A 72,089-nucleotide genomic window follows, 5' to 3' on the forward strand; every position below is an offset into this window, starting at 1 on the left:
CACGGTGTAGACCGTAAACCAGGGCCTGGTAAAGCCCTTGGGACGGCATGGTCGCTATATGTTTAGCCTCTTGGCAGCTTTGTTATATGTTGATTGATAGATATGCATATGTTGATTATTTGTGTTGAGTTTTCTTGATGGGCTTCGGCTCACGGGTGCTCTATGGTGCAGGTAAGGCCAAAGGAAAGGTCGACCAACCATGAGTTGGAGAGCGTGAAGCGATGTGTACATGTTCGGCCTACCTAGCTACCACGGCCAGGGTTATTTTGGAAAAATGCAATGTATAGACTTGGATTTGTCATTTAGTCGACCTTAAAATGTATTTTCAGTTGTAAATATTTTCTAAACAGTAATTTGGGATCCCAAATGTTTGACTTTTAGTATTTTTCAGTGAATGACTACATTTTTATAATTAAATGTCTTTTTATTACAGTTTAGCTACACTTTTAACCTAAAACCTCGATTAGCGAATGATTGACATATTTTAAACTCACTTAGTAATGGCTCTAAGGAAGTAGGGCGTTACAGGCGCTATGGTGCCATAGTTAGAAACGCCAACCAACCACCGGACCCGCGCTATAGCACCCCCTACTTGGCGCTATAGCATCAAAGCCAGAGAACCCAAATTTTTGGGTATTTCTCTTCATGTTCTCCGAGTCTCAAACCTCAAATCCAACCTTAAACCTGTTCCAATCCCAGAAGCAGACCACAAAGCAGCTATAATACCTCCAACATAGCTCAAAAACATAATAATCCAACAAAAATCACCACTAACACTCAAAATCAACTCTTGAGTTTTTGAAACTCAAGAGCACTAAGAACTTCAGCAAAAGTGATTAGAAACTCAGAGAGATCAAGGTCAGAATCCTTACCTTAATAACTGAAATAGCCTCCTAGCTTTACCTTAACAATTTCCTAGCTCAAAACCTTCAAAAACCCAAGTCTTTCAATCAAACTTTCAAGAGCTAGAGTGAGAGAGTATAAACCGTGAGAGAGAGGAAGGCATGATTTGTTTTGCTGCTGTTTTGTGGTTTCCTTCAGCCAAGGGTAAGTGACTAAGTCACTAAATTAACACCAAAATGACCACTTTGCCCTTAAGCCCCTAATTTGCCACTTAATGCCCTTAAGGCCATTTTGGTCTTTTACCACCACAATTCACCATTTCTTTAAATAAGTCTCAACTATCTCCAAATAATATTCTTATTACCCAAAAATTCTCGGTCATGCACTAAATTACCAAATTACCCCTAGGCTCGCCTCGAGCCAGGTATTTGACCTCGTTATGACCAAACCGCTACTTTGCTTGCTAGGATCGTTTCGTGCCGAATAATACAAATATATCCACATAATAATATGGTCTCATCGTATATCACAAATATATAATCATATATTCAAATATACCCCTAACGGGTCAAAATTACGAAAATGTCCTAATAAGAAATAGCCCACATGCATGAAATACAACCATATAATAATATAACTCACATAATTATTCATATATCACATAATACTACATTAAACAAATTATTTCCCTCCTGGCCTCCTAATCAAGGCACTAAGCTATATTAGGGAATTTGGGACGTTACAATATTCATGCGTTGAAATATAATTTGATTACCATTTTGAAATTTTGAGTTAAAGTTTTGCAAAATTCATGACAACAAAATTTTTGTGAGATAATTTTTGCTATTTTTCCTATTAAGAAGTACTTTTGAGAGTAATTTCATGCACAACCAAACATTGAAAGAAAAAAAAATTGCTAACACATTCAGTTGAGAAAAATCCTAAAGTTTAAAGATTTTAATTTTTGTGAGTTGTGAGAATGAGAAAACAACTTTGAAAACTTCTATTGATCATTTTTTTGATAAAATTAATTTTTGGGAATTTAAAACATGACATTTACTATAGGAATAATTTTTTGTTTTAAAGAGCCTTTGTTGTATTTTATTGTAATTTTCCTTTTAATTTCTTGTATTTTTTTTCTTTATTCTTTATGTTGTCTCTTGTCAAAAAAATTATATATAAAAAAGAAAGAAAATATATATAAAAAAAATTAATGAAAAAAAGGAAGAAAAATAAAGAACAAGAGCAACATTTTTCATCTTCATCTTTTGTAGTATTGTTGAAGGAAAAAAAAATTGTCAAATAAAAAAAATCAACGTTACTACATTTGTTTTCAATTTATGTCATAAAAAAAAAAGAAAAAAAGTTTGTGTATTTTATTTATCTAATTTTGTTTTGTTCTTTATTTTGGCTCCTAATATCATTTTGTAAAATCCTGAAGGTTCTTATGTCATTTAGATTCAAATTAATTGATTAGCCTATCTTTTGATCAATATTCATTAACATTGTTTGTCCTAAAATGATAACATCCATTTTTTAGCGTTAATTGATAAATTTCCAACTCCAAGAGTGTCAACCATCTCCATAAAAAATACTTTCAATATATTTGTGAGGATTTGGAGTTGAGACTTTATTCTTTGGTTATTTTTCAATATTGTTTGTGTTGTAAATTTTGGAAAGAACAATATGGTTTAGTGCACACATACAAAGCTCTTGAATTACAACTTTGATAGTTTTAAATAGCTTTTTCTAAATTCTCACTAAATATTTTGTTAAATGATTTTGCATTATTTGAGTTACTATTTCATCTTGGTAACATTTTTATCCACTTGAATTGCTAGGGACTAGCAATGAGCTAGTTGGGGGTTGTGATTAGTGGTGAAAAATGCATATTTATTTATTTTAATTGTCAAAATAAGTCCAGTTTTAATTATTATTTTCATTGAATTATTATGATATATTTGATGATTGAAAATAATTGGCTATAATTTAATTTATTGTTATTTTTTAGGAATAAATTACATTTTTGGCATTTGGATTAACAAGAAAAAAAGAAATAAATAAATCTGAAAAAGAAAGGAGAAAAGTGGCATTTTTGAAGATTAATGTAACGACCCAAATTTACTAATAAGGCTTAAGGGCCTTGATTAGTGTGCCGGGAGGGCATAATTGGATTATATGTGATTTAATTGTTAAAAGCATGTTATATGATTATTTGAATATCTGTGATGCATGACTATGTGTACTAGTATGCATGTAGACCCTGATTAGGCTAGAAGGGCATAATCGTAATTTTGGCCGGTTGAGGGCATAACTGTATATATATGTGATAAATTGTCGAGACCACATTATTATGTGGATATAACTGTAATCTGTGACTCGAGACGATCCTAGTGAGCGGTTTAGCGAAAAAGACACGATGGGGATTTATACCCGGCTCGGGGTGAGCTTGGGGGTATTTATGGGAATTTAGAGAATATATTGGACTTTATTTTGATATTGAGGAATATAATTGGTGATCAGTTAGGTGTCGGGAAGTAAGCAGTAAATATTAGAGACATTCGAGGAATTAGCGGGAATTGAGAGTAAATGACCAAAATGCCCCTAGGTTGATTTAAAGGCTTAGGGATAATGTGAGGGTATTGTGGTCATTTGGCTTATAAAGGATAGGTGTTAAGTTCTGTTTTGGCTTTATGCCTTGGTGGATTGTGTAGAAAGGGCTGGAAGTCTGAAGGAAATAAAGGAAAGAAAAGAAAGAAGATAAGGAAAAGGGAAGGAAAAACAGGGCAATTTCTAAGATCGGTTTGGGACTTCTTCATCATTTTCTTCTGGATATTTGAGGCTAGAATCCAAGGAGCTTAAGGCTGAGATTGTATACTTGGGGTCTTGATCAGGTTGGGGAAACTAGCTGAGGTTGTTCATCAGTTGAGGTAAGACTTTGAGGTTAATATTTCAGTTCTTGGTATTAGTGTTAAGCTGGTTTTTCAAAGCAAAGCTCTGTGGGAATTCTAGGGAGTTGAGGCTGAAGATTTGAGGAGGAGAAGGCTAAGCAAGAGTGGGAGACAACCTAGGCTAAGCTCATCCATCAAAGGTAAGAAACTCTAGCTTTAAGCTTTGTGATTTCTGTGGTTTTGCTGAGATTTTGAGCTTTAGGTTCTGGTGAATTTTGTGATTTGGAGTGCATGTGATTGAGTTATGTGTGGTTGGGATGTTTGGGATGAGTGGAGGATGTTGATAGGCTTGTTTTTATGTTTGGTTGAAGTTTGGAAGAGTTTTGGTAAGGTTTGGCTTGGGGAAAATCGAAGGAGGAAAATGCAGGGTTTGTTGTGCTGCGACTAGCGCTACAGCGCTAGTCACTGGGCGATGTAGCGCTAGGCTATGTGGTCTGGGGCATTTTAGGCTCTGTTTGTAGCGCTCTCCTTAGAGCGCTGTAGCGCTACCCTGTTTCCAGAAAAGGGGTTTTTGGGTTATTTTCAAGGGTTTTTGCCCGGGGATTCGGGGTTTGATTCCACCACCCCGTTTGGTGGAATTAGGGCGTCCCGAGGGCTCGGGATTGGTCCCGAGGCTAGGTTTTGGACTTGAGTTTTGGTGATGATTCTGATCTATGGCTGTGACTAGGTGTACGCTAGGGCTCAGACGGGATCGTGCTTGAGGATCAAATTGAACAAAGCTAGCAAATTTAAAGGTAAGAAAACTGCACCCGGTTATGTGTTTGTGATGGGACTAAGAGCTCCCTATATCTGTATGATGTCATAGATGGTATCATGCCATGGGACATGTGATAAACAGCCTAAGGGTGCCGTAAATTATACTTGCGCACAGGGCGCGGCTCAGCCACTGGTAGCTGAGGACAACTTAATATTCACTGAGCTTGGTTTAAGCGGGTCGGAGTCAGTGGGATAAATAGAGGGTGCGACCTAAGGGAGTTAACCCTAGTTATCATATGTGGAGTGATTATTGATATGAAATGATATACTTGGTATGCTGAATACTTGATTAACATGAATGCTTAAACTATTGAGTACATGCTTATGCAGTATGAGTTACTTGATTGTCTATTGAATGATTGTGCTTTGTTATTATGTTTTCTTGCTAGGCCTTGGCTCACGGGTGCTACGTGGTGCAGGTAAAGGCAAAGGCAAGTTGGACCAATCCTGAGATGGAGAGCTGCGGGGCTAAATGTACATAGTCAGCTGTTCGGCCGCCACAGTCGAGGAGTGGAATAGGACGGAAATGATTAACCGTCTATTTTGCCTTAGAGTGGCTAATCACTGTATTTAAATCTTGAATCTTTTGTAAACAATCTTTAACGTATTACTTTTGGGATCCCATGTAAAAAGAAAATATTTATTTATAAGAAATGCAGCTTTTGAGACCAAAATCTTTTAACCCTAGTTCAACTATAGTTTCAGTAACACGTTTTGAATTAAATGACTTGATTAGCAAGTCTTGCACCTTTATAAACACACAGTGTAATGGTCTTGGCTATCCAAGGCGTTACAACTTGGTATCAGAGCGTCCTAGGTTTAAGGGTTCCTGAAGACTAGCTGGACATGTACATTCGCCGTGAAAGACAAGCTCGACTCAGGGTTTGGTAATTGTGTATACATGACTATATGTTTAAATGATTTGAATGAGATATGGTTGTTGATATCTGCTTGATTAATAGGGAGCATGAGTTGCTGATAGGGCCTGGCCCTTGACTATTGCATGATGATGATAATGAGGCATCCTTATCAGCACTGCTATGCATGTGAATGAATATATGGATGAATAATTGGATAAATTGTTGTATCTTGATTGCTTATTAATGATTGGAGTTCCAGTGATGGATCATGAAAGGATTATTACCATGTCATCATAGTCTGATTTCCGAGTCGTTGATTGCAGATTGACTTGGATAATTATGTGTCCAAGAAAATCTACGCGATTAGCCGACAATAGGTCTGGGACTAGAGATGATGATCAGGGCTAGACCCCTCTTCCAGTCCCTGAGAACTAGCAGCAGCTTATGGCAGACATGCAAGCTCGGCTACAGAGCCAGGATGAACAGATCCGGATTTTGCTGCAGCAGGCTCCATCAGGAAGTGTTGCCCCCATTGTGCCACCTGTAGTGGTACTTGTTGTACAACCAGTAGAGGTTGGGAATAGACGGGAGCCGTTGTATGAGTAGTTCAGGAAGAAGTAACCCCCGATATTTGAGGGAGGACCTGATCCACTTAAGGCTGAACAGTGGATGACCATGATTACTACCATTCTGGACTTTATGAGGGTAGAGGGACAGGACAGAGTGGCTTGTGCCACATATATGCTAAGAGAGGATGCCCGAATCTGGTGGGAGGTGGCATCACAGACCAGGGATGTTACTGCTTTGACTTGGGAAGGATTCAAGGACCTATTCAGTCAGAAGTACTATAATGTTGCCATCAGGGCAGTGAAAGTAAATGAGTTCGTGGGGTTGTTTCAGGGCAACATGACAGTTACAAAGTATGCCCTAAAGTTTGACAGACTTGTGAAATTCACACCCGATATTGTGGCTACTGATGCAGCTAGGCAGGACAGATCTATTAGAGGGCTTAATGCTATGATAACCCGAGATGAAAGGATTACAACAGTACCTGGAGGGACGACTTATGCCCAGGCTGTAGATAAGGCTCTTACCGCTGAGGAAGCGAAAAACAAGATATGGAGAGACAGCAAGGCGAGAGGGCCGCAGGGTGGTGCCTCCATATTCTAGTTCTGGTAGGGGCGGAGGCCCCAGTGATTTAAAGAGGAAGACCCCTGATGCTTCGACCGTTCTTGGTCCTGATATGAGAGGTTGGGGTACTTAGGGTGGCCGTCAGGGAGGCGGTGATACATGGAGGACTTATCGTGAGTGCACGAGGTGCAGAAGATGCCATCTGGGCGAATGTCGGGCTAAGGCCTGTTACGTGTGTGGGGTGGTGGGACACTTCAAGAAATATTTCCCGACAGTGAAAAGGGAGATGCGGGGAAGGTGGACAGCTTGGCTCCAGCTTGAGTGTTCACCTTGACGCAGGTAGAGGCCGAGGCTAGCCCCTCGGTAGTGACAGGTCAGCTTTCTAGCGTTGGCTCTCCTTTTACTGTGTTGATTGACTCTGGTGCTACACATTTGTTTGTTTCTAGTAAGGTGATTAATAGATTGTGTAGACCTAGTGAGTATTGTACTTCAGGGTTTGGGACTATTCTGCCTACAGGGGAATTGGTAGTATATAGGAGGTGGATTAGAGCACTGCTAATGATAGTTGATGGTAAAGAGTTGTCAGTATATTTGATTGAGTTGAGTATGGAGGACTTTGATATGATTTTAGGTATGGATTGGCTGGTTAGATATGGGGCTACCATTGACTGCAAGAAGAAGATGGTGACTTTTGAGCTGGAGGGCGAGGATCCCTTTGTTTTTGTGGGAGTGGTGCATAGACTATAGGGAATTGAACAAGTTGACTATAAGTACCCCTACCAAGGATTGATGACTTGTTCGATCAGCTGCAAGGTAAGACAGTGTTCTCAAAGATTGATCTTCGATCTGGTTACCACCAGCTAAGGATCAAGGACGAGGACATACCAAAGACGGCCTTCCGAACGAGGTACGGGCACTATGAGTTTCTGGTCATGTCGTTTGGTTTGACTAATGCCCCAACAGCCTTTATGGACCTAATGAATAGGGTGTTCAAGGACTTTCTACATCAGTTCATTATTATCTTCATCGATGACATTTTAGTGTACTCCAGTTCAAAGGCAAAGCACGAGCTTCATCTTCGACAAGTTCTTCAGAGGTTGAGGGAGCATCAGTTGTACGCCAAGTTTAAGAAATGTGAATTTTGGTTACCAGAAGTGACATTCCTTGGACATATGGTAGGCGCAGATGGGATTAAGGTGGATCCATCTAAGGTAGAGGCAGTTAGGGATTGGCCGAGGCCAAGGAACGCCTCGGAGGTGCGGAGTTTTCTTGGTTTAGCAGGTTATTATAGACGATTTGTGGAAGGCTTCTCGAAGATAGTGGCACCGATGACAGAATTGACACGGAAGAATTTGAAGTTTATCTAGTCAGACAAGTGTGAGGACAGTTTTCAAGAGCTGAAGCGACGACTTACTACGACGCCTGTGTTGAGTCTTCCTTCGGGGGAAGGGAAGTTTGTTGTTTACTGCGATGCATCAAGGTTGGGTTTAGGCTGTGTGTTGATGCAGAATGAGAAGGTCATAGCTTATGTATCACGACAGCTGAAGGAGTATGAGCAACAGTATCCTACCCATGATTTGGAGCTAGCAGCGGTGGTATTCGCAATGAAGATTTGGCGACATTATTTGTATGGGGAGAAGTGCGAGGTATACACTAACCATAAGAGTCTAAAGTATTTCTTTACACAGAAAGACCTGAACATGAGACAGAGATGTTGGCTAAAGTTGGTGAAATACTATGATTGTGATATTATTTACCATCTGGGGAAAGCCAACGTAGTGGCGGATGCATTGAGACGAAGAGTGTTAGGAACGAATTTCCTAATACGCAGCGGAATGGTGGTGTGGTTGGCCCAGTGTACAACAAAAATTTTGTAACATATTTAAACTACCTTTAAATATGCAGATCCATTAATATACATACATTAATCATAAGCAAGATACTAATATAAATCATACCTCTTGAAGTCTATCAAGTGTCCTTGCTATCTTTTCGTATTTAGAACGATCTTCCTATCCAAGCCGCTCCCACGTACTCACACCAAGATCTTCCAAAGTGTTCTCTACATCTCAAGAAATGTGTGGGCTCTTAGAGAATGAATGATAGTTTATTTGTGATTCTACTTGATGTACTCAACTCATGAGATCAAGAGAGTAGGCCTGAGAATTGGTTCTTTATTTTCAGGGAGAGAAAACTATCGTTCTATTTTTCACAGAGCGAATGTTCAGAGTAGTCTCACTCTCTTTTCTTCTCTTATCTGAATAATTTTATGATCAGTCATATTTAACAGAAAATATTCAAAATTTAAAAAATAAATCTGTAACCATTTTACAATTTACTTTTTAATTAATTAATTATTCTATTAATGAAAAAATCCAAAAACCAATTTTTGAATTATCCATTAATTAATTAATTAAATAAATAAAATTGAAAATCCCATCCCTGAAAAATACTGGTCCTACACGCCACACACAGTCCTGGACTGTGTGTGAACGTGTAGCTTCCTAATTTCTAGGGATATTTTTTTTTCAAATTTTATTTAATTATTTATTCAAATTACTTTGTCAGATAAAATTTAACAACCTGATAACTAATTCAAATTTGAATTCAAATTAATTATCTCTTTAATTAATTATCAAATATAATTAATTATTTGAATAAATATTAATCTTTTAAATTCAAATCCAATTTGAACTTATCAGATTATTTTCTCCCACTCAAATAAAGATATTTAATTAATTCTACCAATTAATTAAATCCAAAATTTTCGAAAATAAATATTTAATTTATCATAATTTCGAAAATTACAATTAATTAATTATTTAATTAAATTTCGAAAATTAATTTAATTATTTAGTATAATTTTGAAAATTATACAATAATTAAATATTAATTAATTTTGTTAACTACAACTAATTTGTAATTAATTAATTAATCACTATTATCATATAATTGTATATTTGGCCTGAAGAACAAATTTCTTCTTAAATATGTCTTTAAACTATTTTCCCTTCATATCAACTCTTACCTTGAACAGTGTTGATAGAGCCGCTATGGGAACCTATGGACCTATAATTCCAAGCTCCAATAAATTTGTGATTATTAATTAAATAATCTTAATTTATTAATCTCATGATTATTCTACTATAAATATGAGACTGCACTCTTGTAATTATAGACATTTCATTTACTGAGTACTTTATATTCATAAAGCGTCCATTGATATAATCATTGCATACAACTTGACCCTCTAATAATGGTTCATAATTAATCGGGAATAGAATTACCGTTTTACCCTTTTAATTATTTCTTGTTTCCTTAAGTACCATTGACTCTACTAGTGAAGGTTAATTCATAACTAAATTATGAATTTGAGCTCAATAACCTTTCAGTCCCAAAAGTCAACCCTTAAGAGAACCATCATTCAATCTCTTGCGAGAAGGCATAGATTCCATATCTGTATACTATGTCCCCAGCCATCTATATTAATGAGTTCCCAAAACAAAAGTTTCTAGCCTGATCATTTTGACAGACCCTAACAAGTGAATCAAAGAACTCATATAATATAAACAGGAGTTCATAGTAACTTCAGGATTAAGATCAATTTGTATATGATCATCAGTTGATATATTTAATTAATACTTCGAAACGGTATTTAACTAAGTATTAATAAACATATCTGGTCCAGTTCTATATATTCTCTAATATATAAAGCACCTCCACTAAAGTGTCCTACCACACTAGTGATCCGGATCTAGATCACATGTATTCATAATACTAGTGGACCGTACTTGCAGTAATTAATCTAAATATTCCATAACTTTATTTTACTACGAACTATTCAAGTTCATTTATCTCAAACACAATCCTCCCGTACCAATACGTGTTTGAGATCACATATATGAACTTAGGAATTTTCCTGATATTTACATAATATTATCATAGAATAATATAGTCCATAAAATATATGCATAACAAATTCAATTCATTTATTTATTTCATAAAAACAATTTCTACTACATATGCTTTCAGGGCACATTTCCAACAAAGAGGCCCAGGTCAGTTATACAATTCCACCCAGATCTCGAGAGAGTTAGCTGATGAGATGGTCAGAGCGGGGATAGAATTGGTGGTAGGTCGGTTGGCCAATATTACTCTGCAGTCGACCCTGCTAGAGCGAATTAAAGAAGGTCAATTGGTAGACGCTCAGTTACAGGAGGTTAGGGAGAATGTCTTAGCGGGAGTAGCAAAGGACTATTCTATTTCTGAGGTTGGTTTGCTTCGGTATCAGGGGCGGATTTGTGTTCCAGCTGATGAGGGGATCGAACGAGATATATTGGATGAATCACATACGACGTCGTACTCACTTCATCTGAGTACCACGAAGATGTACCAGAATCTACGGACGTTATATTGGTGGCCCGAGATGAAGAGTGATGTGGTGGGGTACGTAGCCAGATGTTTAACCTGTCAGTAGGTGAAGGTTGAGCATCAGCGACCAGCAGGGTTGCTTCAGCCTTTGCTTATTCCCGAGTCGAAATGGGAGGATATTACGATGGATTTTGTGGGAGGTTTACCCAGAACAGTAGGGCTTCATGACTCGGTGTGGGTGATAGTGGACAGGGACACCAAGTCAGCCCATTTTCTTCCAGTGAAGTCGACATATACTGTGGATCAGTATGTTGAATTGTATGTGAGGGAGATCGTACGTCTCCATGGGGTTCCTAAGTCTATATTGTCAGACCGGGATCCTATCTTTACTTCCAATTTTTGGGGTGGTTTGCAGAAGGCTATGGGAACTCAGTTGAAGTTCAGCACAACCTTTCATCCTCAGAATGATGGACAGTCTAAGAGGACAATTCAGGTGTTGGAAGATATGCTCAGAGCGTGTGTGATCAACTTCGAAGGGTCATGGAGTAAGTATCTCCTATTGATTGAATTTTCGTATAACAATAGTTACCAATCAACGGTTAGAGTGGCTCCCTATGAGATGTTAAATGGGAGGAAATGTAGATCGCCCATTCATTGGGATGAGATGGGTGAGAGGAAGTATTTGGGGCCAGATGTGGTTCAGAGGACAAGTGAAGCTATAGAGAAGATCCGAGCTAGGATGCTCGCCTCATAGAGCAGACAGAAAAACTACGCTGATCCTACGCGTAGAGACGTGGAGTTCCAGGTTGGGGACCATGTGTTTCTCCGAGTTTCACCGTTGCGAGGGGTGAGGAGGTTTGGAAATAAGGGCAAGCTAAGCCGTAGGTTCATTGGACCTTTTGAGATCCTGGAAAGGATCGGTCTTGTGGCTTACAGGTTAGCCTTGCCACCATCGTTGTCAGGAGTTCATGACATATTCCATGTTTCTATGCTCCGGAAGTACGTCTCAGACGCGACTCATGTGTTGAAGTATGAAGACCTGGAGTTGCAGACAGATTTGGCTTATGAGGAGCAACCGGTTCAGATTTTGTTTGCAGAAGGCTATGGGAACTCAGTTGAAGTTCAACACAGCCTTTCATCCTCAGATTGATGGACGGTCTGAGAGGAAGATTCAGGTATTGGAGGATATGCTCAGAGCGTGTGTGATCGACTTTGAGGGGTCATGGAGTAAGTATCTCCCGTTGATTGAATTTTCGTATAACAATAGTTACCAATCAACGATTGGAATGGCTCCCTACGAGATGTTATATGAGAGGTAGTGTGGATCACCCATTCATTGGGATGAGATGGGCGAGAGGAAGTATTTGGGGCCGGATATGGTTCAGAGGACAAATGAAGCTATTGAGAAGATCTGAGCTAGGATGCTCGCCTCACAGAGCAGACAGAAGAGCCACGCTGATCCCAAGCGTAGGGACGTGGAGTTCCAGGTTGGGGACCACGTGTTTCTCCGAGTTTCACCACTGCGAGGGGTGAGGAGATTTAGAAAGAAGGGCAAGTTAAGCCGTAGGTTCATTGGACCTTTTGAGATCCTGGAAAGGATCGGTCAGGTGGTTTACAAGTTAGCTTTACCACCATCGTTGTCGGGAGTTCATGACGTATTCCATGTTTCTATGCTCCAAAAGTATGTCTCAGATATGACACATGTGTTGAGGTATGAAGACTTGGAATTGCAGACAGATTTAGCTTATGAGGAGCAATCGGTTCAGATTTTGGATCGGAAGGATAAAGTACTACGGAATAAGACCATTCCTCTTGTTAAAGTGTTGTGGAGGAATAGTAGGGTCGAGGAGGCAACCTGGGAGCTTGAGTCAGCGATGCGGGATCAGTATCCTAAATTATTCAGGTAAATTTCGAGAACGAAATTCTCATTAGGAGGGGATAGTTGTAACGACCCAAAATTACTAATAGGGCTTAATGGCCTTGATTAGTGTGCCAGGAGGGCATAACTGGATTATATGCGATTTAAATGATTAAAAGCATGTTATATGATTATTTGGATATCTGTGATGCATGACTATGTGTATTAGTATGCATGTAGGCCCTGATTAGGTTAGAAGGGCATATTCGTAATTTTGGCCCGTTGAGGGAATAAATGTAAATATTTGTGATAAATTATTGAGACCACATTATTATGTGGATATATTTGTATCTTGTGACTCGAGGCGATCCTAGTGAGCGGTTTAGCGAAAAAGTCACGGCGGGGATTTATACCCGGCTTGGGGCGAGCCTGGGGGTATTTCTGGGAATTTAGGAAATATATTGGAGATTATTTGATATTGAGGAATATAGTTTGTGATTAACTAGGTGTTGGGAAATAAGCGGTAAATATTAGAGACATTCGAGGAATTAGCGGGAATTGAGCGTAATGACCAAAATGCCCTTAGAATGATTTAATGGCTTAGGATTTATGGGAGGACAAATTGGTCATTTGAGTTAAAAGCAAGGATAAGTATTATTTTGCTTTAGTGCCTTAGTGGAATGTGTAGAAAGCAGTGGAAGTCTGAAAGAAGGATTGAGACAAAAAGGAAAAGAAAAGAAGGGAAAACAGGGAACTATTCTCTTATACGGTTTAGGCTTTTCTTCACCAATTTTTCTGGAATTTGGAGCTAAAATTCATAGAAAGCTTAGGCTAAGACTCAACACTAGGCTCCTTGATTTGGCTTGAGGAATTGGCAGAGGTTATTCATCCATTTGAGGTAAGGTTTTGAGGTTGTTATTCAGTTTCTGGTTTTTGGTGTTGAAATGGATTCTTGAGCTGAGTTTTGATGGGAATTCTAGAGAATTAAGGCCGAGGTTTTGAGGAGTGAGAGCTAAGGTGGTGTGGAGGATAGCCTAAGGTCGAATTTCTCTATTGAAGGTAAGGAATTCTGAACTTGGTCACTTTGAAGAGGAGAAATCTGGGTATTGTCTAGCTATGACTAGCGCTGTAGCGCAAGCCTTAGGGCGCTACAGTGCTAGGCTTGGGTGTCTGGGTGCCTGATGGCTCTGTTTGTAGCGCTATAGCAACCTCTTTATGGCGCTGTAGCGCTACCCTGTTTCCAGAAGAGGGTTTTTGGGATATTTCTTAGGGATTTTGCCCGGGGGCTCGAGGTTTGATTCCACCACCCCGTTTGGTGGAATTAGAGCTTCCTGAGGGCTCGGGATTGGTCCCGAGGCTAGGTTTTGGAATTGAATTTTGGTATGGTTCTAACTTGTGACCATGACTAGGTGTATGCTAGGGCTCGGACAGGATCGTGCTTGAGGGTTGAATTGAACAAGGCAATCGAAATCTAAAGGTAAGAAACTGCACCCCGTTTATGTGTTAATGATGGGACTAAGAGCTCCCTATACATGAATTATGTCATAGATGGTATTATGCCATGGGACATGTGTTAAACGGCCTAAGAGTACCGGAATCAATATTTGTACACAGGGCGCGGCTCGGCCACTGGTAGCTGAGGACAGCTTAATATTCACTGAGCTCGGTTTAAGCGGGCCGGAGTCAGTGGGGTAAATAGGGGACGCGACCTAAGGGCGTCGGGGGCGCGACCTAAGGGCGTCGACCCTGTTTTTTATGTGAATTGGTTATAAATGTTTAGCGATGAGTTTGGTGTGCTGAATATCTAATTATATGAACACTATGGATTGTTGAGTATATGGCTATGCACTATGAGTTGCTTGATTGCTGATTTGCAAATTGATTGCTTAATGATTATGCTCTGTTATCTGGTTTCTTGCTGGGCCTTGGCTCACGGGTGCTACGTGGTGCAGGTAAAGGCAAGGGCAAAGTGGACCAGTTCTGAGATGGAGAGCTTTGGGGTTGAATGTACATAGTCAGCTGTTCGGCCGCCACAGCTGAGGAGTGGTACAGGACGAGAAGAACCTAATTGTCTGTTTTGCCCTTAGAGTGGCTAGAAACTGTACTTTTATCCTGAAATTTTGTAAAGTGTCTTTTAACGTTACTACTTTTGGGATCCCATGTAAAAATATTTGATTATAAGAAATGAAACTTCTGTGACCAAAATCTTTTAACCCTAGTTCAACTATAGTTTCTGTAACACGTTTCTAACTAAATGACTTGATTAGCAAGTCGTGCACTTTGTAAACACACAGTGTAACGATCTTGACTATCCAGGGCGTTACATGCTGATTACTCTGATTTAAGAATTTTTGGATGTCCTGCTTATGCACATGTTAATAATGGAAAACTAGAACCTAGATCTCATAAGTGTATCTTTCTTGGTTTCAAAGATGGTGTTGAAGGGTATAAGCTTTGGTGCCCAAAACCTAGTAAGGTTATAGTTAGCAGAGATGTTATTTTTGATGAAAATGATATGCTTAATGATTTACCTTCTAAAGATTTGTGTGATAAAGAACAACAAAGTTCTAGCTTGTAGGAGGAACTATAGTTTGATTCAGAAATTGTTTCAGGAAGTTCTTCTCAGTCCAGTTCTAAGGTACAAAGTGATGATACGTCTCCACCAATTCAAGCACAACCACACCATTCTATAGCAACAGACAAAGCTAGAAGAATTTTAAGCTTCCACAGAGATATGTTGAGGCAGATTTGGTTGCTTATGCAATAAATGTGGCAGATAATATTGATTCCAGTGAAGAACCTTCTACTTATTCTACGGCAGTTAGTTGGAAGGATGATGACAATTGGATTAGAGCTATGCATGAGGAGATGGAGTCACTTCAAAAGACTGACACATGAGATTTAGTGTATTTACCTAAGGGTAAGAAAGCTATTTGTTGTAAATGGGTGTTCAAAAGAAAAGAAGGCACTCCAGGAGTTGAAGAGCCCAGGTACAAGGAAACGCTAGTTGCTAAAGGATACAATCAGATTTCAGGTGTTGATTACAACAACGTTTTTTCTCCTATTGTCAAGCATAGTTCAATTCGCGCCTTAATTGGTATAGCGACACTGCATGACTTTGAGTTTGAGTAGATGGATGTGAAGACTGCTTTTTTGGATGGAAAGCTTGAAGATGATATTTATATGCTGCAGCCAAAGGGTTTTACTATTTCAGGAAAATATGATTATGTGTGTTTTCTAAAAAATTCTCTTTATTGCCTAAAGCAATCACCAAGATGATGGTACAAGGGGTTTGACTCATTTATGACTAGTTATGACTTTAGAAGAAGCATTTATGATAGTTGTGTTTGTTGGAAAAAGCTTATACATGATCTTTATTTATTTTCATGTATATCTAATATTAAACAAATTAATACAAGATAGTCTAAAACATGTTTTTAAAATTGAATTCAAAGAGAAACAAATAATATAATACTTACAGTATACGCAGCGGAATTAAATAGTCCTTCCTTCAGTTTCTCTAACTCTTGTATCCTTTCTGTCGCAGAGTATTATCAAGAAACTGAACCGATCTTCTATTTTCGTCACGATCTTCCAATGTATCCTTAGAACCACCTAGACTAGTGTGGGCAATTCTCAACACATGAGATAGATATAGAGAGAAGAAGAGAAAATAACAAAGAGGCTTAGAAAATGACTTTTGTTTAGAGAGAATCTAAAACTATCAGAAAATCTGACTTGTGACTTATCAAACTTCTGTTTTGACTTCTCTCTAAGCACTCATTTTATAGACTCAATTAGGCTATTTAATTTAATTAAAAAATCAATAAAATAATAGCCATTTTGAAGCCCTAGGTAGAAATTATCATGGGCTATAGGCCCGTGAAATTTCCCATTTGATTATAAGCCCATTGGACTTAAAATCAAGGCCTGTATTATTTTCTATTGATTTAATTAATTAAATAATTATTTAAATCATTTATCAAATTAATTATTTATAATTTGAACCTTGATTTAAATTTATTTATTAATTTAGATACCAATTTATCTTAATTAATAAATCTGCCATAATTTCTCTTTTCTTCTCAAAATTACACAACTCTGTGAAACTATCCAAAATTGACCTAGTCAACTTTGATAATTCTAATTGATGATTAAATCAATTAATTGAGACTATGTAGATGATTTTATCCAAGGTACAATGGGGACCATGGGTCTATGAAATCAAGCTCCAATAAGTTATCATAAATCTAACAAATAAATTTACTAACTAATTAATTCCTCGTGACTCCACTATAGACTTGGAATTGCACTCTTGAATTCATAGAACGCTCTATAACAAATATGGATACACTATTAATTATCCATTGTTACAACCATAATTGTCACTCAATATTCTATAGACGGTCTACAATGAGATATGACTAAAATACTGTTTTACCCCTCATTGTATTTTATCTTTAAAACACTTAGTTCCTTGTAAATGATATTTCAGTAAACTAATTTAATTACTAAAATGAGATCTCTGTCATTTAACACCTTAAACCAAACTAAAAGGAAACCATCGTTTCACTTCTTCATCAGAAGCTATAGAAGTTCATATCTATGATTAACACTCCCACTCAATTATACTACCGAGTTCCCAAGATGTAAGTATGGGCTAGTCCGTAGGGTAAGCTGGTAACGAACAAGTCAAAGAACTCAAATAATACAATCAATTAGAATACTAACCACTCAGAATTGAGATTGAATTGACCTATGGTCAACTATATGATATGACTAGAATAGATAATAACGGTATGTTTACTTATCTTATCAACTGTCAATATCGGTCCTGTCCGATGTAACAAATACATCCAATCTTATCTACTTTGCTAATGTTCTGGAAAGAACATAACACTGTAATGTGTAAGTAGATCATATCGTAGATTGGCAAGTCAGTGTAAATCCGGTGCACTGACTAATCTTAGGACTAACTTATTTTGAACATATAATCATATTTATATTCCACTGTGATTACGTCACTATAAATAAGATTAGCTATATGCTCGGGATTTAATAGAAGTTTATATTAAACAAATAATCATGAAAATAAAACATGTGAGCAAAGTGATTGACCAAGTCAAAAAATGATTTCTATTCTTTTATTGATAATAAAATGAGATTACAAAGAATTTGAGTTTTAATTAGGGCATAAAATCCCAACAAACTCCCACTTGCACCAATTGAAACTAATGCCTTAAATCTACTAATCCCATCTCCTTGATATGCTTATCAAATGTAGCTTCTGGTAGTGTGTTTGTAAACGGATCCGCAAGATTGTCTTCAGTTGCAATCTTCATAACCTTCACATCTCCCCTGGCCACATATTCTCGAATAATGTGATACTTCCTTTCTATATGCTTACTCCTCTTGTGACTTCAAGGTTCTTTCGAGTTGGCTATCGCTCTTGTATTGTCACAAAACAACACAAGCGGTTTATCCATTTTTGGAATAACTCCAAGATCCGAATAGAACTTCTTTAGCCAGACTATTTCCTTAGCTGCTTCTGATGCGGCTATGCACTCAGCCTCCATGGTGGAATCTGAGATTGCAGACTGCTTTACGCTTCTCCAAATCACAGCTCCACCCCCAAGAGTAAACACAATTCCAGAAGTAGACTTTTTGTCATCGACACCAGTCTGAAAATCTGAATCGGTGTAGCCTACAGGGTTCAGAACACCACCCTTGTAGACTAACATATAATCCCTAGTCCGTCTCAAATACTTTAGGATATGCTTAACTGCTATCCAATGTTCCGGTCTTGGGTTTGACTGATACCTGCTCACTACTCCCACTGCATAGCAGATATCTGGTCTAGTACACAACATGGCATACATCAGACTTCCAACTGCAGATGCGTAAGGAACTTTTCTCATTGCATCTTCCTCTTCAGGAGTCTGGGGAGACTGCTTCTTTGAAAGATGAATTCCATGGCGGGACAGTAGACGCCCTTTCTTGGAATTTGTCATTGAGAAACGTTCAAGCACTTTATCAATGTAAAATGCTTGAGATAGAGATAAAAGTTTGTTCTTTCTATCCCTGATGATTTGGATACCTAGAACATAACTTGCTTCACCCAAATCCTTCATCTGGAATTGAGTGCTCAGCCAATTCTTCACATCTGATAATTTCTTAACATTGTTTCCAATGAGTAAGATATCATCTACATAAAGAACCAAGAATACCACTATTTGATTTGCCTTCAGTTGGTAAACACAGGGCTCATCAATATTTTGTTCAAAGCCATAGGTTTTGATTATTTCATCAAACCTAAGATTCTAGGAACAAGAAGCTTGCTTAAGTCCATAGATGGACTTATTTAACTTACAAACTTTTCCTTCTTGTCCAGATACTTTAAATCCTTCTGGCTGATCCATATAAATGACCTTGTCAAGCTTTCCATTAAGAAAAGCTGTCTTGACGTCCATTTGCCAAATCTCATAGTTGAGAGCGGCTGCTATGGATAGGAGGATGTGAATGGATTTGAGCATGGCTACCGGACTAAAAGTTTCCTCATAGTCCACGCCTTCTCTTTGGGTATAACCCTTTGCCACTAATCGAGCTTTATAAGTCTCGATATTTCCATCAACACCTCATTTCTTCTTGTAGATCCACTTGCACCCAATGGCCCTAAAGTCACTAGGTGCTTCCACAAGATCCCAGACGGAATTTGAGTACATAGACTCCATTTCCCGTTTCATGGCTTCGAGCCATAGTTCCTTTTCAGGGCTAGCCATTGCCTGTTTGAAAGACAATGGATCATCATCACTAGTTTCACCAACAACCATATTGGTTTCACCATCCAAACCATAGCGAACTAGGTTTCTAGAAACCCTCCCACTACGACGAGGCTCAGTGACTGTTTGCTTAGGAACAGTGGTACTTTCTTCATTTAAATCGACTTGCGTCGGTTGTACATGAAGAGTGGGAATTTCATCATCAACTCGCATTGATGACGATGGAACATTGGTTGGAGTCAATTCTTTAACCATCTCCTCTAAAACTACTTTGCTACGAGGTTTAAAGTTTTGGACATAGTCATTTTCCAGAAAAGTAGCATTTGTAGAAGTAAACACTTTCTTTTCTAAATGACTATAGAAAAGTCCACCCCGAGTACCTTTAAGATAGCCAACAAACATGCAAACTTCAGTTCGCGGTTCTAGCTTCCCTCCTTTTTCCTCAGGACATGAGCGGGACACCCCCAGATTCTATAATGGCGTCAACTAGGTTCACGACCATTCCAGCGTTCTAAAGGTGTTTTGGGGATTGATTTTGACGGCACGACATTGAGAATGTCATTTGCGGTTTCAATTGCATGTCCCCAGAACAAAGTTGGTAGAGTTGAGTAACTAAGCATGCATCTAACCATTTCCAATAAAGTTCTGTTTCGGCGTTCCGCTACACCATTTTGTTGCGGAGTACCTGGGGCAGTAAGTTGTGATAAAATCCCAAGTTCAGTTAAATGATCTTGGAACTGCATATCCAAATATTCTCCACCCCTATCAGATCGCAAGATCTTTAACCTTTTACCTAATTGGTTCTGAGCCATTGCTAGGAATTCCTGAAACTTTGAAAATGTTTCTGATTTCCTATGCATTAGATAAAGACATGAGTATCTAGAGTAATCGTCAATGAAAGTGACGAAATACTCAAAACCACCCCTGGCTTGTATATTCAAAGGTCCACAAACATCTGAATGCACAAGACCAAGTGGTTCTTTGGCCCTATCACCCTTTGCAGAGAATGGACACTTGGTCAGTTTGCCTTCTAGACAAGATTCACAGACAGGTAATTCACCTAAGGTGAGTTCCCTCAAAGGTCCGTTCTTTGTAAGTCTTTGAATCCTATCATAGCCAATGTGACCTAGTCTCAAGTGCCATAAATACGTCATATTATTGTTATCGGTCTTTTGACGTTTATTGGTCCTAGGTTTAGCTACTTTGAATAAATCATTATTAAGAGTGAGGGGTTCGTTAGGTCGCAGAATTTAAAGCCCGTTTTCCAAACATGCAATACACAATTGTGAAAGTCATAACAAATCGTTCTAATTGCAACATGGAAACTGAAATTAAATTTCTACTAAAATTTGGAATAAAAAATACATCTTTTAAAATTAAAAATTTATTTCCAAACATCAGACGAGCTCTTCCTCTAGCTTGGACCGCAACGAACGCTCCGTTCCCAACTCTAAGCTTTAAGCCGCCTTCGTTCACTTCCTCCCACTATTCAAGAAGCTGTAAAGAGTTACAAACATGGTTAGTAGTTCCAGAATCATTAATCCAAACAGATTTATCATTCTCTAAAACACATGTTTCCAAGATAAATGAACTATAATCATTACTTTTGTTTTTCGCTGCTAGAAACTTAGGGCAATTTTGTTTCCAATGCCCCTTCTCTTTGCAGTGAAAGCACTTATCTTTACCTTTCTTGTTTTTCTTGTTCTTCTCCTTAGGCATTTGTGCACTTGGTTGTGCACTCGTCTTTGCAGGCTTGGGGTTGTTTATTTGTCCACATTTCCTCTTGTTTCCAGCTTTCGAAGACGAAGCTTGGTTAGCTTCATCCTTAGCTAGATGTGCAGCAACATCAGTAGTCTTATTTTCACCTCCTTTACTAGGTCCACCCATGACAGGTTCAATAATCTGAAGCTCGTTCATGAGCTGCGTCAGACCATAGTTGAGTTAAGCACGAACGTGCAGACACGGTGCCATCCGAGAATTTACGGTGCCATCACGAACGTGCAGAGTTTGTGCTATCCAATCATTTACGGTACCATCATGAGCATTGACGGTGCCATCACTAACGTGCAGACACAATGCTCGTTCTGGGGATTCCTCAATCATGACGAATTCAGAGTTGTCACCAATCAACTCTATGGTTATATTCTGCTTCCAATTAAGGAAGTTTTCTCCAGTGAGTTTCCCCATCAAAAGTTGAGAAAGGATGGGAGTAGACACAGACACTACTTAACTTAAAACTACAAAGTACCAATAAAATAGAAATCAATCACATTTGCTCAATAAAACTTCTATTCACACAAATTTCAAGAAATAGCACAACATATACCAAAAATATGTAAGATATGAGAAAAAATACCAAAAACAATCATATCTCTATTTCTTTAGGTTTTTAACTAATCTATGATATCCTTGTCCCGGTTGGCGAGAGTCAAAAATACCACTAGCTAAATAGAGTTGTAAACTCATTTAATAATGGACACCATTATTAACAACCTACTATTCGATCAAAATAAGAAAACAAAATCTCTTATTTTATGAGATAGACCCACGGTTTCAATAATCATAGATTTAGTCCTAGTAGTCACCGTAGGGGTGAGTCTAGTAGAATTTGACCTATAATTATCTATCTTTCGAAATCTAACCTTGTCAAAATAACTAATGAACACCTTCCGTAGGGGGACGAATCAAAGCGCCTCGAGGCCCCATTAAGTTATTGACTATGTTAAACCAACGGTGGAGATCGAATAAAATTCTTAAAATAAGCTCATTATAAAATTAAAATTAGTATTTTTATTATTTATTTTTAGAAAATTAATGACTATGGTTTTCCAAAAAAAATTAAACAGATTAAATTTTTTAAAACCAAAGTCCTATAATTTCTTATTCATTCTAAAGTGTCACATTGAAACAAATTCAATTAATTTAGAATTAATTTGTTGCTAATCAATATTTTGGTTTAACTAATATAATGAACCTATACAATTAAGTCCAACTCAGGTAAATGGGCCTTAACAATTGGGCTTGTATGGAGGAGGACTGGGTCCAGTATGTCGTTCCCACTACAAAGGCCCCCTATCTTCCATACAAGGTCCAAAAGACAGGAATTTAAACATTCGTTTTATTAATTGATTAGACTCATTATAGTCATGCAAAGCAAATGGGTCTTCACAAGTGGAATCACCCACAAGAGAGGAATTTAAACTTTACATTTTCTAATGGGCCCAAATAAAACCTATCATTTTATGAATATTTTATTTGGCAAAATACCATATATCTAACAAACATATAGGCCACTATATGCATCAAAGCCCAATTGCAAAAATACCACATATAGTGCAAACAAACATGTTATAATTGGATGGGCCTAATCATGCTACTATATGAGCAATTCTATGAATTTATGCAAAAATACCACAATTTATTTCATTTGCAAAAATACCACAATTAATTATCTAGAATTTATCAAAAAAAATTCAAATTAATTAAATTTTTACAAAAAATAATAAGTCAATTTAAATGAAATTTATCAACAATTAACAATAGTTAATTTAAATTTCATTTATCAACAATCAACTTGGTTTTAGGTTAATTTGATAAAAAAAAAAAAATTTAATTTAAATAGGATTTATCAACAATTAACCAAAGTTAATTTAAATCCCATTTATTAAAAAATATATTTTGTTAATTGGCTGAAAAAAATGATATTTTTCAAAATTTAACCAATTTTAAATTTTAAAATCAATATCTTAACTATTTTCCAAAATATCTTGTGTTGTTATAACTATTAGCTAATATTTTAACCATTAAAAAAATATATATATAAATAGTTATAACAACCCTAAAATATCTCAAATAGTTAAACAAATTCAAATATCCATAAAAATATCTAACTAACAATGTTCAAATTTCAAATAATTTAAATATTAAAAATTATAGAATAAAAAGATATTTATATTTTCAAATTAAGATTTAATAAAACAAAATCAAGAATTTAAATGAAAATATCTTAAATATCTGATATCATAATTCTAATATTTAATATATTAAAAGATTTAAAATTAAGTTGTTAGTCTATTTTTAAATTTGAATTTGAATGTTTGTAGAAAATATCTAATTATTTAAATCCAAACTAACAAAAATATCTTTATTTAAAAAAAAATTTAAATGATAAAACAAAAAAGATATTTTTGGTTTTGATTATAAATAATTTATTTCTACAAATTTTAATTTAAAAAAAAAATATTTTTGAAAAAAAAAAGAATAGTACCCGTGGTACTGTTCACGCTGGTGGCTGGTGTGCGCACGCGGGCGGCGAGGGTGCGCGCGCATGGGAGCCAGGCCAAATTTTTCCCAAAAATTTTTTTGAGCAATTTTTCAAACCAAAACCATTTTCTAATTAATTTTTAACATATTTTACACAAAATAAAGCATATATAAAAATTAATACCATAGAAAACACAACAAAATAACCTAAAAATTGTTAAAATTCACATAAAATCAATATGTTCATAAAAACATGAAAAACCATCCAATTATTCAAACATATTAAATAATTCAATTTTAAACATGTTCATGCATGAAAATAAAGATTACCAAAGGCTCTGAGGCCAGTTGTTGGAAAAAGCTTATACAGGATCTTTATTTATTTTCATGTATATCTAATATTAAACAAATTAATACAAGATAGCCTAAAACATGCTTCTAAAATTGAATTCAAAGAGAAACAAATAATATAATACTTACAGTATACGCAGCGGAATTAAATAGTCCTTCCTTCAGTTTCTCTAACTCTTGTATCCTTTCTGTCGCAGAGTATTATCAAGAAACTGAACCGATCTTCTATTTTCTTCACGATCTTCCAATGTATCCTTAGAACCACCTAGACTAGTGTGGGCAATTCTCAACACATGAGATAGATATAGAGAGAAGAAGAGAAAATAACAAAGAGGCTTAGAAAATGACTTTTGTTTAGAGAGAATCTAAAACTATCAGAAAATCTGACTTGTGACTTATCAAACTTCTGTTTTGACTTCTCTCTAAGCACTCATTTTATAGACTCAATTATGTCATTTAATTTAATTAAAAAATCAATAAAATAATAGTCATTTTGAAGCCCTAGGTCGAAATTATCATGGGCTATAGGCCCGTGAAATTTCTCATTTGATTATAAGCCCATTGGACTTAAAATCAAGGCCTGTATTATTTTCTATTGATTTAATTAATTAAATAATTATTTAAATCATTTATCAAATTAATTATTTATAATTTGAACCTTGATTTAAATTTATTTATTAATTTAGATACCAATTTATCTTGATTAATAAATCTGCCATAATTTATCTTTTCTTCTCAAAATTACACAACTTTGTGAAACTATCCAAAATTGACCTGGTCAACTTTGATAATTCTAATTGATGATTAAATCAATTAATTGAGACTATCTAGATGATTTTATCCAAGGTACAATGGGGACCATGGGCCTATGAAATCAAGCTCCAATAAGTTATCATAAATCTAACAAATAAATTTACTAACTAATTAATTCCTCGTGACTCCACTATAGACTTAGAATTGCACTCTTGAATTCATAGAATGCTCTATAACAAACATAGATACACTATTAATTATGCATTGTTACAACCATAATTGTCACTCAATCCTCTATAGACGGTCTACAATGAGATAGGACTAAAATACCGTTTTACCCCTCATTGTATTTTATCTTTAAAACACTTAGTTCCTTGTAAATGATATTTCAGTAAACTAATTTAATTACTGAAATGAGATCTCTATCATTTAACACCTTAAACCAAACTAAAAGGAAACCATCGTTTCACTTCTTCATCAGAAGCTATAGAAGTTCATATCTATGATTAACACTCCCACTCAATTATACTACCGAGTTCCCAAGATGTAAGTATGGGCTAGTCCGTAGGGTAAGATGGTAACGAACAAGTCAAAGAACTCAAATAATACAATTAATTAGAATACTAACCACTCAGAATTGAGATTGAATTGACCTATGGTCAACTATATGATATGACTAGAATAGATAATAACGGTATGTTTACTTATCTTATCAACTGTCAATATCGGTCCTGTCCGATGTAACAAATACATCTGATCTTATCTACTTTGCTAATGTTCTGGAAAGAACATAACACTGTAATGTGTAAGTAGATCATATCGTAGATTGGCAAGTCAGTGTAAATCCGGTGCACTGACTAATCTTAGGACTAACTTATTTTGAACATATAATCATATTTATCTTCCACTGTGATTACGTCACTATAAATAAGATTCGCTATATGCTCGAGATTTAATAGAAGTTTATATTAAACAAATAATCATGAAAATAAAACATGTGAGCAAAGTGATTGACCAAGTCAATGATTTCTATTCTTTTATTGATAATAAAATGAGATTACAAAGAATTTGAGTTTTAATTAGGGCATAAAACCCCAACAGTGTTTATTTCAAGAAGGGTGAAGATGGGTCTTTTGTGTATTTTCTCTTGTATGTAGATGATATATTGATAGCCGCCAATAATACTGAGGAGATTAGGAAGGTCAAGACACAACTTTCTAAGGAGTTTGAGATGAAAGATTTAGAAGTTGCAAATAAGATACTTGGTATGGAGATTCAAAGAGATAGAAAGACGAGTAAATTGTATCTGAGTCAGAGAGGATACATTGAGAAAGTTCTTAAGAGGTTTAATATGCAAAATGCCAAACTTGTCAGTACTCCATTAGTAGCTCATTTCAGACCTTCATCTACTTTATCACCTCAATCAGGTGAAGATGTTGACTATATGTCTAGAGTTCCATATTCTAGTGCAGTGGGATCTTTGATGTATGCTATGGTTTGTTCATGCCTTGATCTATCATATGCAACTAGTGTTGTTAGTAGATACATGGCCAATCCTTGTAAGGAACATTGGAAAGCAGTTCAATGGATTATTAGATATTTGTGCGGGTTTATTGATGTTTGTTTGCATTTTGGAAGTACTAGAGATGGATTTTTGGGATATAAAGATTCTGATTATGCTGGAGACATGGATTAAAGAATATCTCTTACATGTTATGTTCTCACTGTTTGTGGTTGTGCTATTAGTTGGAAAGCTACTCTTCAGCCTACAATAACTTTGTTCACTACTGAAGCAAAGTATATGTCGATTACAGAAGCTTGTAAGGAAGCAATTTGGTTGAAAGGTTTTTCAATGAGCTCAATGATGATTTGAAGACGTCCCCAGTCTTTTGTGATAGTCAGAGTGCTATTTATCTTACAAAAGATTAAATGTTTCATGAGAGGACGAAGTATATTGATGTGTGCTTTCATTTTGTGTGTGATATCATTGATCATGGAGATTTAGTTGTGAGCAAGAACAACACCCATGATAATCCTACTGATATGATGACCAAATCTTTACCTATAGCCAAGTTTGAGCACTACTTGAACTTGGTTGGTGTTTGTTGAGTTAGCCCTTTGGGGATTTATGGAAGATGAGGATTTTGTGTATGTTGAAATTAGTTCTTCTAAGTATTAGAATTTGTGTCAAGGTAGAATTTATTATGTTAGTGGCCCAAATTCTAAAGGCCCATCCCAATAATCTTTATTATATTAGGGTTTTCCTTTTATATATATTCTTTGAGTTAAATGAATACTTTCGAAGTTGTATTATTGAAACATTCTTGTATCATTATTTCTTGGAAGGTGTGGTATAAGAGAAATAGAGTTGTGCATGAGGAGAAATTCATGGCGAATGAGATGGTTACGAACAGGGCTATTGACTACTTAGAGAATTATTAGACCTCAAATCATGGGAATACCACCCCAATGCAAAAATTGAGTCATTGGAACATCTTTATATTTCATAAGATGTTACTTGATGGTGAATATATATATTTTCGTTAAATAGAAAATAAACTTTTTGTTTGAATAAAAAGCTAGAAACTTGAAATTTGAATACTTAATTATTAAAAATTAAAATTTTAGAGATAAAATTGCAAGACTAATATGTTTTCTATTTTTTTATATAATAAATAAAATGTAAAATAGAACATCACAATTCTGAAAAAGTTCTGGTATACCCTAATTGTTGGTTTGGTTTTTCATATCACTATCCTACACACGGTGCTAGTCTATTCGTTTGAGCTTATTATTTTAACCTAGTATATTTAGAAAAAGACCTTGAATTCCATTATTATTATTATTATTATTATTACATCTCCCCTACTCGTAAAATCACTGCCAAGATTTCTTCAATCTATATGATGCGTGACATATGTCGAAGCCCACACAGTTAATCATAACAAATTTTACATTTAATTAAATAAATATCATAATCCGAACACTGACATAGAATTCAGCGTTACCTAACAAGAAAACAGTTGGCATATGAAGAGCGTAACACGTGGCAGTTACCCACTAGTCTCATCCTTCTCTGTCTTTATTTATTAAAGTAAAAAATTCATAAGATGCTCCCAGAATGTCTACCTCAGATTCCACGATCTAAAACCAAAAACCTCTCTCTCTCTCTCTCTCTTTTGATGATGAGTAGAGGATAGGAAAGATAACGAAGAAGCTAACAATGGCTGCTTTCTCTCTCTACTCGCCCTCTTTCCCTCCAAATTGCACCAAATTCAGAACCCAACCTGGGCACCCAAGACCTCTGTCTTTAACGTTTCCGCGCTCTCGAGTTATATGTTCCTCTTCCAAGGACGATAATCTTGGCGATAACTTCTCCAGGTTCTATTTCTAACTCTGTTTGGTTCTCCTGAAAGTAAATGTACATATGATTATTATCCGGGTCATTTGGGTTTTGGCTGTTGTTTTTTCGCTTGCAAAAATTTCTCTCCCTAAGCTGTTTGGTGTCCGAGAAAGTTATTGAAAATATTAGATAAGCCTCATCGTAAAGAATTTTGTGTTGGGATTCGTTTTTTTGGTGTTGCAATGGGTTTTTTTTTCATTATTACTTTCAGTAATTTCTGCATCATAGAAGGACCAGAGACTGTTCAGGACTTTGTTCAAATGCAACTACAGGAAATCCAGGAAAATATTAAGAGCAGGCGGAACAAAATTTTTCTTCTTATGGAAGAGGTCAGCATATATCCAATACATTTTTACAACTTCAATAGAATTGTAGCATTGTTTACTTAATTTTGGTAATTTGTGTTAATTGATTAGGTGAGGAGATTAAGAGTACAGCAGCGCATTAAGATCATCAATGAAGTTGATGAGGACGACATTGAAGAGGCATATGAGATGCCTGATATTCCTTCATCTATTCCTTTTCTCCCTTATGTGGTGAGTTACTGGAATTGGCTTATTTTGCTTAATGATAAGCTTGAATTGGGAAATTGTATACCTTATTGATGATTTGGGAACTGATTTTTTCCTGAGAAGAGGCTTAGTTTATTTTTCTTCTATATTTTTATCAGTTTAGTCTTATGTTCGAGTTGTTTTTAATTTTTCTGTCTATGTGCTGCTTGACTATGGACTTGCATATGCATTAATTATAATTTTTTTTTTGGAAAAAGAAAAGGAAAAGAAAGAATGTAAGGAATGGAACTCTTTCTGATTTTTGACTAGCCTTGTATATGATTTTGTAGACACCAAAGACATTGAAGCAGCTTTACTTGACCAGTTTATCGTTTGTATCTGGTATAATTGTGTTTGGAGGACTTATTGCACCAACTGTAAGTTCTTAAACTAGTTTAACCATAATTAAAAGATTTTTCAGTCTTTCGAATGGTGTAGTATTTCCTGAAATGGGATTTTTCTTGGCAGTTAGAACTAAAACTAGGTTTAGGAGGCACCTCATATGAAGATTTCATTCGCAGTATGCACTTGCCTATGCAATTGAGGTATTTTACTCATCCTTTTTTTCCCCTTTCATTTCCAAAAATAAAATCTGAAACAATCAGAACTTTTGTTTCTACTTTTCAACTTTTATTTGCTTGGCTAGCATCCTAAATTACTCTTCTTGCTCACTCAATTCAGTCAGGTCGATCCAATTGTAGCATCCTTTTCAGGTGGGGCTGTGGGTGTCATTTCAGCCCTGATGTTAATCGAAGCCAACAATGTTGAACAACAAGAGAAGAAAAGATGCAAATATTGCCATGGAACTGGTATGTATTACCTTGCTTCCTAGCTTGTGCTTATGTCAATAACCATTGTTAGGTTGCAATTTTCTCTTCTGTGTTTCTGTGAATTGCATGGTGATTTTTACAGGCTTTTTCTTTTCGATTACTTTAAATCAAGTCCATCAACATGTTAGAAGGGGTCATGATACATCATACAATTTTGAAAAGCTTAAGAACTATTTTATCTGCGTCTTTCCTTTTCTTCATTATTCTTATTGAAGTTTTGCATAATCATGCATGTACAGGATACTTGGCCTGTGCTAGATGTTCAGCAAGTGGTGTGTGCTTGAAAGTTGACCCCATATTGATATCTAACATATCTGACCGCCCTCTGAGAGTGCCGGCAACTCAAAGGTGTCTAAATTGCTCTGGTGCAGGAAAGGTACAATATACCAACCATTTTAAATATTTGGCTGTAACTCTAAATCAGAGTTCTTTCTGTTGTCCTCAAACTAATAGACCTTTACTGCAATAAGTAGTTTAATTAGTGATTTATCATCTTGTTTATTGATATATGTAGGTTATGTGCCCTACCTGCCTGTGCACTGGAATGGTAATGGCAAGTGAACATGACCCCCGGATAGACCCTTTTGACTAAACAAGCCCAATTACTTTGCACTGTGAGCTCTTCTTTAAAGTGTAACTTTTCTCTTTTTGTTGATGTAGTAGCTCTATCAATGTACATTTTTATGTGCCCTACTGCCCTTCTCACTCCAAACAGACAAAGAACATTGGATCTTGGATGTAAAACCAGAAAAGTAAAAAGCGCTTTTTTAGTATAGAAATCAAATCAATGTATTTTTTTTAGTACTATATAATGATTTTGTTACATGGAATATATTGTTTTTCTTTCCTTGTGATATGGAAAGAGAAATAATGAAAGATAGAAAATAAAGGAGATAGAAAGGGATTCATGTTTCTTATGTTGTTTGGTATATATGGTGAAAAGAAAATAGAGATAAAAGTGAAATTATAATTTTGTATCAGTTATTTTGAATTAAACAGAAGGATAAATAAGTAATTTTACTTAAATGCATATTATAAAAGTATCTCTTCACTTTTGTGAGAAAAGTTACTAGGACTTGCTCTTTTTTTTTTTCTTCTTATCTTTTTCTCTCCAACCAGTTCTTTCCTCACTTTTTCTCATCTATCAAAATAAGGTTTTGATTTAAAGAAAAAAAAATGATTTGGATGTTGTTTAAACAATTTGCGAGTTATTTTATTTGGGCTTATCACCATGTACTTGTTAATCTGTGAAACTATCAATTAGAGATACTCTCGAACCTACGTCTAATACTTTTACTATGGGAAAACTGGATTACAAAATGAAGTTTTCTATGTGAAATTAGAATTCAAGTTCCCCATTATAAATGAACTTCAATTTTGAAGCATAGGAGTAGACTTATAATTTGTGAGATGTAAGCATTATAAATAACCTCACATTTATTACAATATATTAATAATTTAAATTAGAAAATTTTGATTTTTTATGCAAAATTTTAGATTTCTAATCATTTCAAAAAAATGTCAAATCTTTTGACTATACCCAAAATATCTCTCCCATAATTTTTCTCATTCACTTCCCTCAACTCTTTCTCTAGAAAAAAAATATAAGATATTAAATATAAGATAAAATATAAGAGAACTCAATGTAATGATAAGTATTCATCACTTAAGATATTAAAATACTGCATTTCGCACAGATCTAGACATGATTTTTGGGTTTTTTTGCGATATTTTTCAGATCTGAAACTTTGAAATTTGCAGAAAATCGACGTGGTTCGATGGTGCTCGATGCCAGCTTGATGGGCCTTTAAAATCAAGATTTTCATGAAAAAATAGATGTTGCTCGATGGTGCTCGATGCAATTATTACAATATACGTAATTTTTTACTTGGGTATCCATTTGGGGTGATTTTTTTTTTTTTGTATTTTTTCAATATCTAAACGTTTGAGATGTGTATATACACATTTAGGAAATGTAAATCTTGAAAAAAAAAATGCAAAATATATCTTATGTTCAAGATATGTTTTGGTATATTTTCAAGTTCTAAACTTTGAAAATGTGTATGTGAACATCTAAAACGTGTAGATCTCAAAAAAATACCAAAAATAAAAAAAAATCACTACAAATGGATACTCGAGTGAAAAATTATGTCTCTTACAAGAATTTCATCGAACGACCATCGAGCAACGTCGATTTTTTCATGAAAATCTTGGTTTTGAAGGCCCCATCGAGCTGATATCGAACATCATCAAGCAACAATCGAGCAAAGTCAATTTTCTACATATTTCAGAATTTCAGATTTGAAAAATAACTCAAAAATAATGCCCAACTCGATGGTTGCTCGATGGTGTTCGATGCCAACTCGAAGGGGCCTTAAAAATCAAGATTTTCATGAAAAATCGATGTTGTTTGATGGTTGCTCGATGGTGGTTCGATGCAATTCTTGTAAGAGACATAATTTTTCACTCGAATGTCCGTTTGAGTGATTTTTTGTATTTTGGGTAATTTTTTGAGATCTATATGTTTTAAATGTTCACATACATATTTTCAGAGTTTAGAACTTGAAAACATACCATAACATATCTTGAACATAAGGTATGTTTTGCATTTTGCATTTTGCATTCTTTTTTCAAGATTTACATTTCCCAAATATGTATATACACATTTCAAACATGTATATCTTGACAAATAACCAAAATAAAACAAAATCACCCCAAACAAACATCCAAGTGAAAAATTACGTGTCTTGTAAGAATCGCATCGAACATCATCGAACCACCATCGAGCAACATCCATTTTTTCATGAAAATCTTGATTTTGAAGGCCCCATCGAGTTGGCATTGAGCACCATCAAAACACGTCGATTTTCTGCAGATTTCATAGTCTCATATCTAAAAAAAATCACAAAAAAAACTCAAAATCATGCCCAGATCTATTCGAAATGCAGTATTTTAATGTTTTAAATGAGAAATATTTGTCATTACATTGAATTGTCTTATATTTTACCTTACCTATGGATTTTTTTGAATTAGAGAGAGTTAAGATGAACAAGTTGAAGAAGAGAGAGTAAACGAGAAGAGGAAGTTGATGAGAAAAATTATGAGAGTGGTATTTTTGATATTGTCAAAAGAATTGGCAATTTTTTAAATGATTTAAATGTCTAGTATTTTTTTTTACTTAGAATCCATCGTTAAGAATAAAAACTCAAATTTCCCATTGTAAATGTGTTTTTTTTTTATCACATAACACTACTACAGATGGTAACTTTGTTTTTATTTAAATTATTTCTCTCACTCCACGTTTTATGTGCATGTCCAGTATTTTACATGCCTTGGCTGGCTGATTATATACTTCAACATCTGCATATGGACCAAATAAAAAAGTACCTATAAAAACTCAAACTTCATTTCTGGAGTGCTTTTTCATTTTTCTTATAAAAGAATTCCCTCGTCGCCTTCCTCGTCTTCTAATCATTAGATTTATATGTATATATAATGTGAAATGATTATATAGATAATATTCACTAAAATGTTCTTAAACGACAAAAAATCACATCCATGTAAACAAGTTGTAGCTAGGCTTTGTTTTATTTTTGATAAATCCTTCCAACCGGATCTTCCTATCCAATTTTCCAACTTTTCTTCCGATCCAATTTTCCAATCTTCTTGTCCACTCCCTTACAGTATATTTACTATCCTCCGTCTAAACACAATGGCATTATATTAATAGAAATAAATACCTTATGCTCATCACAATCAACAAAATAGTTTCTGATTCAAACTTCCATATATTATTAGAATAACAATACCAAGAGAATATATCCAAATAAGTAAAATATACTGTAGGAAATTCTTATGGGAGGATTTTTATTTATTTTTATGCAATTTACACATTATCAAACAAATGTGTAAATTTCTAGAACATGTTCATATGAAATTGAAATAAATACATAGTAAAGTAAGATCTTACATTATGCAGCGAAACTAGAACAACTATTTCCTTCAATCTTTTGATCCCTTGATTCATTTTTGTAGCTGAGTATTATCAAGATATTAAATTAGATCAGCAACACAGTCTTCTTCACCAAGCATTTGATTAACCTAGAACTAGTGTGGGCTGGTTCTTCACCAAGTCTTTGATCAACCTAGAACTACTGTGTCTTTGATCAACCTAGAACTAGTGTGGGCTGGTTCTCAACACATGAGATAAAAATCTAGAAGAGAAGAAGAAGAAAGAGTGTCCAAGAAAGGGTTAGACTATCTAGGTTTTCACTTACCCAATGAATCAATTGAGACTGATGAAAATCCTAGATATCATATTTCTTATATAAGCAACTTAATAGTCTTTATTTTAATTTTAATTAATTAAAAATAATAAACAAAAATAAAATAAAAGTCTTGGGCTGCCATAAATGGACTTTGGGCTCAATCTCTTTGTTTTGAATTTAAATCTCAATTAGGCCTAAATTCAAAGTCTTGTATTTATTTATTTTGAATTAATTGATTAAATCCTTATTCAAATTAACTAATTATAATTTGAAACTTGATTTAATATTATTTATTTATATTGACACCAATTTATCAATATTAATAAATTTACCTAAAGATTCTCTTTATTTTCTAAATCTCACATCTCTGTAAATTTTCTAAAATTGACCTAGTCAACTTTAAAAATCCTAATTGATAAGTAAATCAATTAATTGAGACATTCTAGATGATTTACTCAAATGTGATGTGGGAACCATGGATCCATGAAATCAAGCTCGAATAAGTTTCCGTGAATTTATTTACGAATAATTTCACTACCTTATTAATTTCTCATGACTCCATTATAGACTCATAATTGAACTCTTGAATTCATATAATGTATTTTCCAAACCATAAATACGTTATCCATTGTTATAACCATTACAGTCAGTCAATCCTCTATCGATGACTTACTAACGAGCTGGGTGAAAATTACCGTTTTACCTCTCAGTAGTATTTTATCCTTAGCTCCCACTAAGTCCTCATAAATGATATTTCCATGAACTTAATCACATAAATGAGATATCAATCATTTAACCTTTTGAACAAAGCAATTAAGGAAATCACATGTTCACTTCTCATACAAAAGTTATAGATTTCATATCTATGGATAGTACTCCCATTCAATTACACTACTAAATCTCCAAGATGTAAGTACGGGCTAGACCGTAGGGTAAGCTGGTAACGAACAAGTCAAAAGATTTAAATAATATAATTAGTATAATATTATCACTCATAATTAAGATTGACTTAACTTATGGTCAATGTTGTGACATTGATTAGATTTGATAACAACGATACTTATTTATCAATCAATAATCAATATCGGTCCTAGTCCGATGTAACTAAATACATCCGATCTTGTTTACTTGGTCAATACCTTAGACAAGACATCACACCCCAAATAAGTAATCAGTGAAAATCCAATGCACTGATCTAATCTTAGGACTTGTTCTTTTGAACATATAATTACAATTAAAATCAACTGTGACCTAGTCACTATAATTGTAACTATCCATATGTTCGGGATTTTATAGTTGTTTTTATTATTTCAATAATCATGTAATAAAACAAGCAAGCAACACGGTTGTCAAATTAAATGATTTCTACTACTTTTATTGACTATATGAAATCGTCTTACATGTCCGACATGGTTTTATAAGGGCATAAAACCCAACAAACTCCCACTTGCCCTTTTAAAACAAATGGGACATGTTTATCAAAACCATGCATTCTACATGCTTCACAATTATGCTCTCTGCTTATATCTTTGTTAAGGGATATGAAAGATTGCCTTCTAATGCTATCTTCATCACCTTCACATCACGCCTTCGCCACACATCCTCGATAATGTGGTGCTTTCTCTCTATATGCTTTGCCCTTTTGTAGCTTCGAGGTTCTTGCGAATTTTCTATTGCCTCGTTACAGTCACTAGACAAAATGAGTGGTTTATCCATTTCTGGAATAACACCGAGATCTGTATAGAACTTCCTTAGCCAGACTATTTCCTTAGCCGCCATAGATGCAGCGATGTACTCGACCTCCAATGTGGATTCTGAAATGGCAGATAGCCTAACATTTCTCCAAATCACAGTTACTGAAATGGCAGACAACCTATCGTTTCTCCAAGTCATAGCTCCACCCCCAACAGTAAACACATTTTTCAGAAGTAGACTTCTTATCATCAACATCAGTCTAAAATCTGAATCTGTGTAGCCTAACAGATTCAAAGATCCACCTGAAAAGACTAACATATAGTATCTAGTCCATCAAAGATACTGACCCCCTTCTATTGTTCATTTCCAAAGTTTTACTGACACTTGCTCACCACTCCCACTGCATAGCAGATCTTCGGTCACAGCATACAACATAGCATGCATTAGATTTCTAATTGCAAATGCATAAGGAATTCATTACATCTTTTCTTTCTCTTGAGGATTCTGTGGAGATTGCTTCTTAGAAAAATAAAATCCATGTCAAGATGCTAAACATCCTTTCACGGAATTTGTTACAGAGTAACGACCAAGCACCTCACTAAAGTAGGTCGCTTGAGTTAGAGCCAAAATTCAGTTATTTATTTCCTTGATGTTCTGGATACCAAGAACACGACTTGCTACAAAAAAAAATCTGGAATTTCGTTTCCAGCCAGTTCTTTATGTTTGATAATTTCTTGACATTGTTTCCAATGAGTAAGATATCATCTGCATAAAGGATTAAGAACAACACAATGTATTTTTCCCTAAGTTGTTAAACACAAGGGTCAACTGCATTTTTTTCAAAACCTTAGGTCTTAATATTTCCATTTAACCTTAATTCCAAGAGCGTGAAGCTTGTTTAAGTCCATAGATTGACCTACTCAACTTGTCGACCTTCTTGTCCAACTACTTTAAATCCTTTTGATTGACCCATGTTAATGGTCTCATCAAGATAGCCATTAAAAATGCTTCTTTGATGTCCATTTGCCTTATCTCTTAATTAAGAGTTGTGGCTATGGATAAGAGTATACTAAATGAATTTTAACATGGCTACTGGAGAAAAAGTTTTCTCTAAGTCAAATTTCTCTCTGCCACGAGTCGAGCCTTTAATGTCTCGACCTTTCCATCAGCTCCTCTCTTCTTCTTATAGATCCACTTGCACCCCATGGGCCTAAAGTCCAATGGCACTGTAGAGTCCAAGAACTTTACTTAGCTAAGTTAGATAGTAGTATAATAGTAATAATAGTATTATCTTTATGACTGTGGATTTTTGGTTTAGACCGGGATTTATTTGGACACTCATAGTAGTACTTGTAGATTTTCTAAGTTTAACCTATAGTTTAGGAATATTAATTTTAACCTAAGGTTTGATTAATATGACTGATATTGAGGATAATATTTATTATATTATAAGGTTTAGATAAGAACCAATTAGATAATAGCATATGTTATGTATGGGTTATTAATGATTAAGTATTTTGAGGATTAAATTTATTAAGGGTAAGATTTGAATGCTCTAAGGTCAGTCAGTAGCTTTGAAAACGTTGGAAGGCTTAGTCAAGGCTGTTTACTCAATTTAAATTAAGCTAAAAATGTGTAATTTCGTGTTTAAATAATCAGCGTATGCCGATATATCGCAGCTATAGGGGGCGATATATCGCAGTACGAAGATACGGAAAACACAAAACGTTGCACGATTGCCTCGGGCATACTGGCCCAGGCGATATATCGCCCCTTTCAGCATAATTTGAAAGTTTTTGAAATCGTTCTCCATTCAAACCTTCAACCTCTTGATAAGTCCAGCATCTTTTTGAACGAGTCTTCAGCCTCTACTGAACGATAATTCAAATTATTTTCACTTAAAAAGCCATTATTTCTATTCAAGTTAAATGAAGATCTTTTCATTCCTAAACTCTATAAATAGGACCTAGTACCCAGCCATTATTCATCTATTACTCTAAGTTCAGAGGCTGCAAGTTGCTAGGTTATTTTTGAGAGTGTAAACACTTGGGTTGGGAATTATAAGCTTGATCATCATAAGCTTATCAAACACTTGGGAAGTAAGGTTTTGTAGCATTTCAGTTCAAGGTTTAGATTGGTCTTATAAGTCTTCAAGGTATTTCCACACTCTAGTTCAATTGATATTATTTTATTTAAGTTCTCATAGTCTTCTACTCAGCCTTCTAACCTTATTCTTTATTTTGGTTAGGAAATCTAAGAACTTGCACATAAGTTTTTGGTAAGCATATTCTCAATGGTTTAGTCCTTCCATTCCTTTCATTTCTTTTCTTCAATATACTCACTCTGTTACAAATGGTTTTTAGGAGTGTTCCAAAGTCCCAACTCTGCCTCATATCCCGGTAATTTTGGTAAGGAAAATAGGATAGAATTTATATGTTATATGCTTTTATTTGTTATCTTATGATTTTTATGTTATGAAATATGTTATGTTAAGTATGTTTGTAGGCTTGGGCATATGACCTATATGACTAACAAGCCCCAAATAGATTATGGGCATATGACTTGCTTAGCTAGCAAGACCCCACTAATCTATTGGGCATATGAATTGTTTAGTCTATGGGACCCCAAGTAATAATGGCCATTATAGTATGTATGTGATATAAGTGTTATGTTATGTTTTTTATGTTCTTATGAAATTTATGTATGTGGATTATGTGTTAGATTTTTCCTTGCTGGGCATTAGGCTCACTCCTTTTTGTTTATATGTGCAGGAAAATAGTCTTAGTGGTGGGAAAGGTTCTTGGAAGCTTGGAGAATGTGTATTGAGGCGGAATGGATTCAAGGGCCGAGCGTTTTGATTCGAGGATGTAGTTTTGTTTCTTATGGTTTTTACATGTATTTTTCCGGATTTTATTATGTAAATCTCTTTTTAATTATGTCATGTTTTGATTTTAAAACAATGGGATCCCATATACTTAACTTAAATTTTATGTAAGTTTAACTTTTATTTTTACAAGCTTTAATAAAGTTATGATCCTTTCACTTGTAAGTTTTGTTAAAGATTAGTGTCTATGTATAGTGTTCGTTAATGGTCCAAAAGTCTAGAGTAGTTGGGTCGTTACAGTTGGTATCAGAGCAAACGGTTCCTTCACATGAAGTTCTCCTCGATACACACACTCAAAGCTCCGAATCTGACCGCCAAGTAAGTATTTAAGTTATAGTTATTTTGCTTATGTGTATAGCTAACAATTCTAGTATTTATGGTTTCAGTCAAGTATGAACGGAGCTCTAACCTATCAGGATATTCGAGCCATTAAGGCTTTAAAAAGAATAAGGGAACCAAGAAACACTGTAGGAGCACTAGAAAGAATCACTCGAAGATTGCTTTTGTTCCACAAAGAGATAGGTCACCTTCAAGAGTCTAAGCAAATAATGATGAGATCAACGGAACAATATGTATTAATGATTAGACTATTTAAAGATTTTCATCCTGTAATAGCAGCCTTAGAAGAAATATGGGAAACCATGAATGATGAGGACGAACTGCCAGTTGCAATGCGATATTACTTCCTCTTAATTAGGTTCACTGCAAAATCAGAATTTCAGTTTACAAATGAGCAAAAACATAGGATTTTCACAAACCTTCCTAGAGGACATTTTGATGCACATGAAAATGACGATTATGAGGAGATAGATGATGACATGCTAGATGAAGGATCGGATGTAGAAGATCCTGATTTTTAGAATAGTTAGTTTTCATTGTTTGTTTTATTTATTTCTTTGTTTTATGATTGTAATAAGTGAAAAACGCTTTTTCCAAATAAATATCATGTATGAGTTTGATTTTATTTTTGCAATCATAATAAATACTAAATAAAATGAATAATGACTAAGTTCGGTGAGGGTGGATACAAATCAATGAACCAAGTTTCCTTATTGAGAGTTAAGGGGCCATAGTAGTGGGAACGATTTTACTGATCCCAGCCCTCCCTCAATATGGTTAACTTTGGAACAAAGATAAGTTTCAAGCCTGAGAATTAAGTCATATAGGATGATTAGAAACACACTTAGAAAAAAATAAAGATGGCTTGTTTTTCTAAGTATAGAAACCCACTCTAAATAATAAATAAAGACTTATATAAATTTTTCATAAGAAGTCATAATAAATAGGTCCGAGATATGTTTGTTTTAGAATAAGTTTTGCCTTAGAGCCTATTAGGGTAAGTTCTAACATGTTCTCGACTGTTAGAACTTTTGGTGAAGATGTCGCTCCGAAGATCTGCACGCACCAATGGAAACACCTCCAACGCTGTACCAGCGACCAATGAAGCCCCTCCAGTTCGCAGAAGGGGAGTACGTGCTACTGCCTGCCGCAACGCGCTAGCACCGCCAGTTGACAACACTGCGAAGATCACCAGACTGGGACAACAAGTCGAGGAACTTTTGCAGCAACAACGCCAACAGCCTCAGACTCAGACTCAGCCTCCGCCTCAGCCACAGCCGCAGCCGCAGCCACAGCAAATGGCCTCAGCACCCCAACAAGTTGGTCCATATGGGGGATGGCCAGTGGCGAACTACGCGCCATATCCAGTACCGAATATGGAGCCAGTGTATGAGAGGTTCCGCAAGCAGCACGCTCCAAACTTCGAAGGGACTACAGACCCCTTTGAGGCAGAAGAGTGGCTAAGGAATGTGGAACCGATTCTGACGCACATGAATCTCAGTAATGCGGACCGCATATCCTGCGTCTCGTCTTTGCTCAAGAAGGATGCCAGGATATGGTGGGACTTGGTCCAGCAATCGCATGATGTTGCCACCATGACATGGACTTGATTTGTGGAGCTCTTCCACAAGAAGTACTACAATTCGGCTGTACTAGCTACGAGAGTTGAGGAGTTCGCCAACTTGAAGCAGGGTACTTTATCAGTGGTAGAGTTTGCTCATCAATTCGACCGCTTAGCTAAGTTCGCATCTGAGATGGTTCCAACTGATTTTCTGAGGGTGAACAAATTTGTTAGAGGACTTCGACCGAAAATCAAGATGGGGGTTAAGTTAGCAAACCCGGGGAATACTACATATGCCGATGTTCTTGAGACGGCAATAGAAGTAGAAAGGTTGCAGGCCAATGTAAGTAAAGAGGAAGCCAGTAAGCCTGAACCTAAGCAGCAAATTCAACCTCAGACCAGTCGGAACAACAACCATAACGGCAACAATCCGTCCAGCAACAACGGTAATGGTCAAAAGAGAAGGCATCCTGACAACAAGCAATTCGACAACGATAAGAGGGCACAGACGAATAATGGGGGAAATAGGCCGAGCTACATGGAATACCCGCCATGTGCTAAGTGTCAGAAGAAGCATCCTGTAGAATGTCACGCAAACACCAAGGAATGTTTTAACTGTGGTCAGGAAGGGCATCGTAAAAGAGATTGTCCTCAACGAAAGCTAGAAGGGAAGAAGGACGACAAGATGGTTCCTGCTAGGGTTTTTGCCTTAACCCAAGGAGAGGCTGATGCTAGCAATAAGGTGGTCACAGGTCAAGTTTCTATCCTCAATAAATTATGTTCTGTATTATTTTATTTGGGAGCCACTCATTCGTATATCTCATTAGGAATGATAGAAAAACTAGGCAAACCTTTTGAAAGATTTAGAACTAGGTTTGTAACCGAGTTGCCTTCGGGCAAAGTAGTTCTATCATCACGGATAGTACGAGGCATACCGATCAAGATTGAGGACATAGAACTAGAAGGAGATCTGATAGAGCTAGTGATCAAGGACTTCGACGTAATACTAGGCATGGACTGGCTAGCACGGCATGGCGCAACCATCGATTGTAAACGCAAGAAGGTGATGTTCGAGACTACTGACAGCCAGAGGTTATGCTTCATCGGACAAGCTTCAGGATTACGCACCCCATTGGTATCATGTCTCAAAGCTCAAAGAATGATGGAAAAGGGATGTCAAGCGTTCTTAGCCAGCAACACGAATGTGGAAAGGGAGACACCACTTAAGGTTGGAGATGTCCGTCTTATACAAGAATTTCCAGAGGTATTTCCCGATGACTTGCCAGGATTGCCGCCAACTTGAGAAATAGACTTCACGATAGAATTAGTACCAGGCACTGAGCCTATCTCTAAGGCACCATATAGGATGGCACCTACAGAACTCAAGTAGTTAAAGACGTAGCTACAAGAACTCCTAGACTTGGGTTTTAATTAGGCCGATCCATTCGCCATGGAGAGCCCCGGTGCTATTCGTAAAGAAGAAGGACAGAAGTATGCGGATGTGTATAGACTATCGCGAGCTAAACAAAGTAACAATTAAGAACAAATACCCGCTACCCCGGATCGACGACTTGTTTCATCAACTCCGAGGCGCGACTGTATTTTCAAAGATCGATTTACGGTCTGGGTATCATCAGCTCAAAGTAAAAGGGGAAGATATTCCTAAGACAACCTTTATGACTAGTTACGGATATTACGAGTTCTTGGTTATGTCCTTTGGTCTTACTAACGCACCAGCCGCGTTTATGGACTTAATGAATAGGGTCTTCAAGGATTACTTAGATAAATTCATCGTTGTATTCATCGATGACATTTTAATATACTCCAAGGATGAAGTAGAGCATGAGGAACATTTGAGGTTGATTTTGACGCGATTGAAGGAACATCAACTCTACGCAAAGTTCAAGAAATGCGAATTTTGGCTTTCGCAAGTGGCGTTCCTCGGGCACATTATATCAAAAGACGGAGTTACAGTAGACCCATCAAAGGTAGAGGCCGTGAAGGATTGGCCCAGACCAAAGAACGCATCTGAAGTAAGAAGCTTTCTAGGGTTAGCAGGTTATTATAGGAAGTTTGTAGAGGGCTTTTCAAAGATAGCCACTCCGCTTACCAACCTGACCCGGAAACAACAAAAATTTAACTGGGATGATAAGTGTGAAGAAAGCTTCCAGTTGCTTAAGGATAAGCTTTGCTCAGCACCAGTACTCAGTGTACCGACACCCAACAATAAGTTCGTGGTCTACTGCGATGCATCGAAGCAAGGATTGGGTTGCATGCTGATGCAAAATGACAAGGTGATAGCCTATGCCTCACGACAATTGAAGGAGTACGAGCAGCGCTATCCAACTCACGATATGGAGTTGGCAGCGGTGGTCTTTGCGTTGAAAATCGGCGCCATTATCTTTACGGAGAACGGTGCGAGATTTATACAGACCACAAGAGTCTAAAGTACTTCTTTACTCAGAAGGAGCTCAACATGAGGCAGCGCAGGTGGTTGGAGTTAGTAAAGGATTACGACTGCGAAATCCTATACCACCCAGGAAAGGTGAACGTAGTTGCCGATGCGCTTAGTAGGAAAAGTTATGGGAATTTAGCAGCTTTATCCGGAATAGAAAAGCCGCTACGACAAGAGCTTATCAGTGCCGGAATAGAAGTAGTTGTAGGCAAGCTGGCTAACTTGTCTATCCAATCGAATCTGCTAGAGGACATACAGATTGGTCAGAGACATGATGACACACTGGCAGCACATATGGATGCAGTCAAAGAAGGCAAAGCTACAAATTTCTCAATATCTAGCCAAGGTTTATTGAGATATAAGGATCGGGTAAGCGTGCCAAATGATCAAAGTATTAAGAAGACGATTCTAGAAGAAGCACACAGTACCCCGTACTCAGCTCACCCAGGGTCTACCAAGATGACTCATGATGTTAAGGCAGTATATTGGTGGCCAGGGATGAAGAAGGACATAGCAGAGTTTGTATCTAAGTGTCTTATATGCCAGCAAGTGAAAGCAGAGCATCAGCGGCCTGCAGGTTTATTGCAACCGCTTAGCGTACCAGAATGGAAGTGGGACGATATAGCTATGGACTTCATGACGGGTTTGCCAAGGACGAATAAGCAGCATGATTATGCTTGGATAGTAATAGATAGACTAACCAAGTCGGCTCATTTCCTACCTGTTAAGACTTCATACACGGCAGACCAATATGCAGACATCTACATCCAAGAGATTGTACGGTTGCATGGAATCCCCAAGACAATAGTGTCAGATAGAGGATCGGTGTTTACATCGAGATTTTGGGGAAGTTTACAGCAAGCTATGGGTACTAAGTTAAGTCTTAGTACAACTTGTCATCCTCAGACAGATGGGCAGTCCGAGCGTACGATTCAGATTTTAGAGGATATGCTACGCGCGTGTGTAATTCATTTCGGAGGATCATGGAACAAGTACTTGTTGTTGATAGAGTTTTCCTACAACAACAACTACCAGTCAATGATCGGGATGGCACCTTATGAGTTGCTATATGGAAGAAGGTGCTGATCGTCGTTACACTGGGATGAGGTAGGAGAAAGGCAGCTTCTAGGGCCCGAAGTTGTTAGACAAGCTCAAGAAGCAGTAGTGCTTATTAGACAGTGTATGCTTGCTGCTCAAAGCCGTCAGAAAAGCTATGCGGATGCCAAGCGACGCAATGTGGAATTCCAAGTAGGAGATCAAGTCTTCTTGAAGATATCTTCTATGAAAGGTGTCAAGCGGTTTGGGAAGAAAGGCAAGCTTAGTCCCTGATTCATAGGTCCTTTTGAGATATTGGACAAAGTGGGGGCAGTTGCGTATAGACTAGCCCTACTGCTTGCACTAGCTGATAGTCACAACGTGTTCCACATCTCGATGCTACGCAAATATGTGTCAGACCCATCTCACGTCCTCAAGTACGATACGATAGCACTCCAGAAAGACTTAAGTTACGAGGAACGACCGGTTAGCATCCTAGATAGGGGGATGAAGCAATTATGGTCCAAGAGCTTTCCTATAGTCAAAGTCCTATGGAGTAATAGTTCTGAAAAGTTGCATTTGTATAGCCAAACACTTTCTTGTCTACTGGACTATAAAACAAACCACCCTGAGTACCTTTGGAATAACCAACAAACAAGAAAACCTCAGTTCATTGTTCTATCTTTCTTACCTTTTTCCTCGGGACATAAACAAGACACCCCCAAATTCCATAATGACGTAAACCAGGTTCACGACCATTTCATAATTCTAGTGGTGTCTTGGAGACACCTTTTGAGACGGCATAACATTTAAAAAATTTCACATGTGGTCTAGGTAGTATGTCTCCAAAAAATATCTGGGTAAGAAGTAGGTAGAGTTTAATAGCTTATCATAGAACACACATATTCATAAACGTGTGATTCACACCGCTCAGCAACACTGTTCTGTTGCGAAGTCCTTGGGGCAGTTGCTTTAGAAAATTCTCCAAGTTCAATTAAATGATCTTGGTTCTGATTATCCAAATATCATCCATCCCAATCAAATCACAAGATCTTTAATGTTTTACCTATTTTGGTTTTAAAGCCATATCAATGAATTCTTTGAACTTCTTAACAAATTCTCAGAATTCCTATGCTTTATGTATCGTCCCAAATTTTCTAATTAGGCTTAGGACCTCGATTAGTGTGCCTGGAGGGCAATAAGTGATTTAATATTATAATATGTGAATTTGTATGAATATGTGATTAGAGATGCATGTTTAGGTGAATTAAATATGCATGTGGGCCCCGTATGGTTGTTAGGGGCATGTTTGTAATTTTAGCCCGTCGAGGGCATAAATGTGATAATTGTAATAATTGTGATATACTTGTGATATATCTGTGTTGCACGATCTGAGACAGTCCTAGGGAGCTATTAGCTAGAAAGTCACAACGGGGTCGAAAATCTGACTCGGGGCGAGGCGAGGGGTATTTTGGGTAGGGAAATTTGATAAATCATGCTTACATTAGCTTAATAATTAAAATTTGAACCAAAGTTAACCACCATATGATACAAATGCTTATCTTTCATTTAATACCAAAAATACCCCTCTCATAACAAAATCCCATACCTTTCCTCTCTAAAATCTTGCAAAAAAGATACACATGGGTAAGTAATTTTCTTTGATTCTTGTTGTTGTTGGTTGTTTTTATGATTTAGATTGCTGTTTAGATGTTGGATCTGTAGTTTGTTGGTATTTTTTGCTGTTTTTTGGGTGAAAATCGTGGTCTGTGAAAATCTGCGTTTTTTTGGGTTCCTTGAATTTTTTTCTAAATGCCCGATAGTGTCCGATATAGGCCCGATGCAGGGACGATAGTTGTTGGGTTTCAAGGTTAGTGATGAGGTCCGATGGCCACCCGATGCTTGCCCGATATGTTTTGGTTACCCGATGGTCATTAAGGTTCGATGGCTACCCGATGGTTGCCCGATATTTATTTCATTCTACAAACCCTTTAAGTACGATAATGGATCGATACTAGTCTGATGCATGCCCGATAGTTGTTATTAAGTTAATGCAGACCTATTAGTACGATTGTACACGATGGTACCCGATAAGTGCCCGATGCTTGCCCAATAGTACGATGGTACACGATTTTACCCGATGGTACACGATAGTGATAAAAAAAACTTAATAAAAACCGTACCTTTCGGCTTTTCCCCTGCCCATTTCCCGTTCCCTCCCAAATCCCAACTCTTCACTCCCACAAAACCATCGAGCAACATAAGTACTCACACCCGACGCTTCTCTCTCCCTCACCCACCATCACCCGACGCTGCTCTCTCCCTCACCCGACGGTCGGAAAAACCCCCACCGGAGACGTAGAAAAACCAAGCCCCAACCCCCACTGGAGACGAAGAAAAACCAAGCCCCAACCCCCACCGGAGACGAAGAAAAACCAAGCTCCAACCCCTCACTGGAGAAGAAAAACCGACACCCCATTGCGCAAAAATGTCTAGGGTATGTGTTTTTTTTAATCTCTTCTCCATTAAAAAATGTTATAGTATGTATTGTTGAATTTGACTGTGTTAAATCTGACTGTGTGACATCTGATAAACCGTAAAATTTTGAAAAAAATTTCTGGGTTTTTTTAGAGGTACGATAAGGTACGATAGTGGGTCGATATGGGTACGATAGTATTTGTGTTTCTCATAACTTCAGGTTGAAGATGAGTGTACGATAGGGGTACGATAGTGGTTCGATGGTGGTACGATAGGTTGTGTTTTCTGATAACTTGAGGTTGAAGATGGAGGTACGATAGGGTACGATGTTGGGTACGATGTGTGCCCGATAGTGGGAACAAATTGTTGTGTATGTTATAATACGATGGTGTACGATGTGAGGTACGATTGTGCACGATGATGTTATAGTTCCAGTTTTCCATTGGTGTCCGATATGGTGCGATAGATTCCGATAGTTGCTCGATAGTATATTGCAGAATATAAAATTTGATGTTTTTTTTTGTTATTCTATTTAATTGGGTATTTATTTGTTTTATGCAGAACTTAAGACCTCCACAACTGATAGTTCCAGTAGAGGAACATTTTACGGGACGTATCACTTGGCGCGGCAGTTGGTACTTTCCAAAGATTAAAGCAAAATTTATACAGTGTGGTTTATTGGATAGGGTGAAGGAATCCCCTTTCAAACAGTTCTTCATGGCGGAACCATTAAACTTTTCTGGTGCCTTAGTCCATCAATTGTTGTTGCACAAATTCAGAGGGGAGAAGACTGACGAAGTCCAGTTTTATATTGGGAAAAAAAGATGTAGATTTAGCCAATTGGAGTTCGCTTTAGTTACTGGTTTAAATTTTGAGGCCGGACCGTCTGAAGCTGAGATTAAAGCGAAGACCACTTCGGATCGGTTGATTCTTGAGTACTTCAATGGTCATTCCCCAGTGAGCATAGGGCAACTGCGCAGAACTTTTGAGAGTTGTCAAATAGTTGATGATGTGTACAAGATGGGTTTGTGCTTATTAGTTGAGGGTGTTTTGAAAGGTCGTGAGGAGAAGTTGATGGTTTGGACTGACATGCTGAAGATGGTAGACGACGTTGACTTCTTTTTCCAGTACCCGTGGGGGAAGATATCATACCAGAAGTTGTTACAAACTTGTCAAAAAGACTTTGTTGAAATGAAGAAGCATTTACAGAAGAAGATTGAGAAAGGAAAGACTCAAAAGGAGGCCAAGTACTCTATTTATTGGTATGCTGCAACATTGCAGTATTGGGCTTTTGAGTCCATCATTGAGTTGGGTCAGGATCATGCTGTGAGATTGGGCCAAGGCATACCAAGAATGATCAACTGGCAGAGCAAGGAGAAAGTAGAGATACACAAAGAGCAACTTATTAAGTTGTTTGCCAAAAAGGTGAGCTTTTACTTTACTTTTGAATGTTCTATATTTTTTTCTAGATATGCAATTTTGTGGGTACTGCACGATAGGAATACGATAGAGTACGATTTGAGTACGATTATGGGGTTATTTTGTGGTTTTTTGTCAACTGTTTGAAAACTGACTAAGTGGTACGATTTGGTACGATGATGGTCCGATGGGGGTACGATATGTATTCTTTGTTAATGTAGTAGTAGTGGTACGATATTGGTACGATGTTGTACGATTATGGTACGATAGTTAGCAAGCAATTCTCACTTACGGGTACGATATTGTTATGTTATGGGTACGATATGGGTACGATAATTGCATGATATGGGTACGATATGGGTACGATTGTTTACCATTTTTCACAGATGACAATTACTTATTTTTTATATTGTTTTACTTTCCAATCTAAATATGCATTGTTTTTTGTGGCAGTTGACAGTATACCCCTACCTGTGTGCCCGACCTGCTGAAGAACAGTATGTGAGGACCCTTACAGACAATGAAGCCCCATTGTATGTGGACATGGGGTTAGAGGAACTAGAGGTGGGTCCCGATGGACAGCCTACACAGGAAGCCTTACAGAGCCAGGCTGAAAAGCTTGCTGAAAAGTTAGCTGAGCAAGCAGAAGCAGCAAATATTTTTAAGGAGGTTCCACCAGCTCAACCTGAGGCACCTGAGGTTCCCCCATCAACACCTCATGCCAGCACCTCCTCCCAAGCTGAGCAACCAGGCTACTCTATGATTTTGGCCAGGTTGGAAAAGGGTGAAGGGCAACAAAGTGCCCTTATTAAAGGTCAGTCCGAGATCTTGGGTCAATTGCAGAAGCTTATGACAATGATGGAAGATCTTAGTAGGCCAGTTCCAGATCCACACCCTCAGTCCACTGAAGAAGGCCCTCAGTCTCCTGTAGATGAAGACATTCTCCCTAACGATTACAGACCTGATGATGTAGATGATCACATTTTTCGCACACCAGAGGATATGCAAATTACTGTAATCGGAGATACTGAAGATTCTGAAGTACAATTCTTAAACATAGCTCCACCAGCACCGGAGAAGAGGAGAGAAAGAAAGAGGCCTAGGTGGTTCGATGAGTACACTGCAATGAGGAAAAGGAATAAGAAATCGAAGACAGCAGTGAATGTGGATCCATTGAGGGTTGTTGATGGTAAATTACTTATGACCTTTCACAAGTGGTTGCTTGGCACCATTGGGAATAAATATCCGAGGGAATGCTTCTCAGGGACACACGATGCTGCTTGGTTCCTGAAACTGCATACTCCGAGGACATGGCTTTCTGACTCTGTAAGTTTTCTATAACTTCATAATTAAATAATGTTGAAAATTTATTTAAATGTTTCTATATATAGTGGTACGATATGGGTACGATATGGTACGAATGTAGTACGATAATTATAAGTGTCAAATTATAAACTGTTTATATGTCAATGGTACGATGGTGGTACGACATTAGCACGATAGTGGTACGATATAATTTGTTAAGTAGTTACTATTACCATCATAATTTTAGAATTTGCAGTGGGACAATTTAGGTACGATGGTAGTACGATAATGTATGATGATGGTACGACAGTGGGACGCTAGTGGGTACGATGGTGTATAATACTAGTTTTTGCCATAAAGGTACGATGATGGTACGACATTAACACGATATTGGTATGATAGAAGGTTTTATTGTTACTATATTCATGTACGATTGGGGTACGATAATGGTACGATTGGGGTACGATAGTTACTATATTCATGTCTGATAGTTTTTTGTTTGTTTATTTTGGTACGATATTGTGGTTACTGACTTAATTTTCCTTTAATGTAGCATTTAGATGCAGCATTCCATCTCATGAGGAGGCGTCTAGAATTTTATCCTAACGTGTACCCTCATAAATGTGTTGTTATGCCTACAATTTTTCCCGAATCATTGAAGGGTCGGTGGGACGCTTTTCCAGGTTCTGACTACTCTAGATTTAGTTGGGATGACAGTATATTGGACCTGGTTAGGGGTGATGCAGTCCAGTTCTTACCGAGTTGGCAGAACAAGGAGTTCATTTATTTTGCCCTCTTCTTGAAAGACCAAATGCATTGGGTAGCTGTAGAGGCAGACCTGAATGGGTGGATGCTCAACATCTTTGACTCCAGTATTGGATCAATTTCCGAAAACGATTTGATCAGCTTGATGGTTGACTGGTGTACCATTTTCCCGTCGGTCTTGCGACAGTCCGGTTTATTTGAGAACCATGACGTTATACTCGCGCCTCAGTTGACAGCATCAGAGAGTCAGGTCAGACCCTTCGATTGGAAACTCATTCCACGTGAATTCGTACCGCAAACAAAATCCAGGTGAACTTTATTAAATATCACATATTAATTATTATTTCTTAATTACAAAACTTTATTAAATTATTGTTTATTTTCTAATGCAGTGGCGATTGCGGATGTTACGTAATTGAGCATATTGAACATAAGCTTCTACAACTACCATTTGATAATGTAACTGACAATAATATGAAACTTTTTAGGCAAAGGTGGTGTGTAGACTTATTCTACCAAAACTTATGTTGAACGGTCTTAATTTTTTTGAATTGTATAATTTTTTTGATTGCTCTTTTTGTAATTACTACATTTTAATGTGCTTAATCTTTGCATCGTACTATCATCGATCACTATCGTACTCTATCGTACCCTCACTTGCCTCACAAATTTCACGAACAGTACTGAAACCATACCATCGTACCATTATCGGACCAATATCGTACATTATCGTACCCTAATGTCGTACATTAACTATCGTACTACATCGAGCAACGTCGTACCATATTGTAAGATACATTTAAATAATCCTACAACAAACAATATCGTGCATTGTCGTACCGGCATCGTGCACTATCGAACCAACACTGGATTATTACATATTTAAGAGTTTCATAATGGAGAAAAAAACAGAAAAAAACCTGCAAAATCCAGCACATAACAAATATTACTAGTTCAAGCAGAAATAAAACATAATAGGTCAACTAGAATACAAACAAAACAAGTTAACCTCGGTACTTGCAAGACGCTTTGTTGTGCCCTTTACCACCACACTTGCTACAACATCGTTGTATCACAACCTTGTCTCCATTAGAAGGATATCGATTTTTCCTAATTCGTCCGACCTTTTGCTTCTTCGGTCGGCCTACAGGTTTCTTCTCAATCGGTACTCCAACTTGGATGTTCTTAATGTCTTCAGGCAATTCCCAATCATCCTCATCACCAACTGGCATAATTATCCCCTCATATGTGCTCTTCCAACTCTCTCTTGTGTAATATTGAGAGCACAATGCGTACATGCTAATATTTCGTTCTTGAGCAGCAGCACATGCATGTGGACAAGGAATCTTCATGATTTGGAATAGGCCGCAACTGCATTGTCGTGCCTCCAAATCAACTATACCACCGCTCTGAACTGTTCCTCCGGGGTGGACATTAAATGTATAAGGTCCAGCTCTGTCGACGCTTAAGAACCGAGATTTCTCAAATTGACATGACAAGTCCCCCTCCATAACTGGTGATAGAGTTGTGCTACACTTTTCAGCATTTTCCTTTCGAGTAGCAAACCATGTTTGAATAGTAAACCTGATGAATTCAACAAAAGCAGTGATCGGGAAGGCTCTTGCGTCCTTAGTTTTGCTGTTGAAACTTTCAGCCCAATTACTTGTCATTACATTGTAACGGTCCCCTGGAAAGTACGCACGAACCCATCTTTGAAATCCAATGCCCTCAAGATATAGTGCAACTCGAACATCCATTGCTTTTATCTTTTCAAATTCTCTTTCAAAATCTGTCTTCTTATACGAGTATGCACAACTGTAAATATGATCCGTGAAGCAATCAGTCTTGAACTTGCTAGCCACGTTCATAATAATGTGGTGGTAGCATGCGCCATGGGGTGCATCAGGGAAGACAAGTTCCAAAGCATGAACAATGCTTTGATGCCTATCCGATACGAATGCTAAGTTCTCAACATCACCAATCGCTTGTTTCAACTTCCTCATGAAATAGGTCCAAGAGTCGTGGTTCTCACTGTCAACCATTGCGAAAGCAATCGGAAATATGTGGCTGTCTGAATCCAATGCCACGGCACACAACATTTGGCCACCATACCTAGTTTTCAAGAAGGACCCATCAATACATATAACAGGTCGACAAAACTTGAATCCCCGCCTACAAGCACCCAGAGAAAAAAAGCAATACTTGAAGCGACCCTCGTCTACCTTGAAATCAGTAATGGAATCGGGATTGTTCAACCGCAGCATGTGCAAGTACCCAGGTAACTTCGAATATGAAGCTTCAGGCGTACCCCTAACTATGTGGAGTGCTTTCTCTCTGCATCTCCAAGCCTTCTCATAACTCATTTCGATCCCGAAAGAATTCTTCATATCTTCTCTTATTTTGGAGGCTAAATAATCTGAACCGTTAACTGAGAATTTATCCTTGATCAGTTCGGCAACTACCAAAGGTGATGCTTGACGGTTATCTTTTTTTCGAACATCGAGGGAACATGTGTGTACATTTTCAAATGCTGTCACCTCGAACATGTTAGAAAGTTGCTTCTTCTTCCCTCTTAACCTCCACCCACAATCAGGATCCTTGCATGTAATATACCAAACATCAGTACCAGACTTCTTAACTATAAAGTCGAATCCCTTCTTCATTGCAAACAAGCCAGCAACCTTTTTTAAATGTTCCTTGTCTCTGAAAAACTTTCCTAAATGAATCTCCCCGCCCGATGTGCCACCCATAGATATATAGTGACTATTATCCTCAATGTCTTATCTTGTAAACATCTGAGCTTTGAATTTACTATAATATGTCGAAGAAGAGAGTGGATCACTAAATTCTCTAGCATCATTTGTTCCGTCTGGACGACTACTACTAGTACCAGGTGTTTGGCGATCTTCTCTACGGGGTCTACTTCTACATGTTGTTTGCCTCGGTATTTGGTACGACAGTGGACTCAGGCTCAAAGCTTGAGAACGGACCTCTGTTTCTTGGTCGTCATTGCCCTCAAAATCATTTTCAGGGTCAGGACAATCAGGAAAATCATCATGAAATGGCATCTGTGCTACATGGTCAACTGTTGGTATGAAAGGGTTTGATTCAGGTATAGCAGTGGCTACCAGCACCTCCGGATTTGTTTCTGGAACATAAGTCCCAACCTCACTACGAGTATCCTTAACAGTACTTGGTGGAGGATTACGATCAACAATGATATTCTTCTCCACCAAAGTCACAAAAAGGGGAACAAATTCATCTGGCTTCTTCAAAAGCATTGACAAATATAAGCTTACACCTTTGTCATTCCTTATAAGTTCAGGCCGATACATTAACCCTTTCATGTACTTATAATTCACTTCTAATTTCAGGTCATACTGCACTTTGTCAACCTCCAGCTCTGAGTACAGAAGTTCAACAAATTGTGAGTAAGTTATGTCCTTCTCCAACTCGAACGTTAAATTTTCGGCTCCATTAAAAACCCAATCTCTACCTTCACGCTCCCAAACACCATTATACATTAAGTACGCGAACAAAGTTGACCCTATCATGTACAAAGAAAAAAAATCAGTAAATGGCAACAAAATGTCGAAATTTAGTTCAAATGTTTGGGAATCGTACCAATATCGGGCCATATCGGGCGGTATCGGGCAAAGTTTTATTTATGTTTTTTGATCACTTAAAACACTAATATCGGGCAAGTATCGGGTAACATCGAGTACCATCGTACTATTAGGTCAGCAGTAACTTAATAATAACTATCGGGCATATATCGGACTACTATCGATCCATTATCGTACTTAAAAGGATGTGTAGATTTAAAATAATAATCGGGGCAACCATCGGGTAGCCATCGTACCCTTATAACCATCGGGTAACCAAAATATCGGGCAACCATCGGGTTGCCATCGGACCTTCATCCCTAACCTTGAAACTCAACAACTATCGTGCCTGTATCGGGTCTCTATCGGGCATTTAGAAAAAAACTCAGGGAACCCAAGAAAACGCAGATTTTCACATAACACGATTTTCACCCAAAAAAACAGCAAAAAATACCAACAAACTATAGATCCAACATATAAACAGCATTATGAATCATAAAAGCAACCAACAACAACAAGAATCAAAGAAAATCACTTACCCATTTAATATCTTCACTATGAGCAAAAATAACACAAAGCTTGGTGTTTCTCCTCAAACAATCCACAATGTCCGAATGTGTATCTTTCTTGCAAGATTTTAGTATAAAAATCTTGTGTGTAAAACGTATGGTGAAGAGAGAGTGAGAGAGAATGTATGGTGAAGAGAGGTATGGTGAAGAGAGGTAGAGAGGAAGAGGGAGAATAGAGAGGAAAGGTGTTATGAGAGGGGTATTTTTGGTATTAAATGAAAGATGAGCATTGATATCATATGGTGGTTAACTTTGGTTCAAATTTTAATTATTAAGCTAATGTAAGTATGATTAATCAAATTTCCCTTTTGGGTATTAGACGTTTTATGGGGTCATCGGGTTATGGAAATAAATATTTGGAGATATATTTGAAGATAGAATGTTTAGGAGGGAATATTGGGGAAATTTACCATTTTGCCCCCGAGGACGTTTTTGGTACCCCGAGCCTTGAGGTAACCTTAGAGACTAAGTAAATAAAACAAAACCAAAGAAATACTCAGAAACTTGGAGAAACCGACCCAAACCACTCTCTCTGTCTCTCTCTCTCACTATTCTCTCTAAGCCAAACCAAGGGAAAAGCTGGGAATTAAGCAAGGATTTGAGCTCTTGACTTGGGGATTAACTCAGCATCACTTTGAGGATTCAAACAGAGGCTAAGGTAAGCATCATCTGTGATTTTGGCTAGTTAATTCAGTGGTTATTGATTGGTTTTCTTACTTCTTTTGAGGTGTTGAAGTTGAAGATTGAATGTTGGGTTTAATAAGTTTTGAAGCTAGAGTTTGTTAGGTTTTGCTGCTGGAATCATGTTGGGTAATTGGCTTGGTTTTGGTAGAGAAAATGGTGGGTTTTTCTGGGTTTGAGGGGTCGGGTCGCGGCCCCTTAGAACATTAGGGCGCCTGAAAGTGGAGGCATGTCGCGGCGCCCTACAGGCAGGGTCGCGGCGCGTGTAGGCCAAAATGAGGTTGGGCCTCAGGTTGAGCTGGGGGCTGCATCATGAGTTATTAGGGACACGACGATTAGTGCATTTTTGGGCTTTAAAGAGGTTTTAGGCTCGGGAATCCAATATTTAAGGCTCGGGATGGATTTTATCACCCGAATTGATAGAATTCAATGCCCCGGAGACTAGAATTATGACCCAAAGTTATTTAAAGGATTAGAACTTGATGGGTGGATATTGTTGGTGCGTTGTGACTAGGGTTTCAGTGTGGCTCGGACTAAGGGTCTGTGCTCGGGATATCAGTGCTTGGAAAGCTCGAGACACAAGTAAGAAAACTATTGTTCCCGTAGAGCTTGTGCTGTAGGGCTCAACCCTATATGATTGTGTTGTAGGGCGTAGCCCCTTTGTCTGAGTTTATACATGTTTAAGTATCTGCTTAATTATGCTATGTGTGCATATATGTAAATGAATGACAAGAGCAGGGAACGATGAGGGTCGAGAACGGCGAAGGCCGAGAATGGCAAGGGGCCGGGAGCAGCGTTTAGCACGTGGAGTGCGAGTTGCCAGGGCGAGACCCTAAATGATACCTGGGATATCGTCACGGTGTGGACCGCGAACCCAGGGCCCGATAAAGCGCCTAGGACAACATGGCCGTACATGTTTAGCCTACTGGCGGCTTGATTACATGTAGAATGTTAAGTATGCATATATTTTCTGCTTGTGTGAGTTTTCTTGCTGGGCTTCGGCTCACGGGTGCTCTATGGTGCAGGTAAGGACAAGGGGAAAGTCGACCAACCATGAGTACGGAGAGCGTGAAGCGGCACGTACATGTTTGGCCTGCATGGCCAATGATTGTACTAAACCTAGATTTTGTCGTTTAGCCGACTCTGGTTATATTTTTGAGTTGTAAATATTTCTAAATAGTATTTTGGGATCCCAAATATTAAACGCTTTATGATTTTCAATGAATGGAACTATTTTCAAAGTACACAACTCCGTTTATGGTTTAATCACACTTTTGTCTTAAAATCCTCTGTTAGCGAGTTAATTGCACATTTTCAAACTCACTTAGTGATGACTCTAAGGAAGTAGGGCATTATACTTTAGGTACTTACATGAATCTCTAGAGCAATCGTTGATGAAGGTGACAAAATACCCATAACCACCCCTCGCTAGAACATTCATTTGTCCCTAGACATTTGAACATACTAGCCCTAGTGGTTCTTTGGCCCTTTCTCCTATCACAGAGAATGGACGCTTTGTCATTCTACCCTCGAGGCAAGATTCACAAACAGGTAGGTCACCCTAGGTGAGCTCCCTCAAAAGCCCAGCCTTTGTTAGTCTTTGAATCCTATCATAGCAAATATGACCAAAGAGAAGATGCCAAAGGTACGTCATTTATAATGTTATTGACATTTTTTCGTTTAACGGTCCTAGATTTAGCTATCTTAAACAACTCATTATTTAGAACATAGGGTTCGTTTAGTTGCAATAGGTATAGCCCGTTTTTCATACATCCACCCCACAATTCACATCCATTTAAAGAAATATGATTTTATTAATTGTGAAAGTAACTACAAATTATTGTTGATTTAATAAGAAAATATAAGATTAAAATTTCCATTGAAAATCGGAATAAAATAAACATTGTCTTAAAACAATATATTTATTTCCAAAATTCATTCAAGTTTATCATTTTGCCTTGTTTGATACGAACAACTCTTGATGGATTTTAAGCTTTGGATTTTTATCCTAAAAAGTGTAAAAGAAAATACATGCATGTTTAGTAGATTTTGATTCAACGATCCAAAACCGAAGTATCATCCTCTAAAATCACATGCATCCAAGACAAATTTCGTTTTCTTGGGTTCCATATGCCTTGAGTGTCAGGCAATCTTTTTCCGATTCCCAGTCTCCGTGTAGTTGGAAACACTCCCCTTTTTGTGTACTTATAATCAGGTCTTGCTCCAAGATGTTTTGCAGCATTTGGTGCCTTGCCAATGGACTTCTTATTCTTTTTGTTTGAATTTCTTCCTCATCTGCTCTTCGAAGAAGAAGCTTAAAGCGACTTCTCCTTGAGCTTGTTTACTAGTATTAGAATTGTTTCCTTTGCTCAAACCACCATCAACAATCCTATTTTGAAGGATTTGGTGATCGTTGCATAGGAAAAATAGGAATATCTTTGATTATCACGAACTCTTTGTTGTCCATAATCAACACCAATTTGATGTTTGACAAACATTTCGTGAGGTTCTCACCATAGAGTAACCTTTTAGAGATTAGAGAGAGTATGAGGTGGAAAGCCTACAACTACGATTATCAACTAAGTAGAAATCAACACATTGCTTGACAAATATTTATTCATTAAATTTTTAGAAATAGCATAACATACAAAATGTTTTGAGATAAGCAAAATACTAAAACACTTATTTTCTATTTTATAAGTACTTTAACTAGCCATGAACCCATGTGTCCCGGTAGGCGAGAGTCACAAATATTACCTTAGTTAAATAGAGAAATATCTCAATTAGTAAAACGTCATAGATTTTTATTAACTACCTATTCCATCCGATCAAAGTAACGAAAACTCATGTGCTCCGGTAGGCAAAAGTCACAAATATTTCTTACTTTATGAGTATGACCCACGATTTTGATTATTATAGACATAAGTCCTATAGTCATTGTAGGGATGAGTCTATAGAAGGTCCATCTATCCTAAGAAATTTAACCATGTTAAGAAGTCCAGTGAACACCTTCCGTAGGGAGACGAAATCAAAGCGTCATGAGGCCCCACTAAACTCTAACCTTGTTAAATCAACGGTGGAGATTTAATTCAAATTTTTAAATCTCATTATTAAATATTTTAGTACTTTATTCTTTTGGAAAATTATTAACTTAGGTTTGCCAAATTATTAAAATAATTAATAAACCAACTTAGGTTTTCCAAATTATTAAAATAATTAATAAACCAACTTAGGTTTGCCAAATTATAAAAATAATCAATAAACCAACTTAGGTTTTCCAAATTAATAAAATAATTAATAAACCATAGTTTATAATTTTTCCATTAATTCTAAAATTATCATTGAAAATAAATCCAAAAATTAGAATCAATTTATTTCTAATCAATTATTAGGTCTAACTAAAAAGAACAACCTAATACAATTAAGTCCAACTTAGGTAAATGGGCCTTAACAATTCGAGCTTGGATGAAGGAAAGTTGGGTTCAGTATGTCGGACCTACTACTAAGGCTCCCTAACTTCCACACAAAGCCCGAAAAGACAGGAATTTGAACCTTCATTTTATTAATTATTATTCAATTGATTAAGTTCAATCTAGTAATGCAAAGCAAATGGACCTTCACAAGTGGAACCACCCATAAGAGATTTAACGCCCTACTACCTTAGAGTCGTTACTAAGTGAGTTTAAAACGTGCAATCACTTGCTAATCGAGGTTTTTAAAGCAAAAGTGTAATTAAGCCATAATCAAAGTAAAAACTTTAGAAATAACTCTATACCATTGAAAATCATAAAAGTTTAACACCTGGGATCCCAAAATATTGTTTAGAAATATTTACAACGCATATATTACAACCAAGTCGGCTAAACGACAAAATCTAAGTTTTATAACAACCATCTCCCAAAATCCACTGGCTGTGGCAGCCAGGCTGGCCAAACATGTACACGCCGCCTCACGCTTCCTACACTCATGGTTGGTTGGCTTTCTCCTTGCCTTTACTTGCACCACAGAGCACCCGTGAGCCAAAGCCCAGCAAGAAAACCCACAAACAGATAACATATGAAAAACATACACCAAGCATATAAACAGGCCATCAATAGGCTAAACACATACGGTCAAGCCGTCAGGCGCTTTACCAGGCCTTGGGTTCGCAGTCTACACCGTGAGGATATCCCAGGTATCCTTTAGGGTCCCGCCCTGGCAGCTCGCACTCCACGTGCTCAATATTGCTCTCGGCCCCTTGCCATACTCGACCTTGCACTCAACGTGCCCAACGCCGTTCCCGGCCCTTTATTGTTCCTGGCTCTTGCCGACCTCGGCCTACACCATTCCTGGCTCCTGCCGATCATTTACACAATAGCAATCATAGCATAATAAACAAATACTGAATACTAACAAATTCAATAAAAGGGCTACGCCCTACAATTCAAACATTTTGGGGCTCAGCTCTGCATACAAGCTCTATGGGAACAAGGGCTCTCTTACCTGCGTCTTGAGCTTCCCGAGCACCGATATTCCGAGCACAGTCCCTTAACTTGAGCCTTGCCAAACCCTAGTCACAACACATAATAATATTCATCCATCAAGTTCCAACCCATTAACTAGCTTTACATCACAATTCTAGTCTCCGGGTCATTGAGTTTCACCCAACATGTTAAAAGATTCAATCCCGAGCACCCTAGGTTAAATTCCCAAGCCTAGAATCTCAAAATCCCAAAATCCCTTAAGGGCCACAACATTAGACAACCATGCCTTGGCATGGCCCTAACTAGGGGCCTCCAAATGCCCCAAAATAGGTAAGGGTCGTGGCATTACTCAGGCCATGCCGCGGCCCGCCCTCCTTCCTCAGCATGCACCAAATTCGAAGGGCCGCGACTCAGCAAGAACAATGCCGCGGCCCGACCCCTTCGAACCCAGAAAAACCTCCATTTTTGACACCTAAATCTCTCTCAAAACCATCCACAATCCCCCCGATTCCACAACTCAATTATCCACAAACTTCGCACAAGATTCCAGCAACAAAACCCAGCTGAAACCTAGACTAAAAATCCATTTCAATCTCTGAAATTTTCTAACTCATGAACTCAAAACCCAGCCATGGAAACACTATAATTTAACCTTTAAACTTTAAATTAGAGCTTACCTCAGCTGTAGAACCAATCCTCCAAGAGTTTTCTGGCTTAATTTCCTAGGTTCCAGCCTCAATTCACTCTTCAAATTCAAAACCCAAAACCACAGAATTTTCAACACAGAGAATGAGAATCAACCCTTACCTTAATCCTGGCTAAATTCCTTTGCTAAAGTTGAGATAATCCTTCAAAACCCAAGCCTAAATCACAGAGCTCTCAGCTGGATTCCTTTAGCTTCCAAGAGTTTCCTTGGTAGAGAGAGAAAGCGAAAAGAAGATGTAATGCCCCAAATTTCCTAATAAGGTTTAGGACCTTGATTAGGAGGTCGGGAGGGCCATAATTGATTTATTATAGTATTTCATGAATATATGCATATTTACGTGGATTATATTATTATATGACGGTGAGTGCATGCGTATGGGAGAATTTATTATTGTGAGGGTATTTTGGTAATTTGGCCACTGTGGGCGTACTTGTATATTTTGGGTGCATGATTGTGATTAATTAATATAGCCACATTATAAGGTGGATTGGTTCGAGCTATCGACATGAGACGATCATGAGATGTAAGTGTTCGGTCTAGTCATAACGGGTTTAAGTCCGGGTCTCGGGGTGAGTCTCGGGGTGAATTTAATGGTTAGATCATTACTGGGAATTAAAGGGTAATGGGATATGGCTTATTGGTGTTTGAGAATATTGGGAATAGCGGGAATTGGAGGGTGTTAATTGTGATTAATGAAATAGGTGTGAAAGGACAGTTTTGCCCTTGGTGGCTGCTAAGGTTTCATTTTAGACCTAAGGGTATTTAGGTCTTTTTACCCTAAGAGATATATATCAGCCATTAAGGCTGTAAAAGAGTAATAAAAACAGAGTCTCTCCTCCTTCTCTCCTGATAGATTTTCTTCCTCTTTTCTCTTTGGATTTTCGAGCTCAGTTTGAGGAATCGAGCCAAGGAACCAAGCTTAGCTAAGCTAGGGTTATGCTCCACCATTGAAGAGGGTGTGTTTCCAAGATTAAGGTGAGTTTCTAGCCACTAGAACTCTTGGTTTTGCTCTGTTTTCTTAGTTAAGTTTCTGCTGGTTTTTGAGTTGGAAACTTGGGAATTGGTTGGAGTTTTGGCTAGGGTTCTTGGGGTTGTGGTCCCTAGGACATGTGGGGATGGTTTTTGGGTTCATTTGGCACCAAAAATGGGATTTGGAAGCATTAGAATCGAGTTAGAATTGAGGAAGTCGAAGAAGGAAGTTTCAGGGGTGGTTCTGTCTGGGGGTAGCGCTACATCGCCCATCAGAGGGCGCTGTAGCGCTACACAGGGCTCAGTTGGGCGGTTTGTGACTCTGTATTGAGCACTGGGGCGCTAGAAGGGCAGTGCTGTAGCGCTACCCTGCTCCTTCATAACCCTGTTTTGGGTGTTTTTAAGGGCTTTTGGCTTGGGGTTGCAATCCTTAAGGGCCGGGATCGAATCTACTCACTATGTGGGCATGTTTCGAGGTCCCGAGGGTGGGGTTTAGGCTAAGACCCTATCTTTGGTAATTTTCATTAATTGGAGATTATTTGGTTATGACTAGGTGACCGCTAAAGGACTAAAAGCTGATCATTCTCAAGGGTCGTTCCTCTAATCATTCTAGCTCGACTTTGAGGTAAGAAAATTGCACCCTGTGTATTTGTGATATGCATGGCTATTATTGATACATGTCAGTTGATTATTATGCATGACATGCATGGCTGTTCTTGATGCATGTTGGTTGACTACTAAACGTGACATGCACGGCTGTTATTGGTGCATGTTGGATTTGTGGATATATTGCGTATGATGCATAAGAAACATGTGATTAGGACATGCTTTGTATACTGGGTGTGATATCGCTCAGAGCTTGGGCCTCTGTGTTAATGCATAGTCCTAATTGTACTAATATCTATTAAGTAAGCATGTTGAATACCTTGTTTATAGATATTGGACATGTGATATGTGTTTGGTGGCATGGCTTACCTGTGTATGGCGCTGACTTATTAGTCAGAATCGACAATGGTGTCAGATCCGTCTGTGAAGCTGTGACTTATTAGTTAAGTTCACCACGGGCTGAGCACTGGTCGTGTTTTACCGACCCAAGGGTCAGAGGTGGCAGTGCGTTGTGAACGCCGGGCCAAGTAAAGATTAGATCTAATTGAGGTCGGCATCGAATGACTCATATGGGGTATTAATGCTAGACCGACCGGAAGGTCAATAAGAACTATAAGCGCTTGCCTGGTCTATGACCAGATGTTTATGGCCAAGGTGTATGACCCCGGTGACTGTTTGTCACATGGCCAAGGGACGCTGTCCATAGCACGACTCTAGGGTCAGGAGGAAGGTTATGTTGGTGACCATTCACCATGCACCTGTCCTAATCAAACTTACGAAAGGATCACTTGTCAGTTAAGCCCTGGTGACCCTATCGTCACATGGCTAGAAGGAGCGATGCTCAATATTGTGACTTTTGGCTATGGTCACCTATTTTCTTGGACTAACAGTCCTAAATGGTTATTATGATCGTTGTTGAGACTATGTCACTCTTTATTTTGTTTTCTTGCTGGGCTTCGGCTCACGGGTGCTACGTGGTGCAGGTAAAGGCAAGAGGAAGCTGGACCATCCTTGATTTGGAGAGCTTAGGTGATGATGTGTACATATGCAGCTGCTCGTCCGCCACGCCGAGGTTTAAAGTGGAACTAGGGTTGAACCCTGTTTTGCCGCTTAGTTCGGCCTGTTGTAAATATTTTCTGTAATAAACTCTGAAACTTTATTTTCGGGATCCCAATGTATAAACTAAACGTTCTAGTGAAACGTTACATCTTAACCAAAGTTTTTAATCCCTAAACCGCTAATCCTACTTAGTTCACAATTTTGGCCAAATGACTCGGTTAGCGAGTTTAGCACTGTTTACAAGGCACACCGTAACGGTCCCTGGGGTTTGGGGCGTTACAGAAGAGAAAAGAGTCGGTTTCTATAAGTCTCTGAGTATTTCTTTCTTTTGTTTTATTTAACTTAGTCTATGCGGTTACCTCAAGGCTCGGGGTAACAAAATGTCTCCGAGGGCAAAATGGTAAATTTCCCCAATATTCCATCCTAGACATTCTAACCTCAAATATATCTCCAAATATTTATTTCCATAACCCGATAACCCTATAATACATCTAATACCCAAAGTACCCCTCGACTCACCCTAAGTCGGATTCTTAACCCCGTTGTGACCTTCTGGCTAACCGCTCCCCAGGACTGTCTCGGATCGTGCTGCACAGATATATCACATATATATCGCATTTATCACATTTATACCCCTAATATCCAAACGGGGCCCACATGCACATTTAACTCAACTAAACATGCATCATTATCATATATTCGCATAAATTCACATAAATTCACATATTAAATCATTTATTGCCCTCTAGGCACACTAATCAAGGCCCTAAGCCCTATTAGCGAATTCAGGTCGTTACAAGAGAGAAATTTAAATTTTACATGTTCAATTGGGTCCAAATAAAACCTAACATTTTATTAAAGTTTTATTTGAGTTTTCCCACATTTTTCAAACAAAAAAATTGGGTCATCATTATACTTATATTTAAAGCCCAAATGCAAAAAATAACTTAATAATGATGCTTGATATGCTAATAATTGGATAGGCCTAACATGTTACTCTATAAGCATGTATTATTAAATTATGCAAATATACCACAGCAATATACTATTTTCCAAAATACCATAATTAATTAACATAGAACTCATCAGAAAAAATTCAATATAATTAATTAAACAAGTTGAAAAGTATAGTAACTCTTGAGCTTGAGAATGGGAAGCTTTGTGGCAGTTGGCACTGTGCATAGATTTTGTATGCTGATGACATCTGTATTGAGAGCTATTGTTTTATGGCAGAGATATGCATAGAACTCTTAGCTAGTGTGGTGGATACCACTTAAATTGTGCTAGTGGGGTCAGGACAGACTGGACTAGTCTGTGAGTTTCTGGATGTGCTTCCAGGGGATCTGCCAGGGTTTCCTTTATATAAAGAGATGGAATGGTAATTGCATTTGTCCAGGAATAGATTTAGATTTTAAGGCACTGTGTTGAATGGCTCAGCGGAGTTGTAAGAATTAAAGGTTCAGTTATTGAGTAAGATGGAATTCTTTAACGTGGATTTTTGATCTGGTTAATACCAGTTAGAGATCAGGGAGAAAGTTATATAAAAGATTGTGTTTGTATCAGATAAGAGCACTGGAAGTGCTGATTATGTCTTAAGAATTTATTTAATGCCAAGTGTTTGTGAATCAGATGAACAGAGCATTCAAAAGATTATTTGAATGGGTCAAGGAACGCCACAGAATGCAAGAGTTTCCTTGGCTGGTAAAGAATATTTCAGATTCCTTGGGAAAGGTTTTGAGACTTCTTACAGATCAGAATCAGTTAGTAGGTCGTTATGACATCTCAGTGACAGAGAAAAGTAATTGCCTATGCAATATGTTGGTTAAAGGATCTGACCAGTACTAGAGTAGAGTTTCTGGTGGGCCAGGTGGCCAGTTTTATGTTTGAGATTATTATTTCAGAAAGGATAAAAAGGAAAGATGACTAAGTGAACCACAGATAGGAAAGATTGAGTGGAAAGTCTTAGCTGGATTAGCTAAGAGTTGTATAGTGCCAGATATGAATTTATTGTGGTATAGGGTCGGATTTGGAATCCAATGGATACCGAGATTAATTGGGAGATTCTGGATGAATCTCATGTTATTCTTTTATTCTCTTCATTCAGGCATCATGGAAATGTAACGGGATACAAAAGATTTATAGTGGTGGCCTGAGATGGAGAAGGATGTAATGGGATGCGTGGTAAAGTTTTTAACCTGATAGCAGGTTATATCAGAGTGTCAGAAATCGGTGAGGCCATTGTAGCCTTTGAGTATTTCATAATGGAAATAAGAGAGCATCGCGATGGGCTTCGCGGTGGGATTGGCTAGGTTAGTGGGTCAGCGTGAATTGGCATTGGGTCATTGTGGACCATTTTATCCAAGTGAGTTTATTTTTATCAGAAAGGATAAGTAAATAATACAGCTAATCAGTATTCAAATCTCTTTGTGAAAGAGATAGAGCGCCTTGATGAAACTCAAGGTCTATCTTATCAGATGAAGACTCTATTGCGATTTCTAGGTTTTGGAAGGGTTAAGGAAGGCGATGAATATATAGAATAAATTCAGTACAGTTTATTACTCTCAGACTGATGGTAAATCAGAGAGAGGGGGTTATCCAATTATTATTGGAGGAACATCTTATAAGATGAATGAATTAATATATATATATATATATATATCTGGATCCTGAGGTGGTTCAGGGGACTATTAAGATTATCAGAGGTTGAAGCTTGGATACTCACTTCTCAGAATAAATGAAAAAATGTTACTGAATTGAAAAGTAGGAACATGAAGTTCCAAGTGGGATATTGTATCTTGTTTAAAAGTATCACCATGGAAAGGGGTGAGAAGTTAAGGACAAGTTGAGCCCTAGAATAATTTAACAGTTTGAATCCTGGATTATTTGACAGTTTGAATTCTGGATAGAACTGGTCAGGTTGATTTTGGATCAGCCTTTTCTTTGGCACTGTTAGTTGTATACAGTGTGTTATGTACTTCCATGCAGTGGACATGGGTTGAAAGGAGTTCATGAGTTAAATTACAAGGATCTGAAGGTTAAGTATTCCGGTAGGGAATAGCTAGTTCAAATTGTAACAGAAGTAATAAGGTTCTGAGGAACAAAATGTACCTTGGGTTAAAGTATGTTACAGAAACAGTGAGGTCGAGGGAATGACCTGGGAAACTGGAGTCAGTTGTGCGGAATTCTTATTCCGAGCAGTATAGATAAATTTCGAGGACGAAATTTCTGTAAGGAGGGGATAGTTGTAATGCCCCAAATTTCCTAATAAGGTTAAGGACCTTGATTAGGAGGCCGAGAGAGACATAATTGATTTATTATGCTATTTAATGACTATATGCATGTTTATGTGAATTATATTATTGTATGATGGTAAATGCATGCATATGGGTTCATTTTATTATAAGGGCATTTTGGTAATTTGGCCCGGTGAGGGTGTAATTGTGTATTTTCGTGCATGTGAGTAAATTATAAATAATACCACATTATATGTGGATTGGTTCGAGCCATTCTTTTCCTTTTCTGATTTTTGACCTCAAATTGAAGAACCAAGCTAGGAGAGCAAGGCTTGAGGGCTTAGGACTTTGGGTTCAATCATTGAAGGGGGTCTAAATAAAGCTTGAGGTAAGGAAATTCATCCATGAAAACCTTGTCATACCCTGTTTTCTAATAAGTTTTCAGTTGAGGATTTTGATGTGTTAGTTGGGAATTAATGGAAGTTTTTGAGTTTGGTTGCTTGGGTTTTGATGAGGGTGTGATGTAGATGAGGTTTAGGGGTTGAATTGGGTTTTGGGTGATGTTTGGGATTGATTTGGATGCTTGGTTTTCAAGGGGGATCACAGGGGAGAAGACCAGAATTTTCTCTGGTCTGCTGATGGCGCCCCAGCGCTAGGCAGGGCAGATTCTGGGCTTCTCTGACTTTGGGGCAACGCCCCAGCGCCACTAGGCAGCGTCCCAGCGCTAGTGCATTTTCCAGCAAGCTTATTTTAGGGCTCGGGATGACTTTTAAGGCTCGGGGGTTGGTTCCTTTACCCCGTTTGGGTAGATTAAGAGTCCCGAGAGTGCGGGATGGATCCCGTGAGTGTGGTTTTAGATTATAAACCTTTTTATGATTTATTTTATTGATGGGATTCCATATTTTGTTATGACTAGGTGACCGCTAAAGGATTGAAGGATTGATCGTTCTCAAGGGTCGTTCTTTTACTAGTTCTTGCTCGAACCTGAGGTAAGAAAATTGCACCCTGTGTATATGTGACATGCATGGTTATTCTTGATGCATGTTGGATGACTAAATGTGATGCATGTAATGCACGAGAAACATGTGATTATGGCATGCTATGAATATTGAGTATGAGATTGTTCAGAGCTTGAGCCTCTGTGTTTATGCATGATCCTAATTGTGCTAGTAATTATTGAGTAAGCATGCTAAATGCTCTATATCTGGATATTTGACATATGATATATGTTTGGTGGCATTGTTTACTTGTATATGGTACTGAATAGTCAGGGATACTGACCTAAGAGTCAGAAACGGCATAAGCGTCCTGAACGCAGGGCCGAATGAAGATTAGATCTAATCGATATCAGCGTTGAATGACTCATATGGGGTATTAACGCTGGACCAACCCTAAGGTCGATGAATCCTATAAGCGCTTGCCTAGTCTAAGACTAGTTACTAGAGCCAGAGCCTAAGGCCTAGGTGACTGCTTGTCACATGGCTAGGGAACAGTGTTCCATAGTTATGACTCTAGGGTCAAGAGGAAGGTTATGTTGGTGACTAATCATCATGTACCTATCATGTTTAAGCTAGTAAATGGATCACTTATTTATATTGGGAACAAAACCCACTTTAGTGACTTGTACCACTGTCACTCTTTTATTCAGGGCTATCAGCCCGGTATGGTTACCGGAACCACTAGTGTTAAATCACTTATCTGATTGAGACTGACCTGATAGTTGTCCACTCAGGAGGGCAGGATTCTTTATCCTAGATACCCATTGTTACGTGAATTTGTTTGCCTGCTTGATTAGTGCTATATCTGCTAGGCATGTGCCTTATGATTTGATGACATGTTATTACTGGTCATGAGCATATTAAGTTTTCTTGCTGGGCTTCGGCTCACGGGTGCTATGTGGTGTAGGTAAAGGCAAAAGAAAGCTGGACCATCCTTGAGTTGGAGAGCTTAGGTGACGATGTGTACATATGCAGCTGCTCGACCACCACGACCGAGGTTTGAAGAGGAGCTAGGGTTAAACCCTGTTTTGCCGCTTAGATCGGCTGGTTGTAAATATTTTCTTGTAATAGACCTTTAAATTATATTTTTTGGAATCCCAATGTATATAGTAAACGTTCTAATGAAACGTTATATCTTAACCAAAAATTTTAATCCCTAAACTGCTAATCATACTTAGATACACGATTTTGGCCAAATGACTCGACTAGCGGGTTTAGCACTGTTTATAAGGCACACTGTAACGGTCCCTGGAATTGGGGTGTTACAGCCATGCCCTGCTCTATAGGTACAACAGTTTTCTTACCTGTGTCCCAAGCTATCTGAGCACTGCAATCCCAAGCACAGTCCTCGTTGATAACCTAGTCACAACATAATTACAATAGTCGTTCATCAAATTCTAATCCAATAAATAGCCTCGAGACATAAATCCAGCCTCCGGGACCTTGGATTCTACCAAATTGGGTAGTAGAAACCTTCTTGAGCCTTAACGTTTGAGTTCCCAAGCTAAAAACCTTCAAATAGCCAAAATTCTGCATTTGGGTCGCGGTCCAGCCCCCCTTAAGGGTTGCGGTGCCCAAACCTTGTGCTGCGGTGCCTGGGGAATTTTTCCCGAAGTCCCCTAGCCTATAAACTCAAGCGTGTCATGGCGCCTGATGAACAGGGTCGCGACGCGAGCCCGAAACCCAGAAATCCCATGCAAATTTCACGACCTAACTTCCCTGAAAATCATTTTAAATGCCCCCCAAAAAGAGAATTGAATCTCATAATCATTCTAATACACTTTAAGTAGCACTAGAACCCCATAAACTATTCCATATCCTCACCAAAACTCAAAATCATAACTCAAGTTTGAACCTAGAAGAAAACACTTACAACATGGCAGAAATCCATTAAAACCAGAGCAAGGAGCCTTACCTCAATGAAGATTTTCGAGCTTAATCCAGCTCTCCAACACCATAGGCTTATCCTCCCCGAATTCCAAGCTTTAGTTCTGAAATTCTCCTCCAAAACTCCAAAAAATCGACCAAGTCCTCTAGAGATGAGAGAGAGAGAGTCGAGAGAGATATCAAGAGAGTATGTGTTTCTGTCTTTTTTTCCAATTCCAGAAGTGTGTCCTTGCTTTCAGATCAATTAAGCCTACCCTCAGCCTCCTAAGTCCCTAAAATACCCAAAATACCCTTGAGTCCATTATAAACTCTTTAAAATCACCAAGGGCAATTTCGTCATTTTCCATGCCCGCTAATTCCTCGAGTGTTCCTATAAATCCCCGTTTAATCCTGACATATCCAAATAATTACCAAACTACTACCCGTTACTCGAATAATCCTAAACACACATAATGTTGACCCTCGATTTGGCCAACGACACAGAGTCAAAATAACGACAAAGAAACAAAAAGGAAATCAAGAATGAAATCAAATGGGAAGAAGGTGACACAAATAATTTATAGTGGTTCGGCCCCAACTGTGTGGTAATAACCTACGCCCACTTATTGTTCTTATTGATGTTGAATCCCGATGTCGTGATCAAAGAACTAGGGTTCTTGAGTTTCACAAGCTTCAGGAGAATTACAACTTTTTTGTGGATAGTCACACTATGCTCTCTCTATGAATATTCAAGTTCAAAGTCCCCCAAAAGTCCCTTCCTTGAGCCCTCTCACGTATATTTATAGGCTAAAGGGGGTTACATGGGCCAATGGGCCTTAATTATCCTTAATATCAGCGTATCAAGGCAAAAAAAGAGAAAAGATAATAAATTTAGTTATTACAAGATTACATATCTTAAAGGAATTAAACCAAAGCATGCGACCAGACTGATCGCATCTAATCGCGAGATTTAATCGGGCAAGAAACACATGGTCGAAAGGCGAACAGAACTCCTTCACTTTGACACTGCCACGTGCCAACCACGTGTAATAAATTCTTACCACGTTATCAGGAGTCATTTTTGGATAAACACATAATATTCCCGAAATACCCCTATGCTCCTCCCAAGCCGGGTATTTGACCTCGTTGTGACTATTTAGCTAAACTACTCCCTAGGACCGTCTCGGATCATGCATCACAAATATATCACCACTCACACGTGGTATCAATCACAATATACACAAATATTGCATTTATGCCCTCAACAGGCTAAAACTACGAATATGCCCCTAATAGCCAAACGGGGCCCACATGCATATTTAATTCACCTAAACATGCATTTCTAATCACATAGTCATCAAATTCCCATATTAACATATTTAATTCGATTATTTCCCTCCTGACACGCTAATCAAGGCCCTAAGCCTTATTAGAAAATTTGGGCGCTACAACAGTCTTCTTCACCAAGCCTTTGATCAACCTAGAACTAGTGTGGGCTGATTTTCAACACTGGAGATAGAGATCTAGAAGAAAAGAAGAAGAGAGAGTGGCCAAGAAAGGGTTAGACTGTCTAGGTTTTCACTTACCCAATGAATCAATTGAGACTGACTTCCTTATGAAAACCCTAGATATCATATTCTTTATATATGCAACTTAATGGGCTTTATTTAAATTTAAATTTAAATTTTAATTAATTAAAAATAATAAACAAAAATAAAATAAAAGCCTTGGGCTACCATATATGGACTTGGGCCCAATCTCTTTGTTTTGAATTTAAATAACAATTGGGCCTAAATTCAAAATCTTTTATTTATTTATTTTTAATTAATTGATTAAATCCTTATTACAATTAACTAATTATAATTTGAAACTTAATTTAATATTATCTATTTATATTGACATCAATTTATCAATATTAATAAATTTACCCAAAGATTCTCTTTTATTCTCTAAATCTCATATCTCTGTAAATTTTCTAAAATTGACCTAGTCAACTTTAAAAATCCTAATTGATAATTAAATCAATTAATTGAGACACTCTAGATGATTTACTCAAATGTGATATGGGGACCATGGATCCATGAAATCAAGCTCGAATAAGTTACCGTGAATTTATTTACGAATAATTTCACTACCTTATTTATTCCTTATGACTCCACTATAGACTCGGAATTGAACTCTTGAATTCATATAACGTATTTTTCAAACCATAAATGCATTATCCATTGTTATAACCATTACAGTCAGTCAATCCTCTATCGATGACTTACTAACGAGCTGGGTGAAAATTACCGTTTTACCCCTCAGCAGTATTTTATCCTCAACTCCCACTAAGTTCCTTATAAATGATATTTCCGTGAACTTAATCACAGAAATGAGATCTCAATCATTTAATCTTTTGAACAAAGGAATTAAGGAAATCATATTTTCACTTCTCATACAGAAGTTATAGATTTCATATCTATGAACAATACTCCCACTCAATTACATTACTAAATCTCCAAGATGTAAGTACGGGCTAGACCATAGGGTAAGCTGGTAACGAACAAGTCAAAAGATTTAAATAATATAATTAGTTGAATATTATCACTCAAAATTAAGATTGACTTAACCTATGGTCAACGTTGTGACATTGATTAGATTTGATAACAACGATACTTATTTATCAATCAATAATCAATATCGGTCCTAGTTCGATGTAACCAAATACATCCGATCTTATCTACTTGGTCAATGCCTTGGACAAGACATCACACCCCAAATGTGTAAGTAGATCATACCATAGATTGCCTAATCAGTAAAAATCCAATGCATTGATCTGATCTTAGGACTTGTTCTTTTGAACATATAATTACAATTAAAATTCACTGTGACCTAGTCACTATAATTGTAACTATCCATATGTTCGAGATTTTATAAATGTTTGTATTATTTCAATAATCATGTTAAAACAAGCAAGCAACACGGTTGTCAAACTAAATGATTTCTACTACTTTTATTGACAATATGAAATTGTGTTACATGCTCGACATGGTTTTATGAGGGCATAAAACCCAACATATATCTATATAAATTTTCTGGGTTTTGATTTTGTGTGATAAAATTCTTCTAACACTTCAACATTTAACCTGAGAAAAGAAAACAGATAAAGCTAAGTACCTCTCCAAAAAAATAAATAAATAAATAAAGCTTACATGATAAGGTATTATAAATGTTGGCATTTGACATATACTATCTCAGTTGCTACACTTGTATAAAACACATTCTTCAAGCTCTCCAAATCTCTTTCACTTCACTTATGATCCAACAAAATTCATCCATTATGAATCAGGCCAAATGTTTCGTGTGAAATTTAATAGATATGTTCTCACTTTATTTAAATATAAATTTATGCATGTAATAAGAAATTGAAATAACAAGTTGTTGATAT

At 37.4% G+C, this 72,089-nt stretch overlaps 1 protein-coding gene across 1 annotated transcript; it reads left to right on the forward strand.

Annotated features, from left to right (window-relative positions):
* The first annotated feature begins 28,025 nt into the window (after nt 1-28,025).
* On the forward strand, nt 28,026-30,612 carry LOC133823887 (protein ORANGE-LIKE, chloroplastic). Its single transcript, XM_062256741.1, has 8 exons — nt 28,026-28,297; nt 28,531-28,648; nt 28,736-28,855; nt 29,161-29,247; nt 29,339-29,415; nt 29,552-29,679; nt 29,940-30,076; nt 30,215-30,612. The coding sequence occupies exons 1-8, from the start codon at nt 28,140-28,142 to the stop codon at nt 30,290-30,292; spliced, it is 903 nt and encodes a 300-aa protein (XP_062112725.1). The 5' UTR covers nt 28,026-28,139; the 3' UTR covers nt 30,293-30,612.
* The last annotated feature ends 41,477 nt before the right edge of the window (nt 30,613-72,089 follow it).

This window comes from Humulus lupulus, chromosome 3, assembly GCF_963169125.1.
Source record: "Humulus lupulus chromosome 3, drHumLupu1.1, whole genome shotgun sequence".
Taxonomy (NCBI): domain Eukaryota; kingdom Viridiplantae; phylum Streptophyta; class Magnoliopsida; order Rosales; family Cannabaceae; genus Humulus; species Humulus lupulus.

Coding starts and splice junctions, on each gene's coding strand:
- LOC133823887 (XM_062256741.1), top strand. CDS start 28,140: ATGGCTGCTTTCTCTCTCTACTCGCCCTCTTTCCCTCCAAATTGCACC. Junction 29,680..29,939: donor CAAATATTGCCATGGAACTG/GTATGTATTACC, acceptor ATGCATGTACAG/GATACTTGGCCTGTGCTAGA. Junction 30,077..30,214: donor ATTGCTCTGGTGCAGGAAAG/GTACAATATACC, acceptor TGATATATGTAG/GTTATGTGCCCTACCTGCCT.